Source organism: Carassius carassius, chromosome 2 (assembly GCF_963082965.1).
Source record: "Carassius carassius chromosome 2, fCarCar2.1, whole genome shotgun sequence".
Classification (NCBI taxonomy): domain Eukaryota; kingdom Metazoa; phylum Chordata; class Actinopteri; order Cypriniformes; family Cyprinidae; genus Carassius; species Carassius carassius.
This window is the reverse complement of record NC_081756.1, coordinates 46,710,730-46,782,818: the sequence shown is the minus strand read 5'-3', so window position 1 is coordinate 46,782,818 and position 72,089 is coordinate 46,710,730. Positions and strand designations below refer to the sequence as shown.

At 40.3% G+C, this 72,089-nt stretch overlaps 1 protein-coding gene across 1 annotated transcript; it reads left to right on the top strand.

Moving 5' to 3' along the window:
* The first annotated feature begins 16,882 nt into the window (after positions 1–16,882).
* On the top strand, positions 16,883–62,805 carry LOC132110841 (peroxisome proliferator-activated receptor gamma coactivator 1-alpha-like). The gene is given in 14 exon segments (XM_059517852.1): positions 16,883–17,251; positions 20,406–20,585; positions 34,302–34,496; positions 35,503–35,625; positions 36,316–37,336; positions 37,339–37,491; positions 38,319–38,364; positions 38,549–38,622; positions 41,486–42,509; positions 43,606–43,698; positions 44,503–44,623; positions 53,202–53,323; positions 54,752–54,903; positions 60,051–62,805. Coding segments are annotated over 14 exon segments (3,456 nt in total). The 5' UTR covers positions 16,883–17,203; the 3' UTR covers positions 60,155–62,805.
* Positions 62,806–72,089: the final 9,284 nt, after the last annotated feature.

The following is a 72,089-nucleotide window of genomic DNA, read 5'->3' as shown; positions in this document are numbered from 1 at the left end:
AAGCTATCTTGGATAAACTTCTTGCCTTTTCTACACAATTATCCGGCTGATAGGTTGGAAGGCAAGCATGACGCATGGCAATGATGTTTGGTTTGTCGATTATTATTTTCCTTGTCCTGGCCGTTTGAATGAGCTCAGATATGGAACAGAGAGTTCAGTTTTGAGCCCAGTCCAATTGTATTATCAATGCTTTCGCACAGAAATGGAAGATAGAAAAGTGTAGTTCCAGAAGGCGAAAGAGCTGAACTTTGTGACGTGATATCTGATGAAAGGCTAAATCAATTTTCAAGCATCCAAATTATTAAACTGACAATCTACTCTGTCACTATCTCACATTACCCAGTCCTTTCAATTGCCAATCGCTTTATATGCACAAAGTGTCCAGCCCAGAAAAGCTTAATGTGGCTGTTTTTATTGCCTTGGTTTACAGACACTGTGCAGGGCAAATATCACTAAATAGAACAGTCACTCAAAGCACTGGTATTTTTATAATGGGGTTTGAAGCTGCCAGGTTACTCTCATATAGGTTAAGGATCTGTTCCACACAGGTTTTTAGAGACTGGCACAGAATGAGATGCCAGCTGGCTCCCACGTGATGTCAAGTATACTGACATGCCCAGTAAAGCTCTGCTGCTTCATATGCATCTTCATATGCTTTGCAACGTTTCAATGGAAATAATCTGTTCGTCTTGATTTGTAAAATGTCAGTGTCCATGCATGCGATTCATTCATTGTCCAAGGCCAACACTTCCTTTAACCATTATGATATTGTGACGAGCGTCCTAGGAGGAATCACCGTCGCCCTGGCAACCAACGGCATACACCTGCACGTCCTCACCGCCCGCTGATCGGTCACAGCTGCACCTCATCAGAACATGGCTCTTAAGCAGCACATGCTGAGCAGACAGGACAGACACTGGTCTCGAGCCGAATGCACGCTGGACTAACCCTTTCTCTCGTTTCTCTCCAGAAAGCAGCGAGTGACCGACAGCCTACCCACTTTGGAGCACGTTTGGACACCCACTTTCACTTGGATTGAGCACTGAAGAGCACCGTGAGCACCAGCCTCCACGCACCGGCTTGCCACCCTGCACCTATTATTATTGTAAATAAAATCCACCCTCCGGGGGCCTTTTGTTGTTCACGAAGCCAAAACTTGTCGAGTGATTCTTCACCACGTCACAGTGGTGGAGAATGCGGGCAGATCGGTGAAGAATCACCGGCAAGTTCACCACCCCAGCCCTTAATTCTTCCTCTTCATTTTTTTTTCTCTTCCATGTTTGCACGCCCTAGCACCGTGGAAAGAGGCGCGCTTGGCCCCACGATGGAAGAGGTTCTACAGCGCCTCGCGGAAGTGAGCATCCACCAGCAGCAGATTGTTGAACACCTCTCCACTCGCCAGGGCAGGACGGAGGAAGAACTCGCCGCCGTCCGTACCGCCGCTGCCCAGCTCGTTCCGCTACCTGATCCTCACGCCCGAGCCACCGGCCTGTTACCGAAAATGACCGCGGATGACGATGTGGAAGCCTTCCTACAGGTCTTCGAGAATACTGCTCAGCGCGAGGCGTTGCCCGAGGATGAGTGGGCACGTGCGCTGGCACCCCTCCTCACTGAAGAAGCCCAACAGGCTTACTTCTCCTTTCCCTTTGCGGCCGCTGAAGACTATAACGAGGTCAAGCGAGAGATCCTAGCGAAGCTCTGCCTCTCACCCATCTGCGCGGCCCAACAGTTCCACAAATGGGAATTCAAGCACCATGTGCAAGCCCGTGCCCAGGCAGCCGAGCTCAGCCGCATCGCTCAACACTGGCTGCTGGAAGGAAGCCTCACTGCAGCACAGGTAGCGGAGCGAGTGGTGGTCAATCGCCTCCTCCGCGCATTACCCGGCGCCCATCGGCAAGCGGTTGGAATGAGGAACCTTGCCAACACCGAGGAACTCGTGGAAGCGATCGAGCTGGCGGATGCCGTCCATCACCGCGAGGCCGGGGACCGAGCGCCGCCGTCTCCCCGGAGGGTGGTCCAGGAGCGACGCCCGCTAGAAGGCGCACCCCGACCGGTCAGCAGGCTGACGGTTCCCCCACCGTGGGATGAGCCCATGCCCAGCGCTGAACCACCATCACCCCCGCGAGCATGGCTGGCAGGCTGCATCATCCACCAGCACGTACCATCAGGAGCCCCCGAAGCAGAGGTGACGGTGGAAGGGAAACGTTTCCGAACCCTGCTGGACTCAGGCAGTGCGGTCACCCTCATCCAGTCACGGTTGTGCACCCCTCGAAGCGACCAGAAAAGCTTCCTCCCGATTACCTGTGTACATGGAGACACTCGCCAAGTACCGGCCTGAAGAATCACCATTTCGTCACCCCAAGGTGCCTGGCCGGTGGAGGTTGATCTGGTGAAGGACCTGCCGGTGGCCGTACTGCTTGGGAGGGATTGGCCCGGCTTCGACAGACTGCTCACTGCTGCTACTCAGCCTGCCAGCCCCGAGGGGATTGATAGTTCGCGGAGACGGAGCACGGAGAACACGGAGACGGCCTCGAGCACCCCGCCGCCGTCCGGCGCTGCTCGCCTCTGACAGTGGGAAAGAAGGTAAGTGTTTCCGCTGGCCAGCCTAGTCGGCCTCCCCTCGGAGATCCTGACTGACCAGGGGACTCCGTTCATGTCCCGGCTAATGGCGGACCTCTGCAGGCTGCTGTGGGTGAAGCAGTTGAGGACCACAGTCTATCACCCTCAGACGGATGGGCTCATGGAAAGATTTAACCAAACCCTCAAGCAAATGCTCAGATGCGTTGCAGCGGAGGACAAGGGGGATTGGGACCTCATGATCCCCTACGTGCTCTTTGGGATCCGCAAAGTTCCTCAGGCCTCAACTGGCTTCACCCCCTTCCAGCTCCTGTTCGGCCGTCAACCACGGGGGCTCTTGGACGTGGCCCGGGAAGCGTGGGTGCAGCAGCCTGCCCCTCATCGCACCATCATCGAGCACGTCCGACAGATGAGGGAACGGATCGACCGAGTGATGTCGTTAGTCCGGGAACACCGCACCAGGGCCCAGCAAGCACAGCAACGTCACTACGACCGGGCAGCCCAACCACGTGAGTTCCAACCTGGAGACCGCGTCATGGTCCTGGTCCCCAGCTCTGCCTGCAAGTTCCTGGCCTCCTGGAAAGGGCCCTACTCGGTGGTGGAGAGGATTGGACCAGTCACATACCGGCTGAGACAGCCGGGATGGCGGCAGATTGAGTAACTCTATCACATCAACCTCCTGAAAAAGTGGGTGGGGACCCGGGACCAAGTAGCTGCCCTGAGCCTCACCGAACCCGTGGTTGTGGACGTCAACCCCCATCTCTCGGCTGCCCAGAAGACGGAGCTGCAGCACTTGGTCAGTCAGTTCCAGGATGTGTTCTCCTCCCAGCCCGGGCAGACCAACATGCTACAGCACGACATTAGGACACCCCCAGGAGTCGTCGTCAGGCAACAGCCCTACCGTGTCCCGGAAGCTCGTCGGCAGGCTATTGAGGAAGAAGTCCAACAAATGCTGAAGTTGGGGGTAATAGAGCCATCCCGGAGTCTGTGGTCCAGCCCCATTGTGGTGGTCCCAAAGCCGGATGGCACCCTCCACTTTTGTAATGACTTCCGCCGCCTGAACTAAGTCTCCGAGTTCGATGGGTACCCCATGCCTCGGGTCGACGAACTCCTGGACCGCCTGGGAAGGGCACGGTACATCAGTACCCTGGACCTCACCAAGGGATATTGGCAGGTACCGCTCTCCGAGGCCGCCAAGCCAAGGACTGCCTTCTCAACCCCCAGTGGCCATTGGCAGTACCGGTCCCTTCCCTTCGGCCTACACGGGACCCCCGCGACGTTCCAGCGAATGATGGACATCCTCCTGTGGCCCCACCAGGCGTACGCAGCCGCCTACCTGGATGATGTCATGATCCACTCCGAGGCATGGGAGGAACATCTGGATCGTCTGCAGAGGGTACTCTCGGAGCTCCGGCGGGCTGTACTCACCGCCAACCCCCGAAAATGCCACCTAGCCCTCTCTGAGGCCAAGTACCTGGGCTTCCAAGTTGGCCGAGGTCTCATCCAGCTACAGGAGAAAAAGGTAGAGACCATCCACTCCGCCCCAAAGCCCCGGACGAAGACCCAGGTACGAGCCTTCTTGGGGTTGGCGGGTTATTACCGATGTTTTATCCCCAACTTCTCCTCTTTAGCTGCTCCCCTGACAGACCTGGCCAGGACCTCCTTCTCCACGATGGTGTAGTTCCTCTCTGCTTCCAAGTCGGCCGAGGTCTCATCCGGCTACAGGAGAAAAAGGTAGAGGCCATCCACTCCGCCCCGAGGCCCCGGGCGAAGACCCAGGTACGAGCCTTCTTGGGGTTGGCGGGTTATTACCGATGTTTTATCCCCAACTTCTCCTCTTTAGCCGCTCCCCTGACAGACCTGGCCAGGACCTCCTTCTCCACGATGGTGTAGTTCCTCTCTGCTTCCAAGTCGGCCGAGGTCTCATCCGGCCACAGGAGAAAAAGGTAGAGGCCATCCACTCCGCCCCGAGGCCCCGGACGAAGACCCATGTACAAGCCTTCTTGGGGTTGGCGGGTTATTACCGATGTTTTATCCCCAACTTCTCCTCTTTAGCCTGCCCCTTCCTGCTGCAGATGGATGCTTCCAACACAGGACTGGGAGCAGTCCTATCCCAAATCCAGGAAGGCGAGGAGCATTCGGTCATCTACATCAGCAGGAAGCTGTCCCCGGCAGATAGGAACTACACCATCAAGTGGGCAGTCCTGGAGCTGCAGTACTACCTCCTGGGACGCAATTTCAACCTGGTAACCGACCACGCGCCCCTAAAGTGGATGGCACGCGCCAAGGACACCAATGCCAGGGTGACTCGCTGGTTCTTAGCGCTCCAGGACTTCCACTTTGAGGTGCGCCATCGGGCCGGGGCCACCAACGTGAATGCGGATGGCCTCTCACAAATTTGGACAGCTTATGCAGGTCTGTCGGGGGTCATTCCCCACCCTCCCCTAACTTTCCCCATTTGCTCGCAGGACCAGAACGACGCTGGGGGGGGGGGGGGGGGGGGATTATAAGGGAACAGTGTGAGATTGCGATAAATTGAAGTGAGTGACAGATTTTTTGTAATTATATGGAGCGCACATTTTATAGGCTATAATCAATTCAGAATTTGAATAAAAGTTTTGTTTTACGTGTTGCTAACAGGATCAACAGCCATACCCTGTACATGCAGCAATGTTTCAGGAGTGATATATAAATGCGCGATTCACTTTCAAAATAGCTTGTTTGCAATCAGGGTTAGTTGCTTAGTTTATATCCATGGCAGATAATTATTTCTATTGGGTTGAAAAATCGCTCCTCTTTATAACATAAGGATCACGTCCAACATATTTTGTGATTTTCTGTTTATACCTTTCTCCTCTAATAGTGTCTAAACCAGTACAGTATGGAGATTCCTCCATCTGATCCATTCTTATTTTCACTTTCTGCCCTCCATCTGAATTGCACGGTTCATCAGAATCACGTGATTGCAAACAAGCTATCTGATGAAAAGAAAAACTAATAGAAACTCAGAATTAATGCAATTATATTACTTAATTTCTAAATAAATTTTCATCTGAATTTATATCTCTGAATTTTACGTTTTCTTCTCAGATTTGCTATAGTTCATATCTCTTAATTCTGACTTTTTTCTCGGCAGAAACTACTGCCATAGCTATTATATAAAGTTAATACATACTGAAAAAAAAATCTGACAGTCAGCGGTAGAAGTCAAAAAGACCCAACGTATCCACTGGCTCAGAATATCTATGGACCATGCTAACATATGGATGAATTATGCAGAATTAGCATAAAATACTTTAGCACAGAAAGTAGCCCCATGATGACAAAAATCAGCATTTTGCTCTTATATTCACCTTTTTTTTTCGTCTTGTCACCATCCTCTGAATCACAATGACTGTATAGTCTAGAGATATTTTCACTGGTTTCGCATTTACTATTCATTTCAAAATGACTGTATCCTGACTGGAAGATTAACTTTAGATTCAAGCTTCAACATGACGTTCAAATCTTTCCACTATTATTTGATAGTATTTCTTGAATAGGGATGACTTCCTATCAGCTCTCTCTCTCTCACTTAATCTGTATTTATTTAATTGTGACCAGTTATAGCACTTTTAAAGTGTAAATTTTCTGCTTGAACTTTCATAAGAAATTAGGTTATTTGATCTTTTGACTTCAAAGCAGTGTACTTTTGAGTGCTACATCCACTGAATTATAACACTATCCTGTGTAGCTGGGAAAGAAAAAATTCCCAGAAATGTCTTGTATTATGAAATATTTAAGGAATCATTGATGTTGTCCTGTGATGGTGGATGGTGAGCTTAATTTTTTGTTGCTAACAAATATCTATATGCTTATGAGGTGTAATAAAAATCCAAGTACATAAAACGCCGGTGTCATTAACCTAACAGTTTTCATATAGGAATCAGCAGGAATTAATAAACAAACACAGTAGTGCATTCCACACGTGGGCTTATTAAAAATGTGCCATCATTATATTTGTAGCACACCACTTTTGAACACAGTACATAGGGTGCATTTGTAGAAAAAAATAAATTAAAAAAATGTCCTTTGTATGGTATAACAGAGACCACAATACTCATTTCCAAACAAATCCGCAGCTTCCATTTGGACTTGCTTATGACATATTATTGACAGCCTTTTCCGCCATAAGTTCTTACTGACACATCTCCATCACTGTTATACATGAAAATGGCAAATGGGATTTTCCGATTTCTTTGCCTGAAATGGTGGTAGCTGCTGTTTGATGAATGGAAAACAACTGTGAAGTGTGAAAACTTATTTCCTGGGGCTATTTTTGAAGAAGAGTTCAAAAGCAGCTTTTCCAGTACAGGTAAAGAGCACATCCATTGTGAAAACAAGATACATACATAGATAGATAGATAGATAGATAGATAGATAGATAGATAGATAGATAGATAGATAGATAGATAGATAGATAGATAGATAGATAGTGTCTGCAAACATTACATTCATTCTGCTCTTAAGTAAACAGCTCTACAGTTTATGATTAACATATATACTCAGTTTTTTTTCTTTAGCACAAGGGATCCAATGAACTTGCAAGAGCTTTTTCAGACCTGATGGTATCAAGTGATTCACAGACAGTCGGTGAAAGGGAACACTTTGGACTCTGGCAGGGGTGAGACGAGGGGATCACGAGAGTTTGTGATGCCATTGAAGAGGAACATGGCATGACAGATTCTCCCAAAGATATGAAGCTGCTAAAAATAGGCAGGAAAAATGCCCTCGTGTAAGGTATTTATTTTTCCACGCTGTCAAGGAATGATGACCCTGTTTCCATACTCAGAGACAAAAAGATATAATGTCCCTCGGGAGGATTAATGTGCTTCTTTTCACTTCACCTTTAAATTAGGGTTCTTTGCCTGAAATCGGATAGAGTTTGTTTATAGTGCCAGTTTAACATACTAATGCAAAATAAATATGCAGAAATATAAAGGACAAGTGAAATGGGATGTTTTGCATCGCAATGCTTCCAGTAAATAACAAGAAGCCCTGACCTAATTTGGCCCTCACCAGCACATATGCACATTTTTTCTAAGTCTCTCTCGCACTGACTCACGCTCTGCTATCTCTTCCCCCTCACACGCATAAACCCAACCACTGATGGGCTCTGACTAAAGAATTATTCCTTCTTTTCCCTTCCCCCTTTCCTCCATCGTCTTCTGCCGTCTCAGTCTCCCACCCGACTGTGCCGTACACACTGGGAGGTTAAGAAAGCGGTCCTGAAATAAAGTATTCTTTCGCTCTTAATCCCCAAGCCCCCCTGGTTTCTATCTTTCTCTCTTGACTGATGTGATGAAAAAAACAACCAGCCTATCTCTGCCAGATATTTTGGCTACGTGGTCTGCTCCCCAGCACGTCCCCGGACCTCCACTGTTATGGGGAACTGGTGCAAATTACCCCGTCGCTATCATAGGCTATCAGCACTTCACAACGATGACCCCCTTCCAGAAAAATCAGCCCTGAGCCTCCAGAGCTTTGTTGTCCAGGCTTTTCTGCTTTGGCTTCAGTGAAGTAGGAACACATTTTATTATTTTCCCCCTTAGACTGAGTATTTCTCAGTTCTGTTTGATCGCTGGCCTCATATTTGATAACACTCGAGATAACAGGACAGGATTTGGTGGTTTAGACCTACTACAAAGTCAACCTATTAATATTATATTACTAAGGTGGTAGGGCAATGATGTACTATATAGTGTATCTCGACTGCTTGGTAGCATTGCAAATAGTGAACTATGTTATTAACCAATTCTAATCTGTTAAATGTGACTAAGTCTTACAAAAAAAAAAAAAAATATATATATATATATATATGTGTGTGTGTGCAATAAAATTTAGATATTTATAAACTATTATAAACTATTATAAACTCATCATAATTTTCTGTAAAGCTGCTTTGAAACGGCATATTGTGAAAAGTGCTTTATTATTATTATTCAAAAATGCAAATAAAACAAAAAACATTTAATCATGTTTTACAGAAAAAAATCTTATTTATTATTATTTGTTTATCTATTAATTTAAAAACATGTTAAAGAATTTGTGGGGACGGATACATGCTTAAAATATTCTAACAAAACTACTGTACTTCACTGCTTATTAATATATGAAAAATGGAGTCTGTCAGTAAAATCAAGAAAATATAACCAACATTAAGTAACATGCAGAGAGAGTGAGAGAGAGAATGTGAGATTAATAGTAAATAATATCATGTTTTTTATTATTTATTTATTTATTTATTTGTGTGTGTGTGTGTGTGTGTGTGTGTGTGTGTGTGTGTGTGTGTGTGTGTGTGTGTGTGTGTGTGTGTTTCAGTAAGTCTTTTCAAATATTTTGACATTATTGGAAGTTTTTAAATAACTTCAAAATGTTATAATTTAAAAATATAAATTGAAAAATATTTAAAAGCATATATATATATATATATATATATATATATATATATATATATATATATATATATATATGTATATATATATATATATATATATATATATATATATATATATATATATATATATATAAAATGAAAATTGTTAGTTTAATTTCTGAGTGAAAACTGCTTCTTCACCATTTTCTTTTCTTAAGTGTATTTCATGTATAATAAAATGTGACTCTGAATGTCCAGGGCTGAGTAGCCGGCTCCCCACTGTTCAGTATTTTTTCTGATTAACACCATGTTCACAGTCTGATTGAACCGCTTGAGGCTCTGCTCTTATATGCAAATTCACTGTCACACTGCTTGCCCTCAACTGGAGGCCATCTGAGGTTTGCTCTAATGACCTTTTGTTTTAAGAGCTGTATAAGCCACAAGGAACGAGGGAAGTGGATAAATAAGTGGGTAAATAACTAAGTTGGCAATCAAGAATACCCAACGAGTTACTGCAAGGAAAAGTGTCATTTAGTACGCAAATTAGAGCATAAGTAGGTGACCAGGAGCATAAGTGAATTACAAAGGAAATAGAAGAAGAGATAAATGAATAAAAATTTTATGTAAGTGAGTTTGTATGTAAATAGCCGCACAAGTGTGGAGGGGAGAGCAAATAAATAGCTTAGTATGTAAATAAATGAATAAATGTATGACTTAAAGGAACGGGACAGAGTCGGGAGCGAGCGAGAGAATGAGTAATGAGCGAGTGAATGAGTTATAAGATGAACTACTTATTGCATTTCAAAGGAGTGAGAACTTACCGATTAGTTCTACACCCATCAGCTTTGATCTGCATCAAATAAAACAGACTAGATTTGAAATTTTTGGAAGAAAATATTAGTACTTGGCCATGCAAAACGCACTATACATATATGGTACTATATGGTTGCTAAAGTGTTTCAAGAGGATTTAGCAGGTAATTAATTGTCTTGAAAACATCTCCATCTGGAACTTTTTTGCACTTTCAAAGTGTTTCGGTAATACTTTATAATAAGGTTTCTGTGTTTAATATAGTATAATGCTCATTGGTAATGTCAGTTAATGCATTGACATTAACAAATGGCATTGATGTTAACAAATCAGACCTTCTCGTAAAGTGCTACCATTGGTTTCTGTGTTCGCTACTCATTGGAACTGTTTTTGCATATCTCTGCTGAACATATATCATCTTTCCTCACATCCAGATGATGTGCCAATTACTCTCTAATTACATGTGTCATTTGGCTGATAAATCCTGTTTACCGTACTGACAAGCCTCCTGGTGGTCGCAGCAGTCTCTGGAGAGAGGGATGAAGTGATGGACCTCAACAAAGAGGACACAGAGAATTGGCGATCAAGCAGGGACTGTTTCTGAATATAGCTTTTACCGAGCCAATGACTGCATAATAGAGTTTGATACTGTTTTATGGGCTGGGTATTAAATATTCACAGTTCATAGGCATGCAGCTTTATCTGAAAAGCCTAAATTAGGAACATAGGTGCCTGCTTTTCGACCTCTTTCATTAAAAACGGCCATTAACTTTCATCACTATTCAAAATAAAACATTTCACTCTAAATCTTCCCTTACCATATCTAAAAAATATATATTAATTTTGCTGACCAGAATCAGCAAACTTACTACTTTCTACTTTTTAGGTAGATGATACATTTAGGTATCAAATGTCACTGTTATTGGATCACAGAAGTGCTGTATTAAGAACATTTCCTGGGTTTATCTGTTAATTTGAGCTCTCTTCATTTTGCCAGCTCAAACAATTCAATGAAAACTACTACCATTGAATCACTCAACCATCTCAACCTTAATTACACAGGAATTGTAGAGCTGGCACTTTACTGCATGACTGCTTTTGAGGCCAACTGGATGCCACACTTTCCTCCACTACTTTAATGTACCAAACTATCCTCCAAAGACTTCATGTATCACAACATTAGTGGCTTGCCTGAGAGATACTTTGATAACCAAGGCATGGGAACTGCTGCGTAGAACGAAATTGAAGTCAAATTTAGCACATCTCACCATGAAAATGTTGTGGTTAACCACTCGGGAAAAGATTTAACATTAACCACAGGCTCATGTAGTAATGTATACATGCATTCTTCTAGAATGGTTAGTGTCTTTAACACTGTTACTTGAAATCACAACAATTGCCCATCTAATTAATCTGTTTGTAACATATTTTTCACGATCATGACTTTCTGGACTGAAAATGTTTTGGGTTGAATATTTGTTTGAAATGCCTGATCAACCCCCAAAAACCTGCATATGTATAAAAATGTATAATTATGCATTTATTTTGGACTTAGGCTAGATTAATGTGCTAACTAGCTAAGGTGCACCCAGTGGTAAGCTTGCAAAAAGTACCCTAACTATATGTCAATGAATGAATGAATGAATGTTTAATTTCACAATTCATTTCTTCAGTTACATACCAAGATATGTAACAGCTTGAATATATTATTGGTCCTAACAGTTCAGACAACATGCCTCTTAACCTGTGAAAAAATAAGTGATTTTTACTTTATTTGCACTGTACTTTTATTTTGTTATCATTTAGAGTACACTCATTTTTATGTGTTTACTAACATTTTAAAGTACATGCAAAGTATTTGATTATCATTTTATCTGGAGTGTGTTATTCAAACGTTAATAAATTTAAATGAACTAAATTGCAACTGCATCAATACAAATATGTAATTAAAAATGCATGTAAATACATGACATACAGTATTGACCTAAAAACGATATGTTTCCATAAATGCATACACTTTAACCATATTTCAAAGACAATGAATAAGAAAATTACATATAAAGATGTACTTAAGTCCTAGTTAAGTGAGCAAAAAAACACTCCGCACTTGACTTAATTTGCATTTAATATACACTGTAGTTTTTCCAATCCTTTTCTGTGATGGATGCACACAGAACGGTTTGAGAGTCAGCAACCATGGGACCATGTCAATGCAAAAGCAGCATCAATGTTTTGGTTTCTAATCTTTCTTAACCACCGTTTGGCTCTGATGCCATCCATTCTTATATATCTTCCATCAGTCTCTCCGTTGTGACCATCTATGAATTCATGTCATTTTATGTCTCCGTGATCTATGTATGCATATTAAGAAGCAGTAAATCTGCATGTCTTCACTCGTAGCCCAGGTAAGCTGAGGCAATTTGGGAAAAGGAAATTCCCTCTGTAAGGGGAAAAAAAGAGATGATCATTACACTCTTTTTTATGATGCCGTAAGGGCTTTTACCTGTATGCAAGCCAACAACTCACATGTAATTTTTCCTCTCCCTTCATGTGCTCTAAGAGCAATTAGACTGTCCATTAGCAGCGCACCACATTTCAGTAACATTTCTAAAACATGCTACCTGTGCACCTCCCCTCCCCCATTTTTCACCATGTCATGATACAATTTTAACATGGAGTTTCTTGCAGGCGCACCACTCAAATAGTGACCCAATTCTTCCCAAGCATGCCGAAGCTGCTAAGAGACCAAGAGGCAAACTCATCTTCATTTACAAAGGGAGTGTGAGTTCTAATCATATCAGGACTACATAAGAACGCCTCCATTAACTCCTCCATTTAATAAGTATGACTGTTTTGATGTCATGGCTTCAATCAGTTTAATTCTACTTATTCTAGAACCGTCCTTTGCCTTCTGTCATGAGAAAGTCATAAAAATATCTCACCCGCATGCGAATGCATGTCATTCAGAGCTTGTAAACACATCCCTGCTAGTGCTCGACTTCTTGCCAGACTCTTTTTTCTCCATGCATCTTTCATGACTGCACAGTGATTCTAACGTGTCATAATAAATGCCTCAGATAGGGGAGTATTTTTCCTCTGACAAGAACCTGAGACAGAGGTTTTTTTTTTTTTTTTGTGCTTGACCATAGTATTTTTGTGAATGGGAGGCTTCGTTCCGTCAAGGTTTTTCTTTGAAAAAAATATCACAGGGCTTTCCCACTGAGCCCATACTTCTCTCTTGAGTTATGTCCTTGGTGTGGATATGCTGTTGTGTCCCGCCATTGTTATTTCCAATTTCATAGTCGAGTCCTGGCTAGCACGCCCCAGCCTCGCCATGCCATTTACAGCAATAATACACACCGGGCTCTCCAAGGTAGCAATCGGCCACAGTCCAAACCTCCTGTGAAATGGCTGAATTCGTCAATAGAAAGCCTTTTGTTCTGATAGACTAGGCTGAATAGCTTTCTTTGATTCCTCTCTCAAGATGACTTCCTTTCAGAGGAACTGTCTTCCATTTGCTGCTTTAATTTTGGGTTTTATTGTATACTTTGTACATTGTGCGGTAAGGTGATGCATCTTAAGTGTTAAGTGCATTTAAGAGGACCTATTATCTCTCAGGTTGCTTTCATCTGGTGTTCTTATTTTGCAGAGGAGATCTAATGATAAGTACTATAAAAAAACTGTAGTGAAAAAAAAAAACTAGTCATGTAGTCATGTGTTGCTTATAGACATCCTTGCCTACCAGATATGGAAATACCAGCAATGCATTGTGTATCTATCATCCATCTGTGTCTACAAGCAGATATGAATACTAGAGCATATTTTAATTCAGAAGCATTGTTGTAAAACCAAATAATATTATATATGAAGAAAATAGTATGATTTGTTTTGTTTCTCCATGTTTAAATCAAATTTGAAATACTAAGTATATATATACACACACACACACAGGAAGTATCCAAAAAAAAATAATAGCTTTGCAAAATAAGCACAGATGCTTTCAAACTGCAAGGTAAGCTCCCAGGGCTTTGCCCCAAATCTGCCTCCAAGTCCACGTTTATAAATGTTTTACAGAGCTGGTGTCTCTAAGCCATATCCAACATAGCTATAAATGTACATTCCGATGCAATATACCAAAAAGAATAATAAAACAGTGATTTAAAGTGTGCTTGAAAGTAAAGTGTTTAATTTCATGTTATTACAAAGTGCACTTTTTAAAGGCATATAGTCATGAAATTGTGAAATCTCTCTTTTTCTGTCTTGAAGTAGGTGGCCTTTTATTTCATTAATATACTATCTGCAAGTATTAAGGCCACTTCTTTTTTCACTATACTGTATGTATATTGGAATATTTGAATGTGGCTGTTTGGCATTTGTTCATTGACAGTTTGGCCATTAATTTATGTTCAAAATGTGATGTTCATTTACACATTTAATGCAACCATGAACTACGTGACAGGTCGTATGCTAGTTCTACTGGAAAAAACATCTCTCGGAAATGTTCAGCTGCCAGCACAAGGAAAAAAATGAAAACAAATCAAAATCCATTTAAAAAGAACTTACAACAGAGCCATATTTTTAGCTCACAATTGCTTAATTCTCATAAAGGGAACGATCAGATAAAGCTTGCAGCTTGTCTGTGTGATTAAGAGAGAGAGAAAGAGAGAGAGAGAGAGAGAGAGAGAGAGAGAGAGAGAGAGAGAGAGAGAGAGAGAGAGCGAGGGAGAGGGAGAGGGAGAGGGAGAGGGAGAGGAAGCAGAAAGAAAAGGGACAGAGAGGGAGTCACGTGCCTTTACTACCATACAATGAGCAACCAACTATTTTCATCCCTCCAGCTCCAGCCTTAGTTACAATGGCATCAGTGTGTCATCTTTGTGTTGCATTAGTATTGTGTTTACGCTACCATGTAAGAACCATCTGAGATAAGAGTGGTCGCCTGTGGATAGAGCACATGCCTTACACTGACATGGGATCAGCTTCCTGAAATACATAAAACACACAAAATATAGCCTTATATTTGCACTAGGGTTATGTATATTATACTACAGTATCATGAACGCCTAGTAAAGCACTATTTGTTCATACCTCACCAACCACATATTTTGAACTCTTTTCCGCAATGTTCTGGTCATGAAGACTGAAGGAGCAGCTGATACACAGTGGGCTTTCAGCTCTCAAAAGTGGGTGGTCATGAGTGGTCGAGCTGTGTTTTGCTTTGACTGTCTACAAACCTCATGTTTTGGTTTTCTCTATGTCTATGTTGAGTATACATTAACTGTTGACACTGTACACCTCGTCACCTGCTTTTCCCCGGCGTCTGAGGGAGGAAGAAAATCAGTCGTGAGCGCATTACACACTATCTTTCAGCCGTTATGACTCTGCAGAGCAGTCAAGCCGATGATGTTGCTTCGTTTGCGATGCCTCGATGTATGGAAGCATTACTTGAGAGTATAAATCGTGTGAAGGGAGAGGGGTGGGGGTGCTAAATGTGACACGACATCGAATGAGCTTGAAATTAAGCCAGTCTCCACTCAGTCAGCACACACACACACACACACACACACCATGAAACATAGTATTTGAGCTCACAGCAACCTCCACGCACACTCCTGACTGGGAGAATTCGAGTAAAGAAAACGCCTCAGGCTATAGATTCAGAGTATTCTATGAACCACTACAGTCCTCACAACTTATCGACCGTGTTCTCATATAACCAACCCATTTATCCTGTCTTTATTTACATTATACATTACATTATTTACATTATTAATATTACATATTCCGTTCGCATTGCTCTGAGATGAACGATACCTCCACAGATTTGCTTAAAGGGGTCATTTGATGCGATTTCAATTTTCCCTTTCTATTTGGAGTGTTACAAGCTCTTGGTGCATGAACAAGATCTGTAAAGTTGCAAAGACTAAAGTTTCAAATCCAAAGATATATTCTTTATTAAAATTAAGACTTTTTCACGCCCTCCTAAAACGGCTCGTTCTAACATGCCCCACATCTCTACGTCACTATTTGGGAAGATTTGCATAACACCACCCAAATGTTTACGCAAAGAAAGAAGTTCTAAATATTTATATTTAAATAATTGTCCAATGATGATTCAAACGTGAGTTTTGAGCAGTGTAAAGTAGGCTTGTTGTTTCTCCGATCACAAATGGAGACATGGTTTTATGTTTAAGCTGCGCAATATGCAACACAATGCTTAAAAACACAGTATAAGTTATTATAATCAGTAATTATGTCCCCACTGGATGCAACAAAGGCCTCGTTTGTAATGCGTTTTATTGGTTTTGTCTCTTGTGTCTGATGTCCGGATCGCAAACGAATCTTTCTATTTAACCGGATCATCTTAGCGGTTGAACCAGTTCACCAAATGTGAAACCTGTTAGCAAGAAAAAAAAAAGTATATATATTAAAAAAAAAAAAAAAAAAAAAAAAAAAAAAAATATATATATATATATATATATATATATATATAATAGCATATCTGATGGATGCACTAATGGGTAAGAAATCCCTTCAGATTTGTAAATTATCCCTCTGACTGCAATGACACGTTAGTATCTAAACAGAGAGGATTATTATTATTTTTTTTTCTGTTAATATTTAAGACGATTAGCTAATTGTGTCAGTTCATTCTGAATAGAGTCCCGGATGTAATTTTACTATTTTCCTTATTTTACACGTTTGAACTACATGAGACACCAATGACAGCAACAGTTATTAGTTTTCGTTTCGAGTCGATTATGAAAGAAACAGTAGCGTTGTCAGTAGCCTCTCCAAATCATTCACAATGTTTCTGATCTAACCGGTGTCATTCTATCAGGAATCGAACTGAGCTGGGCGCGCGTTATACGTTTGATTCACTAAAAAGAACTGGTTCACAAGAGTCATTCGTTCGGGAATCGAACTACATTGGTCACTGTATGTTCCGTGCTGTACATTCAGTAGCGGTGCTGCGGCGCAGCTGGAGAGTCAGAGCACTTTAACACGGACTCCAGTCCGCCTCGGAGGAACAATCCACGCTTAATCCAACCGAAAGTCATGAGACTTATATTTACTGTATAAAGCAAAACGCAAAACGGGTTCTTGGTTCCCAACCCTAGCCGACACTAGTGGCATGTTGAGAGGAGCGCGTGGTTTTATAGTTAGGAAAGATTTACTATGCGCGTGCCAGACTCCGCCTCCCTTACAGTACGTCATTGGCGAGTAACAGCCAAGGGGAGTCACTCCCCTGCCTACTTTTAATAGCTTTGTCATGTGATGGAAAGCAGTTGTAAGACAGGTGCCCTCGGTTCATTGTCAGTGAGGGGCGGCAGGGAACGAGTGGATTTTCTCTTTTGCCCGTGATTTCTATTTTATTTTTTCGTGTCGTCATTCAGGGGCTGGATGGCGTGGGACAGGTGTAATCAAGATTCGGTGTGGAGAGAACTAGAGGTGAGAACTGATGTGTAACTTATTTTTTCCTTTTCCGGGCTGGGACACTTTTTTTGAGGAGATTGATCGCAGGAAACGTCCAAGACGAGCTTCGCTCGTAGTTCCCGTTATGTGAAATTCGACCGATCCTGTAAGATGCGCGGAAGACACTGAGGCTCTGAATACACGGGAATACACCGGGTTGTGATAAAGTTTAATTTGTTGTCAGAAATTGTATGTGCAGTGGTTTATCTGGTGATAGCGTACGGCTTCTCTCAAGCTGTGTCGGAGTTGAACAGTGCCAGTCTACTTAGGATGTCTTGTCGTGGGAAATTGTGTTGACGTGCCCGTGGATGGAGTGCGCTCGCTCGCTGTAACGCAGGTGATGATGAGACAGGTATCTGCTTCAGTGAGAGCCTAGTGCCACTGCCGATGTGCTGGAATTACTATGTTCTCGCGTCAGGTATCGTACATTGCAACTTTCCTATTAGGCTAGAACGTAGATACAGTCTCGAAGAAGGTTATTTGCATGCAAGCGGAGCGCGTGCTGGATTTATTATTGGACAGTAGGCTATGTGCTGTAAAATCTGGGTCCAGCAAAGAAAAGCTGCTGATCCTTGTTTACTTTTTTTATTTATCAAGACCTCATCGCAAGGTTAAGCGCTGCTCCATAATGCAATAGCTACATCAATAACGACTGCATAGCTGTGCATGACGTGTATCCTTTTTTTAGTGCGAAGCATTGCAATTCGAGACATTTAGGTTTATTTAAGCGTGTTTTACGTGTTCGTTCGGCGAAATGTAAGATATGGATAATAACGTCGCACTTTCATGTAAGCTAAATCATACACTCAGTGCAATCTATCTATCTATCTATCTATCTATCTATCTATCTATCTATCTATCTATCTATCTATCTATCTATCTATCTATCTATCTATCTCGTCGCGTATTGGTTTATTGCAGCCTTAACCATTTCAGATATTCATAAATCAGCGTGCTCACCTGAAACTTTTATTCACCAGGCTATATAGAAACAAAAAATATCTGCGCTGTATTGGCAGCACCTGTCTAGGTTGCAAGGTAGCCTATGCACGTGCTCTATTGTTACATTTCTTTTAAAAGATTAGTTAAGTGTCTCAGTCAGAGCATAAATCCATCTAAACACAATCAGCAAATTGCTCTCTCTCTCTCTCTCTCTCTCTCTCTCTCTCTCTCTGCATGTGCTCGTGATAGAGCTTGTCCGTATTTTTGAGTGGAAAAGGGAAGGCTTTTTCGACAAGATGCCGAGGCAGAAGCATTTGATGCATGTGATTTTATCGTTTGCCTACCACTGGTTTGCCGGCGTCTATAAATCTGTGACAGCGGAAGGACGGGATTTGTGACATAAATAGATCTAAACTAAATCAGACACCGATGATCAAGTTTGACGCGCGAGAGTCTTCTTTGATTTATTTTGCTGCTCGGCACAAACTGTGTCGTGCTGCCCTCGAGCAAAGTCTCGCCTTTTCATTTTGATTACTTATTGCGACGTTACATTTCTGTCAGTAGGCTAGTACAGAGAAAATAGCAGAGTCATAGGATTTGGGAAGCGGTATTAGGAGTTGGGGTAACATTTCGTACAATATTTGTATCGCTTTTTCACAAAACGCATCACTCTACAGCACCCTCCGCCGTTTGTCAAAACTCTATCCACCTGTGCACAAAGTCTCTCCGCGAGCTGCTGTTGGTTTAGCCTCCGCTTCGCCTCTATTTTACTCACAGCATACTCAATGATATGAAGTACAGTATCTGACCAACCAGAGGGCGTGGCTGTGGCGCTCTTCCCTACGACGGACCGCCCCTCCCCTCCCTCGGCCAATCACAGAATTGTTTGTTTTCTGGTTGGTTATGTTTTTGGAAATGCAGCAGACGCCATGTACACAGCTAAACACGCACTCTGGTTAGATTTATGTTCACTTAATTTGGTCGTTTGGATAGTATGTTTAATGTTTAATAACCAAACCACCCAGATGTGTAGTACTAGTTATTCCATTTATGTAAATATTATATTTTGCATGCTAGACACAAAGGTATCAAACACGTAGCAAAGTAACACCCCTTATTAATCAAATAAAGGAAGAGTTATTGGTTACATCAGACACACACAGGTGGGCAGGTGCAGAGATGTGAGAAGTGATACGGCCTGATGTGGACCAGTTTGACAATAAAGACTGCTAAACTGATGGCATTAAATGTGTTAAGTGTTTTGGAAGCTCAAATATTTGCATTATTTTTATTATTATTATTTAAATGTAATGTTTTGCTTTCTGTTTTTTTCATAGTTCATTTTAGCCTTCAAACAGATATGCACAAGGAACACTCTGGGAGTTACTGCTACTGAATATCCCTTTTAAAAATGATCCCATCTTGAATACCAGACTGCCTCAAATGCCATAGTGCCAAATGTTTCATTTTTATATTATGTGTGATTTATTAATGATAATTAAAACAAGCCTATGTTGCTTCAGGAAGCTAAGCATGTTATGTATTATAATGCATTATGTTTTAAAACCTGACAAAGCATTATTAGCCCAGTTGTACATGTCATTGGATTTTTAAAAATGAAGAGCGATGGGGGAAAAAATATGGACTTTGGCTTAAAAAAATGGAATGGAAAAAATGGAAAATATATAGGTTTGAGAATGAAATGTTTGTTTTTCAGTAAAGGAGTGGCTTTTTTATCTCACATTTGATTTGACATCATTTTGTTTGCATTAAATACATGGGTTTGCAAGCTTATTCCAGTAACATGTCTATATGGATACTACTGTCCAGATACAAGGTGTTGTAAAACCTGACCAGCATTGAATGATTTAATATCTGTTGATCCCACCGCTAGCCATTTGAAACCATTTATAGTTAGTGTTTGAGATCACACAGCTGCTGCAAAGTTAGAGTGAATAGTAAAGGTAAACAAATGGTAACACAAGGTGAAATCCATTGAACTAATTCTAATCAAACTGATCCTGTGATTAGATTACACCAGGTCATCATAACTTAAGAGAATAGTGTGTGTGAAGCCATGAAATATATGGCTTTTTAGGAATCTGAGCACTCATTCTTACAGAAACACTGAATGAAGATGGTTAAGATTTTAACAAATACGTGCTCAACGATCTCTTCTCTCTTTCAGTGTGCTGCCTTGGTTGGTGAAGACCAGCCTCTTTGCCCTGACCTGCCTGAGCTTGACCTCTCTGAGCTGGATGTCAGTGACCTCGATGCAGACATTTTTCTGGGAGGGCTCAGATGGTACAGTGACCAATCAGATATAATTTCCAGTCAGTACGGCAATGATACATCGAACCTGTTTGAGGTAAAGAGGGTCATGCGATGTTTTCTTATCTGATTGTGTATGCTTGTATATTGTAAAATTAGATATGATTCCAGCCTCATGCAGTTTATTGCAGAAGTGAGGAATTCTTTACAAGCTGGGATAGTCAATCAGTGCAGTTTATTAGTTAAAAACTTTACTCAATGGGAATGAGCATTTATCCACGCTGTCTGATAACTGGGGTGAGGTTTAATGATAAGCACCCAACCTTTGTGTTACTTAAGATCAGTGTTTGTACCTTTTACTACAATCTTGGGTTCGAAGCGCTAAAATTTATGGCTGTTTATATGCACTTGTCTCCTGATGTTCCAGAGTAATGATCAGTAATAAAAGAAAGCAACAGTGTCCACTCACTTTTTCCTGCTGCTTTGGTTCCGGAAGTAATTTTCCCATTCATTTTTCCCATATGATTTTTAAAAAAAGTATTAATTTATGAGTTATCATCCATAAAAGAAACCAACCAGCTATAAGGTGAATCACAACATTAAAAACTTGTAGTTAAAGCAAAAAAGTATTTGAAAATCAGTATAAGACTGTACTTGATGGCTGTAATGAGGGAAAGAAAGACCATACCGTGACGCATGACACAAATTAAAAACAATGGATATCTTGCATTTATTGCAAATTCTACATAGTTTGTTCAAGTCTGTAGTTATTATCAGGCATTTCACTGTTAAACACTGTCAATTAAAAAATAAAGCTGACTGAGACTTCAACAAAATATATACAATTGATTAAAAGCCTCATAACTAACAGTAGGTCTCTCTTTAATGGCCTTTAATTACTGTTTAAAATCAATTATAATATGCAGATGAATGGCATTTTTACTTTTACACTCTGTGGTGGTAATGATACCATTTCCCAGTAGAAAAATCAGTCCAAATCTGATTCACTGAACTCAACTGAACTATTGTTTTCATTTATTATGCAACTAGTCTGCATCCTCACCTTGATCTAAAGGGTCCACTTTTAACCAGCTAGTTCCTGTCCGGGGTTGTCATGTTGAAAAAGGGAAGAGGTAAAACTTTAAACTTTTTGCACTCGCGCTGCTTCGTCACTGAAAAAGGAAACAAAGTCCAGAGGAAAAGAAATGAGGCGGCTGACACAAAGCAGCCCTGGCTATGGCTAGTTCATTAAGTCTTATCTGTGCAGATAGAGAAGAGAAATGATAATGCTGCATTGCTCTGAGTGCTGGCAAATATAGTGCAGGGTCAGTTGCACGATTTTGGGTTTTGTGCCACGGTGTGATGGTGAGTTTTCGAAGGACTGTGTGAAACGCTTACATAGACCTTGTGGTGGGAGCATGATTTTATAGGGCCCGCAATTATGGGTGGCAAAATAAATACTGTGTGTGGGTGTGTGTTAATTAACATGTCAACACTTTACATCTATCACTGCTCATGTGATAGAAGCATATTTGAAATTTCTTTAGAAGGTTTAAGAATGTTATTGTGGACCCTGATTTAAAATTTCAGTTATAGCACAATGTGCTAAAGCAGCTGATCCTAGTTCAGTGTCAATAGTGATGAATGTGTGTATTATATATGCATTTCCAATACTGGCCTATGTGGGTTAGTACAGTGTCCAAGAGCAGCGTGAAGACAGGTTAATGAATGGCCAGGTCTTGTGTAAAGTTAGTTGGGAGGACTTTTTCTTCCTCCCGCTGCACTCATTCAAACCCCTGGTAATGTTTTCTTAACCTGTCTGACTGCAGTATAGTTAAAGGTTGTCCTGGCGAGTCCTGTGATGTCACACAGAAAGCAGGCCACACAGTGCTGATTAGGGTCTGAGAGACCACAAGGCCATTGTATTAGCTTTTTTAACAGTTTTGCATTATGTGTTTTTAATAGTATTTTTTTATTTGTATCTATACATCATAAAAACCCATGTTTAATTTTTTTTACCTAGTTTATTGAACCATTACACAATACACAAACATAGCTTGTCAAAGAAATTTACAGTATAACATACTACTTACATAAAATGCATATAAATATCATTTGTCACTATGCCTTAGTGTGATATTTATTTGCTTAGTTTTATGACCAAATCTCTGTAGTTTTAAAACATAGAATGCAATGCAATACAATGAGAGATAAAATAAACGTTCCTCAAAAGCCTGATGATCATATCTGATACAGTTTAACATGATTTTTCTAGAAAATGATGGATGGATAATCAAGTGTATCCAGGTCGTTCAGTCCAGTAAGTGTCCATCTTGAAATATGACTTATAATTATACTTTACAAAGTTTATAAAAACAGTATGAACCATCAATCAGATGACAGAAGGCATGCAATAGATTGCGTACAAAAAGAGTGATCATTTAGAGCCCTTTGATGCAGGCTTAAAAACAGAAAATTACAGCTACATACACACACACAAAAGCACCATCAAATAAGCTATGTATATTTGGATATGCACAACAGACATGCTCGTAAGTGACATAAAGCTTTTCTCGCAAATATGATTCATTATTTCATGTCTTAGGCTTTCCTGATATCTTGTACACGAAGTTCCATTATTGCAGGGCCGTGTGGGGCAAGCCAGCAGGCAGATGAGAATGAGCGATTGCAGCGGGAAGGGAAACGCAGCCTAGAGATTGCGTGTGACGTGATGGCTTATGCCTTTCAGTGGCAGTTCAGCCCTAGTTATCAAGCCCATCTCAGGGACTAAAACGGATCTCTGGAGGTGGGGGCCGACAGGCAGCTCGCTCTGCCCCAGGGAGAGGGCCTGACAGCACGGTCAGCCTGTCACCAGCAGCCCCTCTCTGGGGAACAGGGCCATGGGGAGGTTAGAAGCACTCAGACATGTAAAACCATGTTTTGAGTCAAATAGATTTGCTCTTTTAGGCATCGCTTGAAAGTGTAGGGCTTTTCTACATTTGTATTGAGCTGCTTGTATTCCCTACATAAAACATTTACTTCTCATGCACAGTGATAAGTGTTAATCTGCGCACAAGTTTATCATACAGGATGTTACATTTCTTACCCGTCATCCAAGTAAGATAGCATTTTTAAGACAATCCATTGGAAGAAATTTCATTTTTAGGCTGATATAATAAATACCGTAGCTTGTGCTGCTATTGTGTTTCATTGGACATGGGAGTAGATGGGGGCTAAAGGTTTTTTTTTTTCTCTCTCTGATTGTTGGAGATTTCTCTGCAAAATCATAGGTAATGTAGTTTTTAATCTGGAATTTTGATGTTAAATAAAAAATAAATTGAAATAATGCTGACTGAGACTTTAACAAAAACGTGCCATTGATTAAAAGCCTCATAACTCACAGTAGGTGTCTTATTAATGGCTTTTAATTATCATTTAAAATAAATTCCACTATGGAGAAAATGAATGCTATTTTTACGTTTACACTCTATGGTGGCATGGAAATGGTAGCATTTCCCAGTGGACAAATCAGTCCAGAACTCACCAGTGCTGTTTTAGTTTATTATAACTAAATCTACATCCTCACCTTGATCTAAAGGGTCCAAAAAATTAATGTAGAGGCACGTATTTCCAGTAAGCCTATGTTGTTTTTATTATTGATTTTTTATATATATATAAACATATTTCTATTAAGTTATACTACACACTTTAAGGTCCACCATTGTCCAAACATGGCATTACTACGATACCATATTCAAAACACTATGTTAGTGAAGGAGCAAAGATAGCAGAATTGAAGAAGAATATAACAGTTTCCACTTTGTGTTGTGTTGTGTTGGCATTGTGTTGGCTAGATTAGCAAGTTTTGTGTTAATTGTGTAATATTCATATTTTAACATGTTTTTGTTTGCAAAATAACTTTGAATTTTCAGCCATCAATTCAGTGTAATTCTGCCCTAAACTCCAGCAGTTAGGAGCCTATAACATGGCATAGAGATTTTAAGCAGAGGTCTAGTCCTGATGTAGTCCTGATCACTCTCTCACTTGATAAACAGGTGACCGGAGTGTAACATGCTGTCTTTTGGATGGCCTTTAGCTCTGAATCCAGGCTAGAGTTCTTGCTGTTCTCTCCACTACATGGACAATGTGTGGAATGGAACACTCCCTGACTCCAAGTGATTGCCGGAGCCTTTAATTTTAAGGGCACTTGACACCTAGTCAAAATAACTTGCTGCTAAAGACTGTACTGTATTAGGTCACCCAGGGCTGTTCGGTCGGGTTGTGTGATGTTTATATCCAAAAATGAAACTCTGCTGCCAGCGAGTGTTTGGAGTTACAACTTGTTCATGGAGTAAAAGCACTGGCTGTGCTTTGGAAGGTGGCTGCAGTTAGCCAAAGTGTGGGTCTGATATCTAAGTGTGAAAAATTGCTGAAATAAATCACTCACACACTCAAGTACACGCATTCACACTTACACATAAACCCATCCATGTAAACAGGTCCTATTTGCTTCCTGCTCTTCTAGTAATTGGTAAGTCTATCAAACAGTCAAAGAGTAATCGAGATCAAATCGGCCAAATGTACTGTAGGTCTCGCAGAAGACAGAAAAACGTTCAAGAGCACATCCACACCGAGACACACGCACATGGTGTTAACGGTAACTGCTGATGGCATCTCATTTTTAATTTGCTAATTTATGCTGACATTTGAAAACACACCATCAGTTTAGCTGCACAAGTTCAGCTGGGCCAAGCATATTATCATTTTGTGCTGTATAATGTGATTTCCTCAAGTGAACATTCACACGCACTTGCACATGCACACACACTCGATACTTTGACTTTTCTCCTGGCTATGCATCTCAAAGTGCAGACAGTTTTCATGTTGTCAGGCATCAAAAGCATCCTTAAAGCTGCTGCTGTCATTTTTTTGTCAAGTCTTATTTATCACTAGTATTCATTAATATTTTGAATCAGCTTTTATTTGGATATTTTTAGTTTTCATTTTTGAATAGCTTTTCGTATTTTGCATTATCTGCGGGTACTATCACAATTAATATTTTCATTTTATTTTTTCAGCTACCAACAAATGATTGTAATAGTTTTAGGATTAGTTAGGAATAGCAATATTGTTTTTGTCATTAATGGTTGCTGTATTATGTTTATCCACCTGAAACCTAAATTATTTAGCTATTCTGTTGCTTCAGAGTGAACCTGAATGCTTAAGTGAATTTTCTTGGTTTTATCTCTCATGTTGCATGAGCTGAAGGTATATTTAGCTGTATGTCACGACTCCATCCTGGTCCCAGAGGACCTCCTTCCTGCAGAGTTTAGCTCCAACCTCCTCCAACACATCTGCCTGGAGGGTTACAGTAATCCTGACGACCTTGATTAGCTAGTTACGGTGTGTTTAATTAGGGTTGGAGCTGAGCACTGCAGATTAGTTGCCCGCCAGGAACAGGACTAGACACCTATGTAGTAAATAGGTAGTATTTATTTATTTTTGTCCATGAGAATAGTAGCATTGGTGCCGCCATTGGTCAGTGCAGATAATTGCTTAGAGCTGTTTCGTCACAATTTTAAAGTCTGTTTCTCATATGCAGCGCATCAAAAGGAGTTGGGCAATTTCACAGCCATACCAGGGTGCCCTCTTAGTTGCAAAAGCCTCGAAATGTGACAGAGCACTGTCATTTATAGGGAACCTCTGAAGTTTTGGCTGTGAAGCTTGTCAAACTACCGTAAAGAGAGTCTGAAATCCAGCGGGCATAACAAAATATGTTCACTTTGCAATGAAGCGAGCAGAAAAAAGCAAGGGAGTGAGGGAAAGAAGACGGAGGGTAACATCACTTGTAGTTTGAAAATTGTCCCCGCAGGGCATGTTTGGAGAAGTAAGTTAACATAAAGCTTGTTGCTCAGCTTGCTTGCGAACTCTTGCATTTTGCTTCTTTCTCAGGCTCTGGTTTCCTGTCCTGTATTCATTTCTATGCCTCTGTCATCTTTCTCTGTCCACACAGCCATTTTGTTATTCCTTCATGCTTGCTTTGCCATCCCTTGCTGCCTAAAGCGATGGTTGCATGTGAGATCTTTCTTTGGGGGCATGTAGCCTCAGCTGATCTTCATACTTTGCCACCTGATGCTCATCACAGAACCAATTTAACACCCCTGCAGGGGAGAGAGTAGAATTGGTAGAATTTGTTACCATGGGGATTTGAAGTCTGTGCTAGAGAAAGAGTAGGAAAGAATATTATAATTCATTTATGTGCCTGTTATTGGTATTTATTGAAGTAAAAGACCTTGTTTGTTTGTTAGTACTGATGCATTCAAAATTTCAGCATGCTAAAAATCAGTTTTTGAGGGCTGAAATCATTGACCGAAGCTGTAAAGTAAAATTAGCATTCATCCAATGGCATGTTTTTACTGTATCAGCATCTAGTTTGTGCACACAATTTCCATCAGTCATTTAATTGATTACTAAAAAAAACTTTGATTTTTGGTTTTGATTTTAGGGTTAGGGGTTATTTAGAAAAAATAAAAAATAAAAAATAGGATTTCGGTAAAAAAAAAAAATAATTTAGGTGAATCACAAAAAACATTTTTTTTTTTTTTCATTTAGGGGGGAAAAAGAAAACTGAAAATCTATTAGCTAACTTAAAGGCTTTGGCACTCTAAAACTATTTCAGCAAAACCTAAAATAAAATATTTTGATGTTTCCTTCAAATATTTTTCGGTTCCCGAACTTTCCGTGCATCACTAATCACACTCATCACAAATGCGTGTTGATAAAGTGCAAAAAGCACAGAAAAGTCAGCAAACTCTTCCTCTCTAAATATATCTCAATTTAACCACAGACAGAGTCGAATATGAAATTAACCTTGTTTAGAGCAATGCTTGATTGGCAGATGAGTACGTGGCCTTTTACTGTTGTCTGAGGCATATGAGGGTAGATTAGCATTTACACTACAAACACAATGTGGTCACTCGGAGTGAACTGATACCATGCTATTCTTTGAAGTACCAGGTAAATTCCTTTGTATAAGAAATACAAAAAAGTATTATCTGATGCTGTACCATGTTACAGCCACAACAATTCTGGCTGTCATCATTATGTTATAGATAATTAGATCCCACTTTATCTTAAGTGGCCTTAACGACTATGCACTTACATAAAAAAATAACGTAATTCAAATTCCAACCAAATTCAAACGTAAGTACATAGTAGTTAACAGTGAGCGGTGGTTTCAGACATTACAGTGCTTCACTCGCACTGACTCTTATTCTGTCTGAAAGAATGAAAAGACCGAGCTGAAGGTGGAGCGATTCGACCAATCAGATGAAAGGAGCTCTTCAGCGCCGCCCACAAGTGCGAATGAAATATTGAAGCCATAAACCGAAATGATCAAAACGTACATGAACCAACTGTCTTGTCCATGTTCTCTCACTTGAATCCTCTTCTTGAGTATTGAGTCTCTTGACCTTCTGCAAGCCCCGCCTTGTTCACGCAGTGATTGCGGACACGTGATCAGCTCGGAATGCATTTTCAATGTGCACATTGAATTTTGCTACATTCATTGCGGTACATTGAATGAAAATGCAAACGTTGTCTTGACTGTGAGTGTTAATGCATTTAAGAAAAATAGCATTTAAATTATAATTTTGCCACAGTTTTTGCTTGAACATGTTATACATATCTAATCATTTCTGTAATACATTTTCATTTTAATTTTGCAACTTATAAAGCGTTAAAATTAGTATTCATTTTACATATTAAAACTGGTGTATGAAATGGCAAATGAAAATTATGTAATTTAATTTTCATTTTCATTTTGCACAAAACTTTGCACAAATGTATTGGAAAATGTAAATGTAAATACAGAAATGCATTGCCATTTTACATATTGCATTGTCATTTTGCATATTACATTCCAAATTGAAAATTGTTACCCATATGCTTCCATACTTAATATAAATTGGGACCGATAATTCTTTACCAAGATTTTATATCTGCTTACAAATATTATCTAATTTCTTCAATCTTGTCTTTACCTTAAGATTTGACCTTAACACATATATCGCATGTTTTGTGTGGCATGTTGGTACTGTTCAAATGGCTGTAACAAGGTTTAGCTTCCTTTGCTCTGGGACACACTGTGTTCTGCCAGTTCAGTGTCAGCTGACATCCACTACCCAGAACTGAAGCACCACAGGTGGTGTCACACATGAGACCAAATTTGATCTGAGTTGTTGTAAATAATTTAACATGAACAGTACAACCAGTACTACTCAAGGATTTAATGATGGCTTATATAATGCTTGTATGTTCATGCTTTGAACATAACATTATTGACTGCATTGACGTGTGCGAGCATCCAAACACACAGAGGCGCACAGACGGTACAGTATTTTTCACATTTTGAAAAGCGTGTCACCAGTTGTAGGCTATTTTTAGTCTTGGACGTTAATCTCTTCTAAGAGCCTTTTAGGACCTGTCTCTTTCTAACCTGGCCGGAAACGCTAAGCCAATAAGCCCCAGGCGTCTGGCTCAACTCTTGGCCGGGAGAGAAAGTGAGTCCCGGTACAGGCGATTCCTGGATTATTTAATACTTCAGCGTGGCAGGGAGGGGGAGTTTGGATCTCTGAATTCCAGGAACGCTGGCTCTTTTAGGGTTTATGCACTGCAGGGTACAGAATGTTTCGGATGTAGCTTAGTGGCGTCACACTGCATGATTTTATGGAGGAGGTAAATTAACAAACAAAATGCTACTTTTCTGCAACGAAGAATGAGCTGATTGGGTGCATTGCGGGAGATAAATTTGTTGCATGCTCAGACTTGCATGAGCATTTTCAATAGCTCTGTCTGCTAGGTAAAATGAAATGATGTAACATATATTCCCAAAGTTTTGATTGAGGATCAGTTTTCCAGTTGCAGACAGTCTCATTCCTCCTTACATCTATAATTCATCCTGCATTTCCATGATATTCATCAATAATATTAAGTGTGAGCATACGTTGAGAGTCATGCATCACTGTCACTATTAGATTTTAAAAAGATGTAGATGAAAGTGAAAAAAGGCTCTTTATCATGTGTGTGTGTGTGTGTGTGTGTGTATATATATATATATATATAGAGAGAGAGAGAGAGAGAGAGAGAGAGACTCAAAAGGAGAAGGGAAAAAAAGCATAATGGAAATAATCGTCTCACAAAGTCAAGGTCTGGTTGATCTTCCCTCACCTACAGGAGATGGAAGTCAAGGTAAAAGTTAATGCATTTATTTAGTAATCAGCCAATAGCTTTTATCCAGTGGGGTGAAAGCAATACTGTGGGTTCTGATAAGATCATTTGCTTTCATGTGTTTTGCTGGCTACTGTACTCAGCATTGAGTGTAAATTGAATAGCATGACCTTTTGCAGCCAAATCAAATTGACTGTATTTCCACACACATTTGATGGTTTCAATTACAATAATTTTTTTGATATTGGAGGCTGTAACCTCACTCGTTCCTCATGGAAACTCGTCTGAGAGCAGTTGCTTGCGAAAAAATTTACACGCATGTGGTCATGCAGTCTGTAAGCACTTTTTTGCCCTTTGCCTTCATACAGACGCAACTGACCCTTGTGCAGTTAACACATGTATTATTAAAAAAGTACTGTAGTTTCGTCTTTCTCCTTTGTTGTTGCTCCTCTGCGAGTATGGTGCAGTGCCGATGATGATGTGTTCCACTGCTGAAATCAGGGTGACAAATGATGGGCCGCCCCCGCCAGTGTTCTGCTCATAAGCCTGCCAGCAGCTGAAAGGTCAGAGGGGGATCTGGAGGATAACAAAGCACTTTTAACAAGAGAAAAGGGTGACTTTACACGTTTAAATACTGGCTTTATATGTCCATGTTTTCTTGTGTCCACATATATGGCAGTTCCTGCTGCACTGGGCTCTTTTACTTTCATCTGCCTCCTCCTCCTTACTTGTATTTTCTAGCACATCATAGCATGATCACCATCCTGAATATGTTTATTTTCACAAAAGTTTGCCTACCTCCGCAGATTTGCCACCTCAGACTTAAGCGAAGTTCTGCTTTCATGCACGTTCCAGAAAGGAATAACGATGTATGTTTTTCTTTTCTCCGCTGCATTAAAATATTTAGACTCCAGCTCTTTAGGAATCCGAGCACCCTAGTGTCAGCATTATTGGGTGAGTTTCTAAAATAAGCAGTGCATCAATATGTCTGAGCACCGAAAACGAAGTTTATTCTAATTGCATTAGAAAGAGAGCTGTGGGCCATCTGTTGCAACACAGCTAAAAAACAGCATGCAAACTCCTCTGTCTCTCTCTATGTTCAGTGCATCCATTTAGATCATGTCAGTTTGCTGCTAGCCTTTTATTTTTCACTTTCAGCTTTTTCACTTTGTGCAAGAGAGCAATTATTTCTAGGTAGATTTTTTTTGTTTGTTTGTTTTTTGGGTGGGGCACTTACAAGCACATATTAATTTATCAGTATTATATTTTAATCTCCCTCTTCATTATGCATTAATCTGGTTATTTGCATACAAAAACAACTTGTACTTGTTGCTGATGAGTTTGATTGCTGCCTGTTCAAGCTTCTGGTCCAGACAGAGTCAGGGGGGTGGTAATGTTGGTTTGGGCTATGAAAAGTTAATCTTTGCCATACTCTGTCTCTCCGTGATCATTGCCTCTGGAGCAGGCATGCCTCGGTGCCCAGCTTGCAGGATCATTTGCGAGGGAAATGGGGTTTGAAATAGTGCTGGTGATTCCACTCGCAGAATCCTATTTTTGAGTATGATATATGACTGCTGTGCCATGTACGTATACTGTGACATGATCTAAAATGTATTTGTTGACATGTATTCTCTCTCTTCCCACCCAGAATACCATGACCAGGCACAGACTGCACAGTGTAGAATATTACTTGGATTTGTTTGTTATGGAATCAGATACTAATGACACAATATACTAATGAGAAACCACCTGTCGCTCTGTGCGTGTGTCCTATAAACCTTCATGTTTCTGAATGTTTCTGAATTTTCAGATGAGGCTTTGTCCTAGACAACTTGCTTTTCAAGTTAAAATTTACAGTTTTTCTTAATTACAATTCTGCAGTTTCTATTCAAATTCAGGAGTTGTATTTAAATTTAAAAGACATGCTCAATTCAATTCTGAATGGTGTACAAACTTTGCTTGTGTCACAGCTAGAAGTAAAATTATAGACAAATAATGAATGGAGCAAAACCATTTTAGAGCTGTGAACAGTCAAAATTAATCCTTTTTTTTCCTGTCAGATGAAAAAAAACTCTGTTTTGGTTTCAGAGAGAACAAAAAGAGAAAGAAAAACATATCGATCTTCACTTTAACCTTTTCCCACACATTCTAGGTCATTTAATGTCTTCTATGTCGATGGTGCAAGACTTTGGTTGTTAAATGCACTCTGAGTAAGTGACTTTCTAGGTTTTATTACTGCAGAGTTTTCACTCTTCGATACAGTGGAGATGCTAGGCCACAGACACGATCAAAATACGAAACTCACAATTTACTATTTTTATATTTTTTCGTTACCTGTGGGGTATTCGCTCAGATCTTCAAAAAATATCAGACCGATTTTTTCTAGCCGCAAAATTGGAGTAAAAGAAAAGGACAGGAATACAATGGCTTAGGCAGAACACAACAAAAGAGTTAAAGCAAGGACAATTTCAAAGCCTGTCTGATAACAAAAGAGCGTACCTTATAATGAATGACTGGTGAAGGCTGGTGCGCCTCTGAAGTACTGGGGGAGGAAGGGGAGCTAGATAGAGAGTGACTGCCGAGAGCTTGTCAGTGTGTTTTATGGCTAATTGAAGCATTTGTGGTAAAACAGCCATGAATGGCAACCTTTAGAATTATAGCAGGTTAATATATTGTGATCCCACAATTAGCCCACGATTGTTAAGATCTGTTTAATTCAGTGGGGTCCATTAAGTGGAATGGAAAGGTCCTATCTATTTTTCTTTTCTTCTTACCCAGACCGTTTCTCTTTAGAGGCAATCGATGGCTGCGGACACGGTTCCAAAGGTTGCCTGGAAAATCCAGTCACTCTGGTACTGGGCTGGATGTACTTTGCTAGTGTTGGTTGGTTACGCTTTGAATTATGTGCCTGAATGGAGGACAAAGGTTATTGGGTCTGTTTAGTAGAATACCGAGAGATAACCAATGTTGAAAGAGGAGTGCCGTTTTTGGCAGAACTTTTGATTGTTGTATTAACCTTGGAGTACATTCTGTCATGCTAGAAAAGGTCTGACTGTGAGTTCACACTTGTAATGAGTAGTTTTACTAACCGTTTGTCCTTATTTGGGTGCATGCTGAACTGTTTCCGAAAATAAAATCACCAAATGAATAAAAGCTTTCCTCTAGAAATCAAACGATGAATTTCTTTGGGAAGTTATCCTAAATAAGCAAGATTATAATCAGCTTGAAGGAAATGCTTATTGTTATTGCCCTCTGTTTTAGTGGCTGCCTGGGTTTTTATGAAGTTGCAGAAGACAAATTGCAGGGAGACAGCAAAAGCACAGCTCACAGAAAGGGCATTATTAGCCAACCAGATTAAGTCACATGCTGTGATTTCTTTCTAGCCGCTTTACGTCAGAACTCAGGTGCCCCTGCGAATGTTTTGTTATCTCTCGGAAATATGCACTGTTATCAATTCCAGTACAGAATTAGAAAACATGTCCCAAGGAGGGTATTATGAACTCAACGAAGCTGGGCTTAGCATTTTCCTTCCTGTCAGTGGCTAATCAAACGTTAGCACTATCAGTACTGCAATCTCTTAAATGGAGTGAGATAAGTAAAATGGCCTTGTTCTGATGTCTCAAAAGCAGCTCCTGTGAGCAAATGAACATGATAGTGTGAAGTCGAGAGAAACTATTAATAGAAAAGGGATCAATTGGGGTGATCGTTGCACATGGGACCGGAGGCTAAGCAATGCAACACTTCTATCTAAAGAGGACAGCCCCCCTGCAGCCACCACTATCATGCCCGAATGCTATCAGCAAGCGATACTAATCCTATGGTGTGCATACAATGATTTGTTCTTGTTGGTTTGCATGCACCATGTCCCCCAGCAATTTTGGTGTTTATCTTCTGCAATTTCTAAGTCCCGTGGGCTTTGGTGCTGGATCTTCCAGTGCCTGCGACTTTTCCACAGCCACCGCTCCATAGATAGTGCCCCTCCTGCGTTACCATCTGCAGAAGAGACAGAGACGGGAACATCAAAGAGTTTAGCATTTAGCATTTGATTCTGTAATCACACTTCATATGCTCAAAAAAAAACTGCATCTATTTCAGTTCACAATAAGGCTCCTTATCTGTGGATTGCCAGCTTGAATTTGGTTGATGAGCCATTTGAGACATCTGAGTTAGGGATTGGAAGAACTTAACTTCCCTCTTATTGTTTCTTACCTCTTTGTCACTACTTCCCTGGGTAGTTGCTATGTGTCAGCTCAGTTAATGGGTTTCTTATGGGAGATATTATTTTGGTCCAGTAAGCTGCATGTTTAATGTGTGACTGACAGTGCTGACTCATGTGGCTTAGGCAATTTGTATTAGAAAGATAATTTGTAGTAAAAAAAAAAAAAAAAAAAAAAAAAAAAAGTATATGCTGCAAAAATAAAATAAAATAATAATAATAATAAATAAAATTTATCCTCTATTAGCGATTATGGAGCACTGCTCCACCCAGCCTGAAAACAGACTAAATGTACTACTACTCCAAACTAAAATGTCCTATTTTCTGACACTGTTCTTTCTCTTTCCCCATTTGTTTTCACCCCTTAAGAAGATAGATGAGGAAAATGAGGCCAACTTGCTGGCAGTGCTCACAGAAACCCTGGACAGTATCCCAGTGGATGAAGACGGGTTGCCTTCGTTCGAGGCCCTGGCAGATGGGGACGTGACCAATGCCAGTGATCAGAGCTGTCCTTCCACCCCAGACGGCTCACCATGCACCCCAGAGCCAGAGGAGCCTTCCCTGGTAAGAGACCCTCCCAGTCCATGCGTTCCTTGTGCCCAATCCTATTTTGCCATGAAGCATGGCCCTCTCATTCAGTTTCCTTCCTTAGCTCTTTCTTAATCCCACTGTGTTTCACTTTGCTCCCTCTGTCTGGTCTTCACTATCACCAGATAAGGGGATGCTGCACGCCTGTCACCAAAAATGGGTACAGACTTGCCAGACAGCAGCTCTGGCTCCTATTGATGTCTGAGCACAAAAACATTGCCACAGTGCTCTTGAAACAGCAAATCTAATTAGATCAGTGTTCCCAAGGTGCTAATTGCATTGTTGATTACTGCAAAATGGAACACTGTCAAGCTGAAGTAATGAAAAATATGCTGAAAGAATTAGATTTAATGAAGTATACTATTTTAATTAGCATTTTGTTTAATAAACCATCAGTAAACGGCAAAAGTTGAAAGCCACCTTGCATTTATTTTGTTGAATATTAGTACATTAACGTTAACACCGGGCTCTATAACATTCTGAGCATCACAGAAAAGGTGTTGCACCTGCTCTGCTTGACATTCTTCAACACTATCACTCTAATATATCTTATTCATAGCCTGCAAAATTAAATAATTAAAGTTTAATGTTGAAGCATAGAAATAGTCATATATTATTTTTTTTTTATTTATTTATTTATTTATTTCAACATGATACTACTGTCATCAAACAAATGAGTTTGTAAACTTACAGAGAGAATCCTATGAAACAATGCGGGCAAAAATTAGCTTACAAGAGACCATATCCACAAACAGCAAAGAGTGCTAACAATGCCAATGTCATGGGTTTGATTCCCAGGAAATGCATGCAATGATAAACTGTATACCTTGGATGCAATGTAAGTCACTTTGAATAAAGCATCTGCCAAATGCATAAATGCGATGCAAATGTAAGTGTTGTTTGGAGATTGTTTGCATTATTTGCATTTTGTTTTAAATTCTAGCTGTAATCCCTGTGATCTGTTTCTCTGATGTGTTTGTAGCTGAAGAAGCTCCTCCTGGCGCCTGTTAACTCCCAGCTCAGCTATAATCAATACCCAGGTGGCAAGGCACAGAACCATGCAGCCAGCAACCTACGGATCAGACCAACACCTGCTGTTGCCAAGGTAGCTGCTCGCTGCAATTCTTGCATCAAAGGCCTGGTGTGTGAGCTCATCTGCTAGTTCCATGTAATTTTTCCTTTCTGATAAATTATACAAATAGTCTGCTCCCTCCAGGGAGCTAAAGCTTGATTAAGTTTTGTGTGTGATGGAGGTGTTGTGGCTGTCTCATCTAAAGTTACCTTATCCTTGATGACGTTCAGGACTTCTGAATGGCACAATCTCATTTGCATGAAAAAAAGAAAACGCTAAGATGTCTTGATAGAATTAGCAAAAAACAATGATTTGTTTCCACAGGCTCAGTCATGTTGTGAACTAGAAGAAAAATTTGTAGTTATTTTTTAGGTGAACGTCTCTCTCCTCTCCACTCAAACATGCTCATGCACATGCGCCACTCTCTTTGTGGAGTTAATTTTCCATAATGACTTTGACTCATCTGTTTCTGGAGCACTGCACATGGCAGGGTCCCAGAGGACACCACCGCCTCTTCCTCCTGCTGCCTGTGTGCAGATCTTTCTGGAGCTGCCCCAAGACCTCGTAATTAAGATGATGGGCAAAGCACACTCACGTTGTCTTTTGGGAGACTAAACCACCTCTGCGCTAACCCCATGTTCAAATCTCCTTATGTTACCAATGTCCCCTGTTACATCCCATGCTCATTCTACTCCCTTTCTCTCTCTGATTTCTGTTCTTTAGACAGAAAACCCCTGGAATACCAAACCACGAGGGGCCTGTCCCAACCGGTCTGTGAGACACCCTTGCACTGAGCTGCTCAAGTACCTCACCTCTAGCGACGAGGCCTTCCAGACCAAAGCCAGGGAAGCCAAGAGCACCTGGACAGGTTGCGGCAAGGACAGGGGAGGGGCTTGCACATCCTCCTGCTCATCATCTTCCTCTCCTTCATCCTCGTCTACCTCCTCTTTCTCCTCCCTGTCATCCTGCTCCTCTTCCACCGCCTCTAAAAAGAAGACATCCTCTGCCTCCCCATCATCGCAGCAGCAGCAGCAGCAGCAGCTGGCAGTGCAGGCCCAGCGAGGTGAGAGCCAGGCAGCCGGCACATGTAGTGTGGCTGGTGAGGGGGCGGGGAAGTGGCGGCGATGTACTCAAGGGGAGAACTCCGCACCCTTTGGGCTGTCCCACAGAGGCGGCTGTGACCATTCCTGCTCCGGCGAAGAGGGGAGGCAGCCAGGCCTGCAGCCAGGTGTTGACTCAGGCAGCTTGGCCGCTGCCCACTTTATTAGGTATATGCACTCTTACTCTCTCCCGCCTAGAGAGATGGGTCATGCAGGCAGCTGTGGTCATTGCCTTGAGGTAGGTGGCTTGGCTGAGGCTGGCTGTGCTAATAGGCACGTAACAGTGACCATTAGGAAAAGGAGGCAAGAGCTAGAGTACCCCATGCTCAGTCAGCTGCTCACCTCCAGGCCCAGGCCAGCCCGTTACCGGGCTCACCTGCAGTTGCCCAGTGTCCCCCAGAATAAAAGGCGAGACCTACCTGACACAGCTTCTAGAGTCCAAGAGAGCCACAGAAAATTAGAGCAAGCTAGTAGTGAGCACCCTAGAAAGGCACCTAGCTTAAACGAGCAGGCATTTAGTGTGGCTGACCAGAGCGATCTTGAGTGTTCAGCAGAGCTTAAATTAGACCTAGAGAGCTGGTTAAGCATGCCAGAACAGGTGACAGGAGACAGCTTGCATAATCTAGTGGGCCAAGCTGGGGAGGATGTTTTGATGATGTCATAGGCAGCCCTATGTCATTCTCACAGGGCCTGCCAAGCCCAATGTTCCCAGTCTCTTTAGTTCCAGAGAGCACGCCCTCCAACTCACAAAAACAGGCACTCCGCAAGCACCTTGATGACCAAGTCCCACCAATGTTAGGTAATCATTACTGCATCCCTGCCCTCTCTCCTTTGCCTCTCTTCCTTTAAATGCTTCCCAATTTGACCACACACTAACCACAGTGCTAACACAAACCTAACATTTACTTGGGAGCAAAAACTGATGCAGTTCCAAAGCATTAACCTCTGAATCGGCATAAACCCTTGTCTGTAGATTAATTATAAATGAAAGACGGGGAATGCCTGCAACAATTTAAACTATCGCGTCGCCCAATTTCAAACTCAGATCTGTGTTGAAAAGCTTCTTTCTCAGGCTGCCTTAATATAGCTGTTTAACTGAAAGGTACTCCCTAGCTGCAGTTGGAGACGGTCGCAGCCTCAGGCAACTGCACACGCTTCCTCGACTCTTCTTTCTTCCTCTGCTTTGGTTTCAATTGCACGCAAAATATCTTCTTGTTAGAGTTAACTTTAGCTATATGAAACACTAGTTCTGTGTTTTTGTGTATTTTTTTTTTTTTCATGTCATAGTCTGTTTTACATTTTCTACTCATTCTGACTGTTGGAATGTGGTGGACCTTGTATGATGGGCTGGGAAACTGAACACATGCCATCACTTCATCCTGCCTCACAAAGTATGCAGTCAGATAAAGACAAATTAATGGGGTCAATTTAGTCCAACTATTGGTTTTACCCAAAATTTATGTCTGGCTGGAGAGTCATCCGTCCTTTAAGTGCAGGGTTGGACCTGCAACACCATTGCTGTCACTCATTGAGTCTAAGATATTTAGTTGTAGATGTGGACCTGAAATATATTGGGCACAGTGTGAATTAGTAAATTAATTATCCATGCTCCTTTGTGTTCTGCAGCCAAACCAACCATCTTGCCACTTCCTTTGACCCCAGAGTCTCCAAAGTAAGTGAGAGTGTTTTTACACAACTTTTGTAGAGCAGACAAAATAAAAAAAAAAAAAAAAAAAAACACCACTGATGAGGCCTTTTGTTAATTTCATCTCCATTTTTTAGCTCACACAAGCACTTTCAGCACTTCATCCCTGTTCTCAGATTATTATGATTTTTTTTTCCTCTTTGTGTTACAGTGACCACAAGGGATCTCCGTTTGAGAACAAAATCACTGAACGCACATTGAGTGTGGAGATCTGTGGAACCCCAGGTAAACAAACACATGGTTTATTTCGTAAAAAAAAAAAAAAAAATAATAATAATAATAATGATAATAAAAAGAAAATGAAATGAAAATTGTACTTAAAACAGAGAGATGAATGGCACAAAAGCTCCCACTTTTTTTCTTTTTTCACTTTTTTTTTGTCTTGTAGAGTCATCAATATTTGAATCACCATTTTTTTTTTTATGATTCACTAGTAAATATAACATTTCTTTGGCCAAGGGAAAAGTCTCCTGCAAGCCTAATTTGATAGTTTAATTAAAGCGAAAGTTTCAAGGTGAACTGATGGAACATGGTCAGAATTTTACACAGTCCTTCATTGATTGCTTTTTTCATTCTTTGGCTGATTTATTGGAAAGTTTCACTCTTCGCCTTTTAAGAGTTAATATTCTCTCTTTCTCATTTAGACTCTAATGCTTTTTGACTGGGCAGCTCGCTGCTTCAATACATCAGAGATAAACAGTTGTGACATTATTACTGTTTTAATTGGTTTTACCAAGCAATTTCTTTTTGCCGATATTATCTGGATTCTTTTATTTATTATTTATTATTAATATTATTATTAGGTTTTTTTTTGTTTTTTGAAGTCAGTCTGGCAATATGATTAGAGACAATAAGCTAATTTCCTTTGTAAAATCTGTTTACTGATAATATTTTTTTATTTTATTTATTTTTTTTACACATGTTTGATGACCCAAAGTAATTAAACTCAAATTGAGTGTGTGTCAGCTGGGGCTGAAACACTACACTTCAGCAGTCCTCCCCTTTCCCACTTTCTTTCTCTCAGCATAAATCATGCAGGTAATTATTTCTGTATGCCCCATGCAGAGATTAATCATTCCAGGTCAATAAAAACAAAATGGCGGTCCTTTCCCTCTCACAATGTGTCTTGGTGAATAGGCCATTTGGTATTCACTTACTGCAAGGTGTAATGGCCCTCAGTGTAAAGATATGATTTAGCCTGAGAGTACAATATAACCCTGTGTTTGGTGTTTTTGCTCAAATGTGGATTATGTAATAGCTGTTTAGTAAAGCTCTTGATTCCCTTTATTGAAGATGTCAGTTAAGAGTCATGTGAGGTCACCTTCATAGCCTCTTATGCAAGACTAAAGGCTTAATTTATCTCTGTATGTAATGCATGAGCTTGTGCTTACTAACCTGAGGCAAAATCCAGCACTGTTTAATGCAAAACTAAAGAAAGCTACAGAATGATTTTTAGCCGAAACCCTCTTTTCAGATTTGCGATTGGGTGCTGAGGGAAAGTTCTTTGTTGGAACTCTCTGATGAGCGTTAGTTTACATTCTCTTATAATGTGTCTGCTCTTCTATAGACTACCTTAAACCCTTCATACTCATATGTCTTTACTGACGATCACACCAGATTAACTGATTACAAGTCATTGTAAAGCCAGATGGGACTCTGAAGTAATAAAATACATTTCCTTTGGGGTTTGTGCTATCATGACAGCAGTGTGAGAAGTCATTTTTACGGTGCTGTTGAATTAGAAAATGCCCAGAAATTACACCGAAGAGCAAAACACCTTGACACCTGCTGAATAGCCAGCGCTATGAAAGTGCCAGATTTAATACCGTTCCCTAATCCCCATCCCTCTAATAGATTAACTTGAGTGAGGGTTCTTTTAATTATGGTATCATATGACACCCAGGTCAGTCTGTGTTACGCTCTTTGCGTGGCATTTTAAGATTACCATGGGGATCAGTTCTGTAAGCTTGAAGTAATAATTCGTTCAGAGGTCCCTGTGTAATTCACACACTGCCAGAAACAGACGAGAGAACCCACCCGTATATGATTAGTGTTTGTATCTGTGCACATTCATCATGGCTGCCTTTAACTGAACAGTGCATATTTATGTAATACTATGTAATGCAATTTATGTAATGTAATGTAAAGGCAATAATGGTCCTTAGTTTATGACCCTTCGTACATTGTATGCCCAGATGGTGTTTGGTTGGTGCAACAGAAGTTTCTTTGGCAGTGCATGCTTTCTTTTCACAGCTCATTGCATTGGCATAATGATAAATTTAGTCATGGCCACTGTTGTTTTGTATGCCGAATCAGGCTTGTGCTTTACGTTTAGTGATTTACGTAGAATGATGAAGAAAGAAAAAGAGCGATTCCGTAAAAGGGACATTCCTTTAACTAGTGGGAATTTAGTTTGAACTATCAGTTTAAGGATGTGGTCATGAAAAATATTCCCGAAAATAGTTTGAAAATAAATTTATAGACAGGTTACTGACGTAATGTGTGTTTGGATCAGGAAAACAGAAATCAGAGAGATGACGAAATAAAAAGATAGAGGGAGAAGTAGAGGAAAAAGAGCAACTACCTCTGGTTGTTTGTGCAAGTGCATTAACCATGTCATAAAGCAGCACACCTCAAGACTTCCCATATAAATGCCATCTGTTGGCACATAAATCTGTCAAGATGGCTGGGGGTTCATGAGAAGAAAAGGTGGCAAAGATGAAGAGAATGATAACAGCTTCTGCATCACTGTGCTTTCATCGTAGTCCCAGGAGTATGGCATTCATGAATCTGTCGAAAGCACCAATATAATTATAAGATCTGACTGTTTACTTTCTAATGAATGAGGATTGTTTACGGTCTGGAGGAAGTTTAATTGAGTAGCTCTGTCTGTATCATGGTGCGAACTGAGGTCACATTAATCTGTCAGGGTTTCAATAAAATGTGGATAAGGATTATGTCTAAATGAAAGAGGATATTTTAATCAGGCTCAAGTGGATGCTTGTTCAATCACTGAAGACAGACCAAGCACTGTTAAGGAATGAGAGGTATCTCGTTTGGTAAATATTTTGTCTCTTCTTCCCTCCAGGTCTGACACCACCTACCACGCCTCCTCACAAAGCCAGTCAAGAGAACCCTTTCAAAGTATCACTCAAAAACAAGCTGTCTTCATGCTCTCCCTCGGCCCTGACAAGCAAAAGGCCCAGGCTGAGCAATGGGGGCTTTTGCCCTCAGCCAACCAGTGGCTCTATTCGGAAGGGCCCAGAGCAGACTGAGCTCTATGCCCAGTTGAGCAAGGCATCCTCCACAATGCCCCTAGGGGGCTTGGAAGAGCGTCGGGGCAAGCGGCCCATGCCCCGCGTCTTTGGCGATCACGACTATTGCCAGTCTACAAGCACAAAACGAGACAGCACCACTACAGCTGCAGCATTAACTTGGCCAGTGGAGCGCCGGCATGTGGAATGTAAAGGCTTGAACATGCCAACTTCCTCTACTTCTACATCATCGTTGTCTTCCGCCTCCCCTTTGTCTTCCTTTCTGGCCTGGCAGCTTCAGGGCCTTTCCCCCAAAGCTCAGGGGGCTTGTCCGGACATGGATGCTCACGGAAAGGACCACGACTCCACTTCGGGCTCCAGAACGTCAGTAGATGGCAGCTCTGCTGGCAGAAAACTACTTAGGGACCAGGAGATTCGGGAAGAGCTCAACAAGCACTTTGGAAAGCCTCAACACTTCTTCTGTAGCAGGATAGTGGGAGAACAGAGGAGCATCCGGCCTTTAGAGGACAGGGTTGGATACCTCAGTCTTCTCAATGATTACATACACCCGGGTCTGCCTGACTTTGACGACCTGGAGGTAGGCCGGGAACACCTGCTCTTCTTGGGGGAAGGTTCTTCACTTGAGCTGCTCCTCGAAGGGTCACCCTCCAGCTCCCCTTCCAGCAGTTCATTCTCATGGAGCTCTGTCTCGCCTCCATCGACTCAGCTCTCACCACAGCACCTCTGCTGGCCACGCTCTATCTCCCGCTCCTGTTCCTCATCTCACCGCAGACGCAGATCCCTCTCCAGGTCTCCAAACTCCCGCTCCGGGTCTCCTGACAACTGTTCTCCCTCTTTGTAAGTTCCAGTTTGAGAATTCTGCATGTCTTAGAAACATGTTTACCTAGCAATCTTTGTGGACACAAATCCACGTGTCTCAGCAGGAGGGGCTGTAAAGAAGGTAAACATCTTTCTGTGGCTGTCATTGCGATGAAGTGCGAGTCTGGGTCTCACAGCATGGGCACTCAAATCATTACGGTGGATTTTGCACAACCAGAGAAAAATTACGTACAATAGACAGTAAACAGTGGCTTTGAGAGACACAAGATAAAATGAGCTTGGAAGACAAAACAGTGTCCTAGGTGGTAAATTTCTCATCCGCACACTTGCTGTAACACTAAATGAGCCATTCCAAACCTGAGTTCAGACATTCACTCACCATTATAGCAATACTTTTTATAACTTGCAGAAACACCTTCAGAGGAATTTTAAAGTTTAATTTAGAAGTTTTTCATCTCTCATCTTTCGCAAACAGCGTGGATGACAAATAGAGTCCAGCAGAGTCATTTCTTGTGCAAACTTGAGAGGCTTATGGAAGTCTCACATTGTTTCCTCAATGGACCTTCATCGTTTTAGCTTGAATTTTAGATTAATTTCTCTCCAGCACTCTTTGATGGGGCTCTGTTGTTTTTAGTAGCAGCTGTTGTTTTGCTCAACAGTGTTGCCCGCTTCATCCCCGCGAGATAAGAAGAAACGCCCAGTGAGTGAAGTCCTGGACAATTTATGTGGGTTAAATCCAGATAGCATGCCAGGAAAACAATATTTACAGTGCCTGCTTTTGAGATACATAGTGATATTGCACTGATAAAGGAGACTCTAAAACCAAAATACGGAATATTTATTCAATTTAATACCCCCTTTTAATATCAAGTGACATTGTAATTGTTCATGCTTACAAATGTCTAACTTCACACCTATACTTCTGAATTTAGTCACATGAGCATTTTTTATTCCATGTTTTTTTCCTTTTTTTCCCATTTAGTTTATGCCTGTTATTTAAAGTTATGCATACATTTCAGTTGCCCGTGATCCTTTAGAAGTAAAGACAATGTTCAGTGTTCAGTCTTGGTTTTACATTTTACAAAGACTTTTGTTGTCTTTCTGCTTCTACCAGGTCTCCTCACAATATGGACAATAGCACTTTTATTCCCAGGATTTATAGAAGCCCTCAGTCCCAGGCTCATCCTATTTTTGGTCGGAGACCCAGGTAAGTACTTGTGCATGGAAAAAACGTATCCATTTGTCTCTCTTCAAAATACTGTGTATGTATCATGCTGCACTTACGCTTCAAAAATTAATAAATGCTGATATTATAGACCTACTGTATACATGAGACAGACTTAAATAAGTGCTGCAAGATAATGTACTGTGTCTGCAATACTTTCAGAGTATGTCCTTATGCAAAAGAAGCAAGTCACTTGCTGACTCTGTCTAATTGATATGATGAGTTATGATGATACATCATTTCAAGGCCTTAACTTTTCAAACTTCTACAATAAAGCTTTCGTTGGCAAGAGCAGCTTGCATTAGGGACCAACTACCTCCTAGCTACACCTTTTCCCTGATGGTGCTTTAATCCACTCATTTTGTGCTTTTACACCATGTTGCCTCTATTGCAAATTACTGTAGAAAAAAAGTTGCTCTTTTTGGACGTTAAGTTCAAGCTAAGCAAAAAGTAATGGCATGTGAAGTTGTGCTGACTGACACAGCTGCCAAATTTCTGCCGTATTCCCTTAAGAGTCCCGCCATTGGGAGCTGTAACCTTTTGCAATGTAATGAGACAACTTATTAATGTGTTTGTTTGTCTTCCACTCTTTTGGAGACACTATGTCTGGGGACTTTTTTCAGAAAAGAATCTGAGAAGCAGGAGACCTAAACATCTATCTCAATCTGCTCTCTAATCTCACCTTGGAGAAACAATTCAGATACTGAAGATAATCTCTGTTTTATTTCTTAAAGTTCTGTGTTTAGAAAGAAGTTGATATGATTTGTTAATATTTTTTAACTGCAGGTATGAGAGCTATGAGGAATACCAGCATGTGCGTCTGAAGCGGGAAGAGTACAGACGTGACAATGAGAAGCAGGAATGTGAGAGGGCCGAGCAGAGGGAGAAACAACGGCAAAAAGCAATAGTAAGCACACTCACCTAAATACTTCATTTAGTTATTGGATGATTCCTCAATTATGGACACATTTATATACCTGGGGGTGTTTTTTTAGTAAAACTTGCATGCTTAAACTTCAAATAGAGCAAATATAAGAAAAGTTATTTAAAACTTAATTGTTAACTTTTCCTCTGCTTTCATGACTTACTTTTGATACTTTTCAAATGCCGTATATGTTTAGATTTTATGACCCAGACTTTCAATGGTAAATGGACTGCATTTATATAGCGCTTTCAACAGACCACATGGCCATACAAAGCGCTTTACAGTTTGCCTCACATTCACCCATTCACACACACATTCACACACCGACTGCGGTGTCTGCCATTCAAGGCGCCATCCAGCTCATCGGGAGCAGCTGGGGTTAGGTGTCTTGCTCAAGGACACCTCGACACTTGGTCAGGTGGAGCCGGGGATCGAACCACCAACCTTCCGGTTTGTAGACAACCTACATGAACCACTGAGCCACTGCCGCCCCGTTTTTTCAATCTAAAAAATGTTTGGTAACACTTTAGATTAGGGAACACATATTCAAGATAAGAGTTTTCCATAGATAAATTCGTAGTTTACTGCTTATTGTTAATAAGTAAGGTAGTTGTTGTAGCAGTTAAGTTTAGGTATGGGGCAGAGTTAAGGGATCTACATGGTCATGCAGAATACTTGTACTTTATAAGTACTAATACACAGCCAATATGTTAGTAATATGCATGCTAATAAGAAACAAATTAATAGTGAATGGTGTTTCTTAGTCTAAAGTGGTCCTAAATGTTTATTTAAAAATATTGATTGATTTTCTAGATTAAAACATAATCTGAACAGCAGTTAAGAGAAATAACTAGCAATTGTGCTGTAATTTCCAACAAAAATAAAATGTTTCAGAACAAAAAAAAATTTCTTTAATTTTATTAAAAAAAAATTTTTTTTGGTCAAATGTCTGTGCACTGTTGGACATTATTAGTTGACAATTTAAACAAACTAGTGAGAGTGTGTTTTAAAGCTGTTGATTTTCTAAAAGTCCACAGGGCCAAACATGCCCATACTTAAAGAAAACCTATTTATGCTTGGAGGTGTTTTTCAGTTGTGATCTCTCTCCTGCTGGCAGGAATCGTACATTAGCACAGACGTTATCCTTCTCTCAGGCTTTCTCTGCCTCCATCACTGTGTTTGCCTATAGAAAGCTCGAAGCACACAGCCATCCCAGTGCTCTCTTTCTCTCTCTTTCTCTTTCTCTCTCTCTCGCTCAAAAAGTGAACTCATGCAAAGACGGTGCTCTGAATCATTCAGGCTACACGCGTTTCCTCTTTATCTTCCAGTTGTTTATTTTTAACATCTCTGTGGCATTTCCGAACAGTGCCGGATTCTATTAATCACACCATGGGCTAAATGCTTTCGACCAGACAAGGGAAAAGTTAAAATACTCCCCCACCACCACCCCATCCCCCCGTCCCCAAATCAAAGGTATGTTAATGCTTGGGCTCAAAATGAGCAGTTTCATTTCGCACTTGCATATTTGAAATGCAGTTCTCTTAGATGAAATATCAGTTTTGTTCTCTTTCGCTGTGCCTGAACAGACTGTGAAATGAGACGGCTTTCCAACTCAGTTCACTGATAAATGCACACGTCAAATAATGCACGAATGACTCGGCCCCAGCGTACGTTTCTTTTTTTTCCCTCTTTTCCCCGTGTTCTGCGGCAGAGAAACAATTACCAGCAGCGGCGGCTGAGCTGTCAGAAGAGGTTTCGGGGGGGGGGGGGGGGGGGGGTGGGGGCAAAGGATGTGAGAGCTTCATATGAAGCGCTAGTTTCAGGGTGTCATCTTTAAAACCTCACCGCATTTATCAGCTGTCAGCAACAAAACCACCAATTCAGCAAACACTTTTGCCTCCTATTGTACATGATGGAAGCACGAGGGTAGCTTCAGAGGAAATACAAAAAAAGAAACAGCCCTCCCAGGTGATCTGGCTAATTTGTAGGTTTTTGTTCTTGTTGTAGCTGTTGCTGTTGTGACACGGTGACATCATGTACACGGGTGAATTATGACTCTGTTGAGGACCAATAGATTTGTGTCATAATTTTATGTATGACTTAAAAGAGACCTCTGGATATTGTTGAGGATCATAAGTATATTTTGTCACACATAATGGCAGGTACATGAGCATATGAATAAATAATGCCACATAATAAGGCCTGAGGCTTGTGTTTTATCTCAAGATTAGCAAACTGAATTAAATACCTCCATTTTTATTTATTCAGCCTGGTGGGGTCTTTACGTTTTTTTTTTTTCAATCAATGTGTTCTCTCTTGTGCTTCATTGAAAAATGGAACAAAGTGATGTTAGCCTGTGGCTAAAATGGATGATAAACGCACACCGGAGGCTGCGCATCAGTTTAGATGTGATGCATTGCTTGGGACACCCTACTTTCAGGGGTTTGAACTAGATTATTTGGAATGAAAACTATTAAAAAAGACCTAATTATTATTATTATAAATAAATGTTTGTGCATAACACTGCTTTAGCTCAGTGAAAATTTTAGGATTGTCCTATAATTCATGTTAAATAAGCAACATCCTGAGTATCAAAATGATTGTAACTTTTTATTTCCTAAATTTCAGTTACATATTATAGTTCTCCAATCCTTTGCCATGCTCTACAACAGATATCTCTGTCTTAAACATAGAAATGTTTAGAAATAAAAATTGAGTTTGTACATTAATCAGTTATTCCTGTCCATTTGATTCAGAAATCTGATGTTTATATGCGCAGCATTTTTCAAAAATTGATATATTTTAGTATGTAATAATGTTTAATAGAATTGATTTGATATTTAAAAAAATTTAATAAAATAAAAATAATAATATTTTGTTCATCTACATGACATATATAATGAAAAACACTGGAAAACATTATCAACCTTTATTATTTGTAAGTATTTATTTATTACAATTTTTATGTACTTTTTATTTTGTATTGTATATATATATATATATATATATATATATATATATATATATATATATATATATATATATATAGTTGCAATCACAATTATTCAACCCCCTTGACATGCAAGACATTTTGCTGTGGAGAACAACATTTTATGAAAACAATTCAACAAGGCATCAGTAAAGTATTAGAGAAAGTTTGTAAATACACTTTTGAGTGATTCTGAGAATGGAACATTGATGAATCATGATAAAATTCAAATTGGCTCTAAACATTCATGTTCAAAATTATTCAACCCCCTTTGTGCAGAATCTTTTATTCTTTAAAATCACCAATAAACGCTGTCTGTAAGTGTCTAGAAGCTTCTGTCGCCTCTCTACTACAGTCTTGGCCCATTCCTCGCCTGAAAAAGCTTCCAGATCACTGATAATCTTTGGTTTTGTGACGATTCGTGTACCAGAGAGACACAGGAGATAGTAGATCCCATCGCAAGTATTTATTAAATAAAGGGTAATCCAATTCGTGGTCGAACAAGCAGAGGTCAAGGCCAAACAGACAGTCCGAAAATAAACAAACAAATAAACAAAGGAGGGAACAGGAAGGGAACTCGGAAGACGAGAGGTTAGGGTGAATCTCGGAAGACGAGAAGGCTGATAACACGAAGGGTAAGGACTCCATACAAACAACAGGGGAAGACTGGTATTTATAGGGAGGCTAATGACAATAAAGTGACTGCACCTGGTGCAATTAACAGGAGTGCAGTTACTGTGAAGACAGGACCAGACTAGAGGAATTCTAGTGCCTACGGTGAAGTGCCTAAGGGGAAGTGAGCCCACTAGTGGACACCCAGGGAAACAGAGACTAGACAGCATGACATTACCCCCTCCTCCTTGGAGCAGCTGCCAGATGCTCCACCCGAACCCAAGGGAAAACCAAAAATACAAAGAGATCAGAAGGGAGGTGGAGCGGCGGAGGACTAGGGGGAGGGACGGAAGGCCAGGTAAAATGGGGAAAACAGAGACAAGAGGACCAGGTAGAATAGGGAAACAGAGACAAGACGACCAGGTAAAATGGGAAAACAGAGACGAGAAGACCAGGTAAAATGGGAAAACAGAGACAAGAGAAGTGCAACACAAAACAAGGAGTCCAGGAGGGTGGTGGACCGGCGGAGGATCCGGGGAAGGGATGGAGGGCCAGGTCCTTAGAGGGAAACAGAACGAAAGACACAGACTAGAAACCAAGGAGGGAGGTGGACCGGCGGAGGATCAGGGGGAGAGACGGAGGGCCAGGTCCATAGGAGGAAACAGAAAGAAAGACACAGACAGAAGAACAACAAAAAAATAAACACAAAAACACAAGTCCAAGAAGGACATCACGTGACGCCCACCAGGGCGGAGCAGAAGACCACCATAACCGTGCGGTCGGGACGGACGCCCCCCAGGGCGGAGCAGAATACCACCACAACCATGTGGTCAGAGCGGAATCCCCCCAGGGCGGAACAGAAGACCACCACGTCCGTGTGGTTGAACCAGACGCCCCCCAGAACGAAGCAGAAAACCACCACATCCTTGTGGTCGAGGCAGAAGGACCCCAGGGCGGAGCAGAAGACCACCACAACCGTGTGGTCAGGACGGATGCCCCCCAAGGTGGAGCAGAAGACCACCACAACCGTGTGGTCAGGGCGGAAGCCCCCCAGGGCAGAACAGAAGACCACCATGTCCGTGTGGTCGAACTAGACGCCCCCCAGGGCGGAGCAGAAGACCACCACATCCTGGTGGTCGCAGCAGAAGGCCCCCAGGGCGGAGCAGAAGACCAACACATCCGTGCGGCCGGACCAACAGGAGGACAAGTCTGGTTGGCCAAGTCTGAAACATAGAACATGAACATGTTAAGGGTAGTCTTAGTGGCCACAACAGGAACAGTCGGGTGCTCAGAGAGTTCGACTGAGACATGACGAGTCTCTGGAAGTTCCGCAGAGGCGAGGAGAGATTCTGGTAGTTCAGCAGAGACGTGGAACGGTTCTGGTAGTTCATCAGAGACGTGGAGAGGCTCGGGTAGTTCCACAGAGAAGTGACGAGACTCTGGTAATCCCATGGTGTTTATACTGGATTCCAGAAGATCGGTGCTGACTTGACTCTGCTCATGAAGATTATTGGTGACTTGCATTTGTTCATGAAGATCATTGGTGACTTGTATTTGTTCATGAAGATCAGTGGTGACTTGCCTTTGTTCATGAAGATCACTGGTGACTTGAATTCTCCCATGAAGAACCCTGGTGACTTGACTCTGTCCTTGAAGATCACCAGTGACTTGACTCGGTCCTTGAAGATCACCAGTGACTTGACTCTGTCATTGATGATCACCAGTGACTTGACTCTGTCCTTGAAGATCACCAATGACTTGACTCTGTCCTTGAAGATCACCAGTGACTTGACTCTGTCCTTGAAGATCAACGGTGACTAGACTTGACTCTGGAAGGTCAATGGTGACTAGTCCTGACTCTGGAAGGTTAACGGTGACTAGCCCTGATTCTGGAAGGTAAAAGGTGACTAGTCCTGACTCTGGAAGGTCAATGGTGACTAACCCTGACTCTGAAGGGTCCACGAGCACCTGAGTCGACTCTGGAGGGTCCACGAGTCCCTGACTCAACTCTGGAAGGTCAACAGGAACTAACCCTGACTCTGAAAGGTCAACAGTGACTGACCCTGACTCTGGAAAGTCGATGGTGACTAGCCCTGACTCTGGAGGGTCCACGAGCACCTGACTCAACTCTGGAGGGTCCACGAGCATCTGACTTGACTTAGGAGGGTCAACCGGAACCAGACTCAACTCTGGAAATTCAACGGGCACCTGACTCGACTCTGGAAGGTCAACATGAACTAGCCCTGACTCTGGAAGGTCAACGGTGACTAACCCTGACTCTAGAAGGTCGATGGTGATTAACCCTGACTCTGGAAGGTCAACTGTGACTAACCCTGACTCTGGAGGGTCCATGAGCACCTGACTCAACTCTGGAGGGTCAACGGGAACCTGACTCAACTCTGGAAAGTCAACGGGCACCTGACTCGACTCTGGAAGGTCAACAGGAATCTGACTTGATTCTGGAGGATCAACTGAAACGTGACTCGACTCTAGATGGTCCACTGGAACCTGACTCAACTCTGGAGGGTCAACAGGAATATGACTCAACTCTGGAAGGTCAACAGGAATCTGGCTTGATTCTGGAGGATCAACTGGAACGTGACTCGACTCTGGATAGTCAACTGGAACCTGACTCAACTCTGGAGGGTCAACAGGAACCTGACTCAACTCTGGAGGGTCAACGGGAATATGACTCGAGTCTGGAGGGTCAACCGGAACCTGACTCAACTCTGGAGGGTCAACGGGAACCTGACTCAACTCTGGAGGGTCAACAGGAACCTGACCCAACTCAGGAAAGCCCACTGTAGCTGCCATCTTCTGCAGCTGTCCATCTTGCCTCGTGGCGCTGGGCTGACAGCCATCTTGTGCAGTGTCGCTGGACCTGCGGCCATCCTGGGCAGTGGTGCTGGGCCGGCGGCCATTCTGCGCAGTGGCTCTGGGCTGGTGGCCATCTTGTGCTGTGGCGCTGGGCTGGCGTCCATCTTGCCTCGTGGCGCTGAGCTGGCGGCCATCTTGTGCTGTGGTGTTGGGCTGGCTTCCATCTTGCCTCGTGGTGCTGGGTTGGCGGCCATCCTGTGCAATGGTACTGGGTCGGCAGACTTGCGCCTCCTTTCCCCTCTCCGTCCACAATGGTAAGACTGCGGCTCCCATCCGAACTCAGGGTTGACAGGGGGACATATTGGAGAGTGATGCCGGACCTCCTCTCGACCACTCACTCCTGAGCAACCTCCCCTGGTCCCACGAAACATGACCAGGCGAGTACCCTCGAAACCATTCCTCACCCGCTCGGTAACTGGGGAGGAAATATGAATAGACATACCGCTGGCTCTTTTTTGGATGGAGTCCTTCTGTGACAATTCGTGTACCAGAGAGACACAGGAGATAGTAGATCAAATCGCAAGTATTTATTAAATAAAGGGTAATCCAATTCGTGGTCGAAAAGCAGAGGTCAAGGCCAAACAGACAGTCCGAAAATAAACAAACAAATAAACAAAGGAGGGAACAGGAAGGGAACTCGGAAGACGAGAGGGTAGGGTGAATCTCGGAAGACGAGAAGGCTGATAACACGAAGGGTAAGGAAACCAATTACAAACAACAGGGAAAGACTGGTATTTATAGGGAGGCTAATTTTCCCCAACCAGGGAAACAGAGACTAGACAGCGTGACAGGTTTTCACATTGCCACTGCTTTCTTCAAATTCAACCAGATATTTGCAATGAGAATTAAGCCTGGAGACTGAACAGGTCACTCAAGAACATTCTATGACTGATTCCTGAACCAAGCAGAAGTAGATTTGGATGTTTACTTTGGGATGCCTGTCCTGCAGGAAAGTCCACTGATCATCAGCTTCCGTCTTTGCACCAATGGCATCACAATTCTTGTCAAAATGGCCTGATACTTCAAGGAATCCATGATGTCCTTCATACAGTCATGATTTCCACTTCCTGCAACAGTTAAGCAACCCCATAACAGGACTGATCCACATCCAAATTTGACAATTGAGATGGTGTTCTTCTGCTTATGACCTTTGCCTGCTTTGCAGCAGACATACTGCTGATCCATGGGCCCAAAAAGGTCCTGTTTGGTCACATCACTCCATAAAACATTCTTGCAGAGCTCTACAGGTCTAAAATGAATTTTATCCATTTCAAGTTGGCCTTTTGTTCTTATTGATCAAGAGTGGTGTTCTGCGAGATGTCTTAACATGAAGGCCATACTTGTCTAGTGTTCTTCTTACACACTGCATTATTATTATTATTATTATTGTTTTTTTATTTTTTTTGTCTGCTTGGCAATGATGCTGTTTGGTCAAAAAGGCACCCTTTAAACCATTTTGCACAAAAAAACAAAAATATCAAGATGTTTATTGAATTTATGTCAAGACTGAAATATATTGAGATTATTATTATTATTTTTATTTTTATTTTATTTAGCTGAATCACCCAGCTCTACTTGTAAACACAGTAGACGATAAAAGATTGATGAAAGTTATCAACTTGCAAGTATAAGACATTCTGCACATACTGTTTGATAGATTTGGACCCAGTTTCTCAATCCAAAACACGTCTGCAGCTTTTTCAAAGCAAAAAACAACTCTTTTTAGTTTATAAAAATTTGCTATAAAATCAACAGAGACCAAAGTTATATTGTATCATAGCTCTATAATATGATTCCCTCATCCTGTTTGCACAGTCCCATGGAGAGTCCACATTTTACACATTTCAGTTTAGTTTGTTCTTATCCACTCACACATATACACACACAAAACAGAGTGAAAATGATAAAGGGGAGTCCTCCAGCCATTTCCTTCAGACTGTTCTTGGCTTTCCCACAGTGCTGGATGTTAATTACAGTCATGGGGTGAGGTTGAGAGAAGTCAAGGAGAGGGGAAGAGGGAAAAAAGAAAGCAGAAGCACTATGTTAGTCTAATCTCTTCTCTCTTGTTCCCTTTATGACCAGGAGGAGAGGCGAGTGGTTTATGTGGGACGCCTTCGTACCGACAGCACACGCACAGAGCTCAAACGCCGTTTTGAAGTCTTCGGCGAGATTGAGGAGTGCACAGTCAACTTGAGACATGACGGGTAAGACCGTGGGCCTGCGTCTATGTGCTTTTCTGGATTGTGTGTGTGTGTCGAATGGTTAAAGGGAGTCAATACTTTCCTTCAGCATAAAAGGAATCGTCTTAATCTAGTTAATGATGTACTTGCGGCCATTGAATGGTGATTAGACTTCACTGCTTCTCATTGCGCATGCAGTTGCATGTCTGAATACAAGAAAGTGAGAAGTCACATATTTAGGGTTACATTTAATAACAGTTTGTGCCAGAGCAAAGAAAGAAAAAAAACTGCTGCCAGGATTTATTATTATTTTATATATATATTTATATATATATATATATATATATATATATATATAGATGAGTAATATGCATTGCTAAGAACTTAATTTGGACTTTGAACTTTTCTCAATGTTTTGAATTTGTTCCACCTTCAGATTCCAGATTTTTTGGTTGTATCTCTGTCAAATATTGTCTTGTCCTAGCAAATACATCGATGGAAAACTTTTTTATTAATCTTTCAGATGATATATAAATCTAATTTTTTTAAAATTGACACTTAAAACTGGTTTTATGGTCAAGGGTAACATATGGATTTGTAGGAGTTTCCCTTTTAGATGTAAAATTGTATCTTTGGTAATAAGATTTGCAATAGTCAATTTGCCGGAAATTGCACCAATGCTCCAAAAAAAAATGTTTAATAATTAAAAATATTTTTTTTATTTAATAATCAGAATGGTACAAAACTTGGTAAAGGTTTTCTATGGCTAAGGCACTTGCGATGTGAAAAAAAAAAAAAAAATAATAAAAAAAATCATGGACATGATTAGAAAGGAATAAATGGCCAAAATTGACCACTTTGGAAATGAATGAGAATCAAATTTCATCTAGTGGAAACGTTTGGTTCTGCGCCCAATCAAATTTCATTTTACTGAAAGCGCATTTTTTTGAGATATCAGACTTAAATTTGGAACACAACATGATTTGATTCATGGTTTGTGTTACATGTTATATATATATATATATATATATATATATATATATATATATATATATATATATATATGTGTGTGTGTATGTATGTGTGTATGTATGTATGTATGTATGTATATATATATATATATATATATATATATATATTTTATCAAACTAAAATAAAGTACATTCATTTCATTGGGGAACAAAACCCACTGTCATTTCTGACCACCATGTTAGAAGCTTCCAAGGGTTAATTTGCACATTGTCAGTAGATCATTAGATCAGCCCGAAAACTTTCTATTCCCATCTGTGCTTTTATGGGACTGCAATATCACACTAATTTGCCCTGTTTAGTAAATCTGGCCTCTTACTGATTCCAATTTTGCCTTATATATTTTGAAAGGCAGCTGAAACAAGCACACATAGTTCAAGTACTCTCTTCGACTGACATTTCATTTTCTATTTTACAACGCAGGGATAACTTTGGCTTCATCACCTACCGCTACACTTGTGATGCGCTCGCTGCCCTTGAGAATGGGCACACCTTGCGCAGGTCGAATGAGCCTCACTTTGAGCTCTGCCTTGGTGGACAAAAGCAGTACAGTAAATCGAATTACACTGACTTAGGTAAGTACACAGACTGGCTGCATGTCTACACAACTGACTAGAGATAAACAGATAAAAAAAAACAAAAAAAACAATACCTTAATACAGAATGAAAAACTGCTAGGAAAGCAGTTGTGGGGACCTCAGTTCTTCTTTACCCATGTACATGCATTGGTGCCCTGGATGGTTTATGTGAAATGGGAAACAATAAGGTTGGGTAGGAGAGCACGGTCATGTTCCATCAGCCTCATCTTCCAAAACAGGCTTCCTTCTGCCCACTACTGGGATGTTGAACAGGAGCAAGACCTCAGCATGACACTGAAGAGTGAGCAGCCTGCAGAAAGAGATAGAAAAAAAAAACACGGATGTAAGAGCAAGAGCTCTCTCAGCAAGTGAGTGATTCATAGACAGCTTTATCTCCATCCGCCTCTGTCCAGTCTCTATTCTCTCCTATTCTAAGCCATGCCGGCTGACCAGCAGTTTTGGATTAATCCACCAGTTGGACCAGAATTGGAATACATGCCAATTTTTTGACATAAAATATAAATATTAGATTTAAAAAATATATAGAATTTAAATGAAGTAATTTTGAGATAAAATACCATAAATTACTAAAAGTATAACTCAAGTAAAAAATAAAGCTAAATAAAAAAGAAAACAAATCTAATAAAAGCAAGAAAAGTGCATAATAAAATGACTGACATTAAAACAAAAACTGACAATGTAAAAGATAACCCAAAATATTAATAATTAATATAATAGTATAAAATAATGCTAAAATATCATGTATTTATTAATTTCAAGCTGATCCCATCACCCTTTTCCCCAAAGGCTTTTTAGACACCCATGCTTTCGTTTCATATGCACCGAGTCCTCTGTCCAGGATTACCGAGGTGACAATCTACTGTAGATCAGATTGATGGATCTGTGAGTGACAAATTCCTCTGTAAAATGTGATGGGGCTTTTTTCTACCCATGATGCCTGTGATAGGATTGTGGCAGTAATAGGCACCATCTCCACCCAAAGGGGAAAAGTGTCATTTGGAGGAAGGGATGAGATAGGAGGCAAAGGAATTGAATCCTGAGGACAGCACCTTTACATGTTAGGGAAGGGGAGATGCGGCAACATGCAATGTGAGATTATTACTTCCTATTATAACAGGAAAAATGGGATGCTGGGGAATGGCATTCACTTCAATGTTTATTCATTGCTCCACTTCTGTGAAATGTGAGGTCAGGGACGTGTAATGCTCAGGACGTTGGGATGGTCCATCTCAGTGGCGTTGATGGTGCTGCAGGTCAATGGAAAGGAACTAGAGCACTTTTGCTCAAATAATGAGAACATTAGCATTCATTTCAAAAGCACGGGGTAAGGCCAAAGGTATTCAGATTGTGGACATAATATGCTCTCCAAAGGTTAGCGTGGAAGCTTTGGTTAAGGGTCATATAGCAGAGTCATTGTAGGGAGTCTATCCCCGTTTCAAGGCAGATAAATAGCTTGACCTTCATTTTCTTAAAGCCTTTCACTATGCGCTGGGAATGTAGGCTGAAACACAGCAAAAGGTTTAGATGAAGAGGAAATGGCCGGAAAAAGAGACAAGCGACTAGAATAATGCCACGCCACAGCAGCCTCAGAACCTTCTTCTCAATCTTCTGCCTTTCTCTTCCTCTTTCCTCCTTGTTTTCCGAGACACCGTCCATTAGTTCTAAGCAGAGCGCAGGGGCATTTTTCATCTTTCAAGGTGCGCAGCATGACACCGCTCTCTCCTTAGCCATAGTATTAGATCACGACTGGCATATCCTGCATGCCACGGTCATTCTCATTTCTCACACACTCTGACTGCACTGCTGTACATGTGGGGCACTATTTGTGAAGCTGTCTGCCACTAAAAATAAGACAGCTAATATTTGTTATCCTGGATGCAAATCAAACTGAATGTGTAATGGTCATTAGGTTCTCATGTTCGGGAAGTTGTTCCTGACTGTTTAATTATTAAACTAGGTGGTTCAAGACAGTGGTGAGGTATATTACAGCAGGGCTAGAAGACTGATTTGTTGGGTTTTTATATAAAATATATAATGTGGTATAATACTGATACATAGTGACAAAATATTTTAAAAGTTTTAGTTTCAAACAGATGTGTCAAAAAAACAGATATAAAAAAGCAATGTTGTTAAATTTAAACACTTATAAAATTATGTCTGTATCAGCTGTAAAGCAGCCCTACATAAGATAATAATGGCATTATTCAGACAGACATTCATGTTTGATTCGATTGAGTTCAATGGCGATGTTAAAAAGTTCATTAGTTATGAAACAAATTGAATCCAGCTATAAAGCAGCTCTAAAGAAGACAATAGTCACATTATTCAGATTAGATAAGTTCAATGCTGATTCAGTTTTTTTCAGTAACTGTGTCAATATTGCAAAAGTAAGAATGAAAGAAAGCTCTGCTGAAGAAAATAGTGTCATTATCCAGTTCAATATCAGTGCAGTCAAATCGAAAAAAAAATGTGAAAGTTAATTCTCTTTTAAGCTAATTTTCATAGACAGAAACCTGTTTGGAAACAGTCATTGTTTATGCAGTTCTGTTTGGTGATGCTAATGGTACAGAGATTTATTTAAACTGAACATTTACACTGCAGATAAAAACTAAAATATATGTATGATTTCATGCTACAAAATTTAAAATAAAAGAATGCCAATCTGGCAATGTCTACCTTCTATTTCAAGTTAAATTGACATTACGTTAATGATGAAATAAAAAGTCAAGATTCTGACATAAAAAGTCAAAATTATGATATAAGAATATATTGACTAAGTCTAAATTGACTAAAATAAAATTTAGATAATCTAAAATGACAAAAGGTCATAATTATGTTAGCATAATTATGTTGCCAATATTATGGCATACTTAATAATAATTATGCATTACGCAATATAATAAATTAATTTTATTCTGACATAAAGAGTCAATTATGAGATAATAATGCATAATTGATATAAGTAATAAATTATGTGGATGGTATGCACTTCAATGTTAAGGCAATGCTCCACTTCTGTGAAATGTGAGGTCAGGGACGTGTAATGCTCAGGATGTTGGGATGATCCATCTCAGTGGCGTTGATGGTGATGCAGGTCAATGGAAAGGAACAAGAGCACTTTTGCTCAAATAATGAGAACATTAGTGTTCATTTCAAAAGCACGGGGTAAGGCCAAAGGTATTCAGATAACTATGGGAAGTCTAAAATGACAAAAATTAATTTAATTTTGAAGTCAAGATTGACATACTAAATCATAATAATGAGATAAGACATTAAAATTATGATTCAAAATTATGAGATAATTATATGACAGAAAATTGAAATTTACTTTAATACAACAATGAGATAAAAAGTTGACATTCTGACATAAAATCAAAATTAGGGCTGTAGCTATCGAATATTTTAGTAATCGAGTATTCTACCAAAAATTTCATAGATTAATCGAGTAATCGGATAAAATGTGTTTTTTTCTTAATTAAAGTGCAATATTAATTATGCAAGAGAAAATAAGACTCCTGGGTCTCTTAAAATGAACAACTAATTTTTTCTTTTTTGATTTTTTTTTTTATATTTTAAATGCATAGAATGTAATGCATACATCAAAAATAAACATTTAATTATTACCCATTGTTTCTCTGTCTGTACTTGTACTGTTAACAATGACAATAAAGTTGACAGATGAATTAAGTGCATTTAAGTGCCATTCAGTTGGGGTTTTAAATAAAGCATTTTCTGAGATGCACATTAAACACATAAAACATTAATTTAATTTATCTTTTAATTATTGAAAATTAACTTAACTTTTTGGTAAACAAATGGGATTTACTATAAAAAATAAAACATGGAAGAAATGTTGTGTGATTAAACCTTAAAAAATATTTTTAAGTAGGCTATGTACATTTAAGTAGGCTATGTACATTCTGCTGAACAATAGTCTTTAACCAGACTTTTATTTTGACGGGTTGACGTACCTTTACAGTTCTGTGTATGTGATGTGACGCTAGTTTTACTCAAATCAAACGGTCAAATGCTCATGAAGTGACTGTCAGAGCAGTTCTGGAGATGTTGTTCATGTGTTCACGTCTTTAGTGACAGCAGACGCTGAAATCACCGGAGCGTCACGCGCGCTTCTGTGTGTGTGATAAAGGAAGATGCGCTTCTGCTCCATTCATTAACAGAGACATGCAGAACATGCAGGATTCATATTTAAATAGACTATTCCGGCTTAATATTTACAGATATTAGTACCTATCGTGATTTGATGTAAGTGCAATGACCTATTTTTGATTAATTCATTCAAAATTTCGCAAATTCTGTGCCATTCCGCGTTAAACTGTAAATTTCGTTTTTATGACTGGATTCCACGATTCCCTCCGCGTTTTCTGCATCGTGGAAATCATTGGGCCCTAGTTGTGGTATGCCAGCTCTATCTTGCAATGGACACACGCCACGACGTTCTCTTTATGTTTGCCCGCGCCCTCAAATCAAAACACTGCTGACTCCTTGCAGTATGCGATTTCGGATGCAGCGCTTGTGTCTCCTTCCGCTTTGTGGGTGACGTAAACGCGTTGTGTCACATTAAAAAAATAATTGCGAAAGAACCTTATGTGAGATTTAAAATAAATTAAAAGAGGCTTCGAGGCAGATGAATTTGCCTCGATCATTATTTGTAATCGAGTTACTCGAGTTAGTTGAGGAATCGTTTCAGCCCTAATCCAAATTAAGAGATAATGCATAATCTGATTTGAAATCCAAATTATATGATGCATAATCTGACATCAAAGTTATGAGATAATGCATAACCGTGGCATGTTGAAATTGAAGTAAGTCATTATGACACAAGTCATAATTATGACTTTTAATCTCATAATTCATTTCATTTATTTATATAGAACAAATAAACACAGCAAAAAGTTGTCCACTGTGCTGTACAGCAGAAAAATATAATATAATAGATAATAAATAACTTGATTTACCAAAGCAAGTTTTGTTATGCATGTGGCAGAAACAGGCTTCCATACAACACAGCTCTTAGAAAATGAGTAAATCAATAGCACCTTTTAAAATGAGGCCAGCGTCCCTGATTTCCACCGTTGTTCAAATGTGCTGTTTTCTTCTTTCAGATTCCCATTCTGAGGACTTTGATCCAGCCTCCACTAAAAGCAAGTACGACTCCATGGATTTTGACAGCTTGTTGCAGGAGGCCCAGTATAGCCTGAGAAGGTAATGAGCTGCACCGGCTGGCTGCAAAGAGAGGGATTCGCAATACCTCACTGTTGTTTCTGTTCTTTGAATACAAGACTACAAGACTTTTACACTTTATCAAAGTGGAAAGAGTATATGTGGATAAAAAAGCTCTACGTATATGAAGGGATATATATGTATATCTACAAGCAAAGTTTACATGAACCTAGCTGCTGCAACGCTGAGGAGAAACTTTCCCTGCGGGAATAGCCAGTGAAGTAGCGGACACTACTTTAGTGGACTACACAGATACGTGTGCCGCGTGAGACTCTGGAAGAGACACGAATCTTCGTCAGAGTTCGCTCCACACGCCGCATCAACCTCTGCACTTTCGAGAGGTGAAAAACTCAGCTCGTTCAGTCTGTTTTTATTGTTTGGAGTTTATTTTTGTGGGCTTTTTCCTTTTTTATCTGGTTTTTGGTCGTGGTGTTACACTGTTGAGAAGGGTTTGGTTTGGGGAAAATCTCTCGGAAGGTAACGTTATACATATATCGCTTATGTACAAAAATATTTTTATTTGATGTGCATATCAGCGTTCTTTGTTTGTTACAGCTATGCACTGTAAAATGCAGCCTTTTTAAGATGAACTTTTCTTAATCGAGAATGTTGATCTGTAGATGATGTATAACCTACATAGTGTTTAGACGTGATTTGATTGTAAAAATATGTATGGAGATTTATCACTCTTTTTTGGGTTAGCATGCAACAATTAATTGTCTCTGTTTTTCTTTTCTTTTTTTCATTTCAAAGCTCCATGTGAAGTTTTATCTGATTTTGAAGTTATTAACTTTTAAGTTAATAACTATTAACTATTAAGTGTTTTCCGTATATACATGCAGTGTGTAAGATAGAGTTTATGTTCACTATTGTATAAAAAAAAGAAAAAAAAGATAAGCCCCAAGATATATTTTTTATCCTTTATATCTTGAAGGAATTAAGAGCTTTTATTTAATTCCTCTGTGCACACTAATCATTTTTATTGTTCCTTTGATTATACACTTTCACAAAGAGATAATTACTCTTTTAACACAGAATTACTCATGCTTATTTATGTATTTATCTCAGTATTCTAATCTAAATATTTATGGCAGCCATCTCACGTGATGCGCCTTACAAATTTTGCTATTTATATTATTTGTTATTCAACAATCACTGGAAAGGATGTAAATTTAAAAGTTCTAAGAAATGTCATTTTTTTTATATATGCCTTCAGAGATAGAACAAAAAGCATATTGTATAGGCTCATGATGAATTTTGCTGCTCCAAACTTGTTTTTCTAGCTCTAAAACACTTTGATCCCCCTTTTTCATCTCTTTTTTTATTACATGAAGCAATAAAATAATTTTGCAGGTATTTTGTTGTACCACAGAAAATTTGTCTTTGCTCCACACTGTTGATTATGTGAATGCCAAACTAAAGTTTACAATTTTCTTTCCTGAATTTTTTAAATATATATATATATATATATATATATTAAAAACAAAAATGTATTTGATGTAAAAATATATATATATGATGATGCTAAACTTGACATTACTCACAATAACTCAAAATAATGAAAAGTAATAATGGAATATGAAAATGTGAATAAAAAAAATGCTAATAATAATAAAGCAATAAATATTTTTTTTTTAATTACAAAGTTGTATTTTACCTCATGTTGTTGTATGGTTTTAGACATGACAAATTACCCAGACTCTGTTTATTCCAGTGCCTCGACACGGATCGAAAGACCACCGCTGGAAGGAGAAATTATTTGAGAATGCAGTTTGTGTGTGAGATAGACTGAAAGAAGTCAGAATTTAAAACAAGCAATGACATAAAGGGTTAAAAAGCCAAAAATTGCGTCTATGAGATCAAGTCTCTTTCCAAAGCGAGAGCTATTTTTGTCTTTGCTGTGGTTTGAAGGTACCTCAGAGGAACTGTAAATTATTCAAAACGGCCAGAACAGGACCTTGTCAGTGACACTTAGAGTAACCTTTCTTTGTCATTTAGCGGCAGGTTTTGATGTTGTGCTGATCTGTTTTTGAATGAGAAACCCACATTGAAAGAATCACAGTGTAAATGTCTGGTTTAAGGAACTAGAAGAGCATTATTTTCTGCACAGAGCTTGGGTATGTCACGTTCATTATGTGTGGCTTTAATCATTGCAATGTGTCTGTTGCGAATCGGCTTTGTAAATTGCTGTAGCAATATGTTACAACACATGATGAGGTGTATCTTTTGGAGTGGGAGACTTTTTACCATATTAAAAGCTACTGAAGGATTTGCCACCACTTTGTTTCCATGAAGAAGCAGATCTATCTAAATGATGCTGTGTGTGTGTTTCTGTGTGTGGATTTGATAGTGTGTGTGTGTGTGTGTGTTTTTCCATGAAGAAGCAGATCTATCTAAATGGGGCTGTGTGTGTGTGTGTTTCCGTGTGTGGATTTGATAATATGTGTGTGTGTGTGTGTGTGTTTTGGGGGTCAAGGAGACTGTATTTGGCTGTTATCTTCTATTTGTCTCCTGTCCATGTTGCCTTTTGCTGAGTCCTAACCAATGCCTTTGTAGTTGTACGTATTGTACAATCTTTGTTGTGAATTTTCATTGTTTCATCAGCCTCACCATGCCAATAAAGGGAATTGTGTCTAATTTACTCTTTCCCTTCTTTTTCTTGTGCATCCAAATCGAATACATTTAGTAGTCGCTCAAATGTGTGTTTCAGCCTCGTTATGATTTTAATGAAGTCTATTCTGCTTACCAAGACTGCATTTATATGCAAAAAATACAGTAAAAACTCTTGTTTTGTTTTTTTATGTGATGCAAAGCTGAATTTTCAGCCTTATTACTCCAGTCTTCACTGTCACATGATCCTTCAGAAATCATTCTAATATGCATTTCTTACTATTTTTAATGTTATTCATACAGAAACCATGATATACTTAGATTGCAATATTTGGGATGTGTGAGATGTTATATATATAATGTCATACATATAAAATCATATATATATGATTTTATTCTTTAAATATGCATTAAACTGATAAAAAAAATTAAAAATAAAACATTTACAATGTTACAAAATTTATTTTTAAAATGAATACTGTTCTTTTGAACTTTCTATTCATCAAAAGATCCTGCAAAAAAGTGTCCACAAAATATTAAGCAGCAAAAATTGTTTTTAACATTGATAAAATTAAGATCCATTATTAATAACCGAACACTGATAATAATTGAGCAGCAAATCAGCATATTAGAATGAATTCTGAAGGGTGACACTAAAGACTGGAGGAATGATGCTGAAAATACAGTTTTGATCAGAGGAATTAATTACATTTTAAAATATATTTAAATTGAAAACTTCTGTTAAATTGTAACAATATTTCACAGTTGTTACTGTATTTTTAATTAAATAAATATAGTCTTGGTGAGCATAAGAGACTCCATTAAACATTTAAAAATCATAATGTTTCCAGACTTCTGACATTGAAGCACGAACATCATGCGAGCCCTGCTGTTTTGTGAGGATCATCACAGCACATTGTTTTGGATGACTCACTTGCAGAATTTTTGGCGGATGCTCGTGTTTTTGCTTGCTCCGCACGAACCTGGAAAATGAGTGATGATAATCCCGTGGAGCTTGTTTCTTAATTCCCATAAACTCTTCTGATGGGTTTTGCATGTACATTATTGCCTGTAAAGGGGCCCCAAGAGTTTGACGACACATCTGTCCAGCTGAAATTTTATACTGTATCATTACTATTCAGCCTGTGAAATGGTAGAGGAGGTAAAAAACCTCTTCTCTTCTGCGAGAGATGTGGCAGGATTGCACATTAAATTTTAAAAGAAGAGGATTCAACTGTGGTTTTTATTTATTTATCTTTTTCATTAATGCTTGGGTTTAGCCTCGGAGAAGAGAGACACTTCTTTCATTTTGCCGTCACAATCGCGCAGGCAGGAGGTCTCTCGGCATCTGCCCTTTTCCAGACGATGAAGCTGGAAGCTCAAGAGCTTCACTTCACCTCTGTCATTCTGTGTGATACAGGTACTTACTCCGGCAATCTGTCCTCATCTTTCATTTCACACAGCAACTGGTGAAAATGCCCATGTCTGCCGTTTTTGAGCATCTATTTCTACCTGCTGTCCTAAATACAGTATATATGACTGTACTTGTAATATGGTGTATTTCTACACTAACAGTCAAATGTCTGACAAATTCAAATTCATTTGAAACTGAAAAGTATGGAGGTAAATCAGTAGCTTAACCCGAGAGGTTGAAAATATGAATGTGAGACCTTATCATAATAACATTCATATTTGTAAGTTGAAATTTACACTCACAACTCTGCAATAGGATATACGTATGAAATATGTTGCACTATTTGTCTACCAGATAATACCTGTATGACAAATTGAATGCAGTGTCTTAAAATTCTGTAAAAGCTAAGGATATTCATTGAAAATAGTTTGCAGTGTTTTACAAATAACTGATACGTATGCATAAACACACATTTCTTTTCCTGGCAAATCGCGATGGCTGGCGTTGTTCATTGGTCGAGCATCGACCAAAAAAATGTCTTAATTTGCAACAAAAAACCCCCGCCCCTGTGCTCTCTCACATCTGCATATACAAGTGCACAAGTGAGTTTTGCAACAGGAATACCACAAAAGGTATAGCAAAAGTCAAAGCGCTAGGATTTGAACTTGTACAGTCAGATCTGAGAGGTTGTAATTGCTGACTTGACGTTTGTGCAGCGAAACTGAAGTAAAGTGCAAAAGTAAATATGTCGTAAACATTTGTGTATGTCATTTTCTTTGTGTGAATGTCATTTTACACATTTGTGACTATTAATCTACAACTTCCAATTCAAAACACGGGTGTTTTGATCATTGTCTGTGTGTGCAAATTGAAAGATTCAGCTTTTCACATCAGAGCTGTGAATGTAAACTTACAAATAAGTTCTCACATTCAGATTTTCAACCTCTCAAGTTAAGCTACTGATTTACCTCCATAAACTGATTTACCTCCAGAAAATGTTTTGTCATTTTATATTTTATATTAATTAGTGGTCACTTAATTTTGATTTCAGTTTTAGTCATTTTAATACTTTGAGTTCCCTTTCAGTCTGTCATTCTCGACGCCACGTCGGTGACTGACGAAAAACGGGATATCGCTTCGATAGACCAATCTACTTTGAGTGTAAACTAAACGAGCCAATGCACATTGGCATGCAATTATTGCATCCAGATGCCGCTGATCACAGAGTGAGTATAAGAAGGCATCAGGTGCAATGCATACCAGGCTATTATTTTACCAGGCATATTTTAATATATTTATGTTATTTAACAACAAAATTGTAGAAATTTCAAAAGAACAATAGTTATTTTAAATTATGAAACTTATTATTATTAGTATTTAATTTTTATATTTTAAAAAAGTTCACTGTCACTTTTGATAATTTGAATTAAAATATGAATTTCTTAAAAATATATATGTTGTACTGACCCCAACCTTTCTGAGTTCTCTTATAGTGTGTGTTACTTGAAAATACATATTCTTCTTTCAGCTGCACTGAAAACAAATAATGGCGGCAGGAATAAGGCGACATTAACTGAATTCACTGTGAGATTTATCAGGATGGAGTTCAGAAACTGTTATTGATGATGATACTCCGGATCAGTGAGCTCGCCAGTGTGGTATTTTGAGGCATCAACGACACTGACCCCAGCATCATGCTCCATCTTCTTCTCTCTGGTTATTTTTATAAAACTTTATAAGTGCCTGAATTCCATTGTCTCAAGGTCTATCAGATTTACTTTCTCATGTAGGACAACAGCTGCAAGTCCCCAGCCATTCGGCCAATCACCACATTTAGAAATGAGTGTATGAGGAACACGTTGGATGTTTACTCAATATTAACTTTAAAAACTTTTAAATGTCACTGAAGGTAGCAAATATGATGTCTAATGGATAAAATAAAAACCACAGTTAGGTGGGCAAGGGACCAGATTATTGTCACAAGGGTTATACATTGTTTACAACTTTTGAAGTTAATGCTAGCCAATGTAAACATTTTAGAAATGTCACCAGATTTGCAAAATTAAAGGGTTAGTTCACCCAAATATTAAAATTATGTCATTATTGACTCATGTCGTTCCAAACCTGTTAGACCTATGTTCATCTTCGGAACTCAGTTTAAGATATTTTAGATTTAGTCCGAGAGCTCTCAGTCCCTCCATTGAAACTGTGTGAATATATATATATATATAGTAGTCCATGTGACATCATAGGGTCAGTTAAAGCAGTTGAAGCATCGAAAATACATTTTGGTCCAAAAATAGCAAAAACTACGACTTTATTCATCATTGTCTTCCCTTCCATGACTGTTGTGAGAGAGTTCAAAACACAGCAGTTTGTGATATCCGGTTCCCGAACGAATCATTCGATGTAACCGGATCTTTTTGAACTTGAAATGACTTAAGCTGTTAACTTTTTTAATGTGGCTGACACTCCCTCTGAGTTAAAATAAACCAACATCCTAGAGTAATTCATTTACTCAAACAGTTGTGATGTGGCACACATGGGTCAAATGAAAACACCATAGACCTGTTTGGCAAGATCTTTATATTGTTTGTTTTACTTAGAAGCAGTAACATGGAAGGTGCACATCCCATGGTGACTGCTGTTAATGAGTAACATTCAATATAGTGAGAATATAAAAAATGTGTGATTAGTAACATGTGCTTCGTTTCTGTGTCATACTGGTTCCTAGAAAGCCCAAAAAGGAGTGGCCCGTGAACAGGAAATCAGTTTTATGGCACCCTGAAGGGGAGGAGTTACACAATTAAGGATGTGTGGATTAAAATGTCTTTTACATGTATACTTTGATGAATTATTAGGGAGAGAAGCCTTTGGTTAAAGGAGAACTTCGTCTTGGGTGTGACTTGTGAGGTTGAAAGTCTATGTGAAGTGTGAAATATACTGTTTAACCAATGGAGTGTTATGATTGGTCCGTTTGAAAAGTAAGGGAGGGGGCCAAGAGTATAAAAGAGCGATTGAAGTGTTTGAACAGGAGACGGCGGGTGTTTGTTGGAACAGTAGCCAATCATTTAGTCTTCTCTTTAGTTTTTCTGTTATGTCTTGAGTTGTACTTTAAATTTTGTTTCTCTTTGTTTTTTTTTTTTGTTTTTTTTTCCTGGGTTAAACTTGCCAATTTATTGGATAGGTTCCCTTGGTTTTTGCTATATTGATTTGAAACTTGTGGATCCCAAAAATAAAAAAGGACTTTCCATGGACTTTTTCTGGAGTTTTGCCACTTCATTAGCTGTCAGTTAGCCACTGCATCGACCATCCTACCACAAATGGTGTCAGAAGTGGGATAAGAAGCCTTTTGAGGAGTGACTGACAGTAGAAGAGAAAAACTGCAAACCTCAAGATGACAACTAGAGGACATTGAGGTCTTCAAAGGATTACCCGAGCTCATCCAATCCTACTGTCTGAGGGGGAAGAGGACACTGTTGAAGCTCAAGCAGGTGATTTGGAGTTGGAGACTGGCCAACTGAGGAGGCTGTGATAGACTAGTTTCATGTGAAGAATGTGCAAGGTCCTGAGATTGAACCTGTGGTGAGACCCAAGATCAGTAAAGTTAGTACACCCCGAGGTGAAGCAGAAGGAATTGTGAAACCCAAGACAGGGAGGGAATCAGTCGAACAGCTAAGCCAACAATCTCATTACCCATTACCAACTCCCAGAACACATCCGCAGGCATCAAGGGGAAGGGCCATACTTTCGTAACCTCCTCAAACTCAACCCGAAGACCATTTGCCAGGTATGTCTCCACCACCAGTAGCATCGTTTAGAAATTATCATGAACCACGAATTCCTTCTTTTGTAGAAGGTGAGGATGTGTAGGGCTTCTTTGTGCGGTTTGAACGTATTGCCAGAACGTGGGGATGTCAAACTGATCAGTGGGCAGCCCGAGTGGTAACTCTGTTAACAGGCAAAGCTCTGGAGGCCTATGCAGGCATGGACAATCAAAGCTCTGGATCCTATGCTGACATTAAAGCTGCGGTTCTGGCCAAGTACAACGTGACTGAGGAGACCTATCGCCTGCATTTCAGGAGCCTTACGGTGCCACGGGAGAAAGTGTAAGAGAGACCTATTACCGCATTCAGGGCTTGTATTAGAGGTGGATGCGACCAGAAATGAAGAACAAGGAACAGTTGGGCGAAACCATCATACTTGAACAGTATCTGTGAGTGTTGTGGCCTGACTTGAGAGTATGGGTCAAGGAGAACCAACCACCGACTGGTGAAGAAGCCGCTAGATTGGCGAAGAGGTACATGGCTGCACATCGAGAGCCATCACGAACCAGCAAAGGTACTGTGACTGTGGGCAGGGGTAAAGTTGAGGAGCCTATGGATAAGATTATGGGAGTGCCTGGGAAATATTCTAATGCAACCCTGATTTGTGTTTATTGTCAGCTACCTGGACATAAGGCTTCCCTTTGTCCCCTTAGAAAACCCAAAGTGACTAACCTGTGTTATGTTCCTAGGAATGAGGTCATTGGAGAATCATCAACATCTACTGAGAAACATAGTCACCTTATAATGGTAACGGTAAATGGTCAGCATGCTCAGGCTTTGGTTGATACAGGTAGTACACAAACTTTGGTTAAATCTGACTTACTAAATTGTGAAATGTTGAACTATGGTGATACTGTGTGTTTGGGATGTGTACATGGGGATGAACACATTTATCCAACTGCTGAGGTCTCTGTAGTGATAGAAGAACAAGCATACCTGTTAAGGGTGGGGGTGGTTGAGAAACTAGCATTTGATGTGGTGTTAGGGGAAGATTTTCCTTATTTAACTGATTTGGTTGGTTCAGTATCCAAAATGTGTGCAGTAGTTACAAGGTCCTAGACCAAAGGATTGCAACCACTTCCCAATGCTGATGGTGATCTGTTTTCTATTGCAGGGAAGAATAGAAAAAGTAAAAGACAGAGACGACAAGAGAAGAATAAGGGGAAAGATAGGGTACAAGAGAGCTTACCAAATTATCTCGACCATGGGTCCTAGTTGATTAACTCCCATTGGCAGGTTCCTGATAATTTTAGGGAATTGCAGAAGGAAGATGTTGCTTTACAGCCCTTGTTTGCAAAAGTGTGTGAAGTGGATGATAAGCCGGTAGGGGTACCAAAGGTCACGGGGAAGTCGTGGCCTAGTGGTTAGCGAATCAGACTCACAATCGAAGGGTTGTGAGTTCGAGTCTCGGGCCGGCAGGAATTGTGGGTGGTGGGAGTGCATGTACAGTTCTCTCTCCACCCTCAATACCACGACTTAGGTGCCCTTGAGCAAGGCATCGAACCCCCAACTGCTCCCCGGGCGCCGCAGCATAAATGGCTGCCCACTGCTCCGGGTGTGTGCTCACAGTGTGTGTGTGTGTCTTCACTGCTCTGTGTGTGTGCTCTTCGGATGGGTTAAATGCAGAGCACAAATTCTGAGTATGGGTCACCACATGGCTGAATGTCACTGAATGTCATGTCACTTCAAAGTTTGGGGGGACCGGTATATTTTAAAGAACACTCTTTTGTATCTGGCTGATATCGAGAGTCCTAGATTAGGGGTACCTAAAGCACTGCATCAAATGATTTTACATTTGGGTCATACCATCCCTTGGTCAGGGAATTTAGGAAGACAGAAAATGTAAGAGCGAGTCAGCCAACGATTTTATTGGCCAAAAATGTACCAAGAGGTGCAAGACTATTGTAAAACTTGTACTGAATGTCAAATGGTAGCACCTGTTCGAACGGGTGATAGAAGTTATCTGCAACCATTGCTGATTATCAGAACTTCATTTGATCGTATAGGGATGGATATAATTGGTCCTTTGGTTAAGAGTAGTTTGGGTCACCAATTTGCATTGGTGAACTGTGATTATGCTACCCGATATCCAGAGGTGTACCCCTTGCGTTCAGTTTAAGTTAAGCACATTGTGAGATGTTTCGTAGATTTGATTTCAAGGGTTTGAGTTCCATCTGAGATTATCACTGATCAGGGAACAAACTTTATGCCAAAAGTGATGAAGCTATTGTATAAACATCTAGGCATAAAGGGGTGGTGATGGCGCAGTGGATGAGACAAATGCACTTGGTGTGAGAGACCCGGGTTCTACCCTGGTTCGAATCCACTGTGAGACACCAATGTGTACCTGAGCAAGACACTTAACCCCTAGTTGCTCCAGAGGTGTGCGACCTCTGACATATATAGCAATTGTAAGTTGCTTTGGATAAAAGCGTCACCTAAAATGTAATGTAATGTAATGTAATGTAATGACCAACCTGTGGTTGATAAAGGGAATCCGAACTACACCATTTCATCCTCAAACCGATGGTCTTGTCGAAAGGTTTAATGGTACCTTAAAAAACATGCTTAAGAAGTTTGTCGACGAGTCTGGGAGGGATTGGGATAAATGGATTCCGTTTCTTCTCTTTGCTTATAGAGAGGTCCCTCAGTGCTCAACTGGATTCTCACCTTTTGAACTTTTGTGGAAGGGTGGACAGCAGAGGAATCAGCCCAGCGCAGTATCGCATCATATATCTTACAGATGCGGGACAAACTGGAGAACTTTAGAACTTTGGCTAAAGAAAATTTAGCTGTCGCCCAGCGAAGACAAAATGGATTGTACGATACACATGCCAGGGAACGGAACTATAAACCTGGACAGAAAGTTCTGCTATTATTACCATTAGGTACCAGCAAGCTGTTGGCAAAATAGCAGGGGCCGTATGTTGTGACCAGAAAACTGGGTCCAGTAACCTATGAGATTTTATGTCCCGAATGAAAACAGCCTAAGCAGGTCCTACATGTTAATCTTCTGAGAGAATTTAAGAAGAGGGTGTCTGATTCCAAAGGTCTTGAGGATGTCAAAGACCAAGTGATGCTGGTGAGGGCCATAGAGGAGGAAGAGGATGAACCCGATATGGAACCAGTTCGTTCGTTGCTGAAGGCCCCAGAATGTTATTCTAGCTTGAATAACCAACAACAACAGCAACTAACTGAGATACTTCAATCTTTTCCCTCTCTTTACCAGAAAAGACCTGGATGGACCGAGATCCTAAAACACAACATCATCCTGAAGGCACTGCTCCTATACGATAGAAACCCTATCGAGTCCCAGAGAAGATGGTGGAACACTTAAATACTGAGATCGAGTCCATGTTGGAAATGGGGATTATAGAACCATTGAAAAGTGAGTGGTCAATTCCCATACTACTGGTCCCTAAAAAGGATGGAGGAGTTAGATTTTGCACTGACTTCAGAAAACTAAACAGTGTCTCATGCTTTGATTCTTATCCGATGCCTCGTATTGGTAAGTTGATTGAGAGACTGGGTAAAGCATCCTTTATGACTACATTAGATCAGTGTAAAGGTTATTGGCAAGTGCCCCTTGATCCTCCTTGCAAGCCCTACATGGCCTTTCGATCTCCCTCAGTGTTATATCAATACACTGTTATGCCGTTTGGATTACATGGAGCACCAGCCACATTCCAAAGGTTGATGGACCGTGTACTTATGGGATGTGAACAGTATGCAGCCGCATACCTCGATGATGTGGTGATATACAGTGGATCCTGGCAAGAACATCTACGGCATCTTGTGGACATTCTAAAGAGGCTGCAAGAAGCTGGGCTCACCATCAACACCACCAAATGTTCATGGGCTCAGATGGAAGTGAGGTACTTGGGGTACTTACTGGGACATGGTCAGATCAGACCACAGGTGGAAAGCTTAAGGCTTAAGGCAAGTGAGATCTTTTCTTGGTTTAATCAGCTGGCTACACCTTTGACTGATCTGACTAAAAAGAGTCCTGTTAAGTTTTGTTGGACGAATGAGTGTGAAGAAGCCTTCAAGGCCCTGAAGGATCTATTATG